The sequence below is a fragment of the Lissotriton helveticus genome, chromosome 7 (genome assembly GCF_964261635.1).
Source record: "Lissotriton helveticus chromosome 7, aLisHel1.1, whole genome shotgun sequence".
NCBI classification, from domain to species: domain Eukaryota; kingdom Metazoa; phylum Chordata; class Amphibia; order Caudata; family Salamandridae; genus Lissotriton; species Lissotriton helveticus.
In genome coordinates, this window is record NC_136068.1 from 1,356,340,295 (window position 1) to 1,356,412,383 (window position 72,089).

The following is a 72,089-nucleotide window of genomic DNA, read 5'->3' on the forward strand; positions in this document are numbered from 1 at the left end:
TTTTGTGAGGAAATGTTTAGGCGAGAAGGTTGTCCTGCTGAGATTTTATCGGATAATGGACCTCAATTTACTTCTGATGAGTTCAGTTGTTTTCTCAAGACTTGGGGTATTAAGCATTTGAAGACCCCGGTTTATCATCCTCGTGGTAATGGCCTTATTGAACGCTTTAACCGTGTTTTGGGCGAATGTATACAAATGGCTATTTACAATCACAGGGACTGGAAGTGTTTAGTAAAAAAGATGTTGTGGAATTACAGAACCACGCCACACTCTGTTACTGGTGAAACGCCTTTTTGTTTACTCAAAGGTAGGATTCCCTGTTCCATTACGGTTCCCGCATAGATGGGCAGATGTGGCAGAAAAATTATTGATGACAAGGCTATAAGATCTAAAGTTGAGTTTTATCAAAGTTCCTATGAAGGCAGACATAATCTCAAGTTACACAAAGATTCTCAACAGTTTAAGGTTGACGATTATGTGAGAGTGAAGTTGGGAATGTCACATCACAAAGGTAGTTCTAAGTTATCTGATCCTAAGAGGGTTATATGCATAAAAGGTAATCTTTTGGAACTTTCAGGTGGCAAGTTGTGGAATACCAATCGTCTGTCTAAATGCAATGACACTGAGGTTCTTGTGTGGTTATCCAAGGATTTGAATAGTCCTGTTGTGAGGGAGGGTGACCATAGTTCTGTTGGAAATAATGGTGCCAAAGGTGTGTCTAAGACTCCTAAGATTCCTTCTGTAACCAAATCTACAATCAGACCACTGAGTGCTCGTGCCAAGAGTGTTCCTAAACGATTTCAAGATTATGCTTGTGGATTACTTTTATTTGTACATATTTTTTTTTTTAAAGAAGAAGGATATGTTGTATTCTTACCTAGTTGTTATGTTCTGATTGCTGCTGCTTAGCAACTGAAGCTTCCACTCCTGGAATCCGGTATGTGGAGACCAGTAGGAGGCAGCTGAAGTTGTAGGAGCAGCTGTTGATGGTTTGTTCCCTTGAAGCTTCAATAAAGTTTATTTCACTTTCATGGAGTTGCATCTTTATAAAAGGGAGGATTGAGACTAGTGCCCGATTACTCCGCTCACAGAGGTTTGGACTCTGAACTCAAATCTGCCACTGTTTTTCCAGATCTATCAAGCTACCCTGCACTCTACCATTGGCACCACAACTACCACTCTCCTCTTTTGTCTCATGGTCTAAACAAAGATTCCTCATGTCAGAAACTTGATAATCTGCAATCAACTCAACTTGCTGATCACACCCATCTTCGCCTCTTCACCGCCTTTTCTTCAACCTGGTAGTTTTCAATTTGGACAGATCAGGCACACTTACAGTTTAATCTCAGTAGCTCTAGCATCTTGGTTTCCTCTTCAGCTACCCCTCTGTTTAAGCACTAATCTAAAGTCGCACCCAGTGGTCTTAGATATGAATTGGGCACCCCTGCTACATTCTCAGCCATTTTTAGGCTACTGCCTTCTCTCAACGAATGGCTCTTGACAGTCACTCATCAAGACTCATCACACAAAAAAAACACCAATCATCACCAGTGTCCTGATATGCCTTGGTGTACAATGAATCTCTAAAATCCCTCAAAATCACTAACGGAAAAGGGTAACAAACTTGGTTCTGCACTCCCTGTAATGCTACAAAAAGGATTTAAACCAAAGTACGCACACTATTGTTTCAGAAGAGGATTAACAACTGCTCCATTTCTCTTCAGTACATTTTTAAAAGCATTTAGACATGTTTAACATGTCATGTTTAAATGTTTAACATTTAGCATGTTAGACCTGGCACCATTGGCGCGGGTCTCCCTTCCATCTTTCGCTTTTTGTCTCCTCTGTGTTTGCTGGTGTTAGATGCTCTGGGCGCTGGGCCACTGCCATTCAGTGCCACAGCGCAAATGCTCCCTTTTGTAAATTGACTGCATGAATTGGTATTCCCATAATTGGCTCATTTGATTTACCTGTTAGTCCCTAGTATAGTGTACCGTGCGTGCCCAGGGTGGGTAGACTGAATGCTGCTGGTGGGCCTGCAGTGCTGATTGCGACCACCCACTGAAGCAGCTTGTAAAGTGGACAGTCGAGTTTAGTATGCCTGAGCTCGGAATATTAAAGTACATCTATTAGTGAGGATTATTTTTATAATCAGTGTTTGAAAATACCACTTTTAGAAAGTAGGTATTTTCTTGCCTAAGTCTTCCAGGATGCTCTGCTGTTATGTGTATTGGCTGTCTGATCTTGGAGGGACAGGGCAGGTTGAGCCCGACCTGAATTGAATAGAGAGGTCTGCAGTTGGAGTATGGGGAGGGGTGACCATTTGATCTAAGCAGGGCTGTGTCTGGCAAGGTGAATGATGGCTCCACCTCCCATTGTGCGTCTGATGGCAGACCCCCTCTTCCTGAAAGGCAGGAGGCAGCCTTGTAAACGAAGTGCTCCAGGACGACACCAAACTGGTTCTGGCTGGGTTCAGTGGCTTGTGACTTTTTAGAACAAAGACTTTTGGGGTATAAATATCTGTGCTAAAACCCCTACACGTGTGTTACTTCTGGATGTCAAGACGAACCTCTGTCCGTGTAACTAGAGGGAAAGGACTTTGAAACTTTAATCCATCTTACTGAAGCAATTACCCAAGGGCCTGATTTGAGCTTGCGTCCTGCTGAAGTCTCAGGGACATTAGACTTCACCCATCAGCCCTCTGATTTCCTATTGAAGGGGATTCAACTCGCAGGTGAGGCCTCTGTCGAGAATTCCGGAACCTCTGGGTCTACTGTGGTCAACGCGGGCTGAGAATCATCGCTATCACTATTATGGGCCACTGCAGCTGAGGAGCTGTTGCCGCTGAGAGCCAGCATCTGTCTGTGCTATGAGAATCATCGCTATTGCTATTGTGGGCCACTGTAGCTGAGCTGCTGCTGCTGAGAGGACGCATCTGTCTGTGCTACGAGAATCATTGCGATCGCTATTGTGGGCTGCTGCAGCTGAGGAGCTGTTGCCGCTGAGAGCTCGCATTTGTCTGTGCTACGAGAATCATCGCTATTGTGGGCCGCTGCAGCTGAGGAGCTGTTGCCGCTGAGAACCCACATCTGTCTGTGCTACGAGAATCATCGCTAACGCGGGCCACTGCAGCTGAGGAGCTGTTGCCACTGAGAGCCCGCATCTGTCTGTGCTACGAGAAACATCGCTATCGCTATTGTGTGCCACTGTAGCCGCTGAGTTATTTAGGAGGGACAAGGGCACCCAAGGCAAAATAAGCTAAGGACCATGGGTAGGTACTATATTATAAAGAACAAGGGTCCTTAGAGCAACAAAACAATGGAGAGAAAATAAATATAGACCAAATGGAAATATATTATTAGGGGAATTGTCCAGCCGGACGATTTATTTCCCTGATACAAAAGTAATTCTAAAAACAATAGAACACTGAGTGTGATGGAAGCGGGACACCATCCGGTGTCCGACTAACACACTGAAAAGACAAACAACATACAAAATAACAGGCAATAGCAGGACATCTGATTAGAATAAAACATAAACCAGACTATCTAAAGTATACACATATGCAAGAAAAAAGTATAAACAATTTATGCATTTAGTGTAATGTGTCGACGACGTTTCGAACCATACTTAATAAAGGTTCATCCTCAGGACAGAGGGTAATTGCCTTAAAGTTACACATTTGCAAATATATCACTGGTAGGGATACCATGAAAACAGAAGGGAGACATAAAAAGATAAAGACATGTCATTAGAACATTGCCAAAACTGCGTGCATAAATTGCATGACTCATACCATGCCAAGGTGCAGCCGGCAACGGGGTGTAGTCCATGCTAAGTACAGGCAGTGGAAAACAACACGAGGAGCAAAACTAGTGGCGCCGAGTATCTATAGTCCATGGGAGTGACTATGGCTAGTGCATGCCAAAGTGCAAATGAATAGACACGTGTGAAGTGAAGCGGCAGCGAACTAACGTGCCAACAATACAGTGAACTGTGACATGGTGTGTCATTTGTGAGGAAGAGGAGTGGCTTACAAAATGTGTGGCACTCAGGTAAGGAAAATTCCTTGTACTTGTTAATTTAATTTGCTTAAGAGCAAAAAAACATAATGGATCTAATGGGAAGAAAAAGAGATTCAATGAAGTGGCGCAAATAAATTCCCAAAATGAAGGTCTAAAAGGGGAAAATCCTACCGTTTGGGAGTGCCCTCGGTAACGGGGTCTGTGGAGGAAGGGGACGGAATTGTGATTGATTATACAATTAAGAGGTAGCATAGATAAAACGTGTTGCGGGGGGTGTTGCTTACCCGAAACACGATGGTCGCGGTACCCTGGTCTGGGGAAAAAGAATGAAATGAAACGGGCGGCGTAAATGCCAGTGGTTTCATTAACCTAATACATGAAAGGTATGCAGGATATCAGGGACGGATCTCACCTGGTATTACAGCTTGCAAGGCCTCGATCGGGATCCTTGCTGGCACCGGGAATCTGCGCGGCGCCCCCATGCAAAACGGGACGCGATGTAGTGAGTCGCGGAGTCACGTGGGGGGTGGGAAACCAATCGAACTGTGCGAAAGGGTGGTGGCCATTTTGGAATGGGAAAGTAAACCCACGGCGCGGTGTAGTGAGCCCGGCAATCACGTGGGGTAAAAGACCCAGCTAGAGTGCGCCAAACGGATGTCGGCCATTTTAAAGTGGCATCAAGACCCATAGAAAGGTAGTGATATCGAAGTGAGTGATATTAAGATTACTCTGAGTGAGGGACGGGGAATTACATGCCAGTGGATCGCGCTCACTCTGGACATACCATCCTTTCATAATAAATGAATTTTTTAGCACATTTCTTACATTTTTCCATTTTGAACAAGTGCACCAAGATGAGAAAAAAGTGTTTAACAATTTTTAACAGTTCTATTTCAAGCTTCAATTAAAATCAATGCAAAGAAGGAACCAGTTTGTAATTGTCAAGTCAAGTTGTTAAATCAGAGAGGTCCAATCCTCAGTCCGATTGAGCCCAGTGTGAAGACTTTTAGTCTTCAAAATCCATCTCAGTTCCTCTTTGTTCATGAGTTGTTGCAGGTTACCGCCGCGGCTGGGGGGTTTTACCAGGCAAATGATAGTCCATTTGAAATCCATTTCTGTGTGGGCCTGTTCAATGAAATGCTGTACGAGGGGAGCATTCGCAGTTCTACAGCGTATCCTGCTCCGATGTTGGCACATCCTTGTTCGTGCCTTTTGTGTAGTTTGTCCGATATAGATCATAGAGCAAGGGCAAAAAATAGCATAGATCGCATTTGAGCTATTACAGTTTGAGAATTCTCTACGCTCGTATTTCATATCTCTGTAAATAAACTCTTTGCCTTCTATAGTGCTCTCACACATTGAACAAGTACCACATCTGACATGTCCAGTGAGTTTTGGCAGACCCCATAGTGTATCAATTGTGGTCATTTCTGCAGGGGCGGGTAGTGCTGCCCGCACCAAATGATCTTTTAAGTTCTTGGCCTTCTTAAAGGCAAACATGGGTTTTCTAATTGCAATTGGTCAGCATTCAGCACAGGCCAGTGTTTTTTAATGCTCTTAGTGAGTGAATTAGATATCGGAGAGAAGGTTGTAACACACACCGTGTTTCGGGTAAGCAACACCCCCCGCAACACGTTTTATCTATGCTACCTCTTAATTGTATAATCAATCACAATTCCGTCCCCTTCCTCCACAGACCCCGTTACTGAGGGCACTCCCAAACGGTAGGATTTTCCCCTTTTAGACCTTCATTTTGGGAATTTATTTGCGCCACTTCATTGAATCTCTTTTTCTTCCCATTAGATCCATTATGTTTTTTTGCTCTTAAGCAAATTAAATTAACAAGTACAAGGAATTTTCCTTACCTGAGTGCCACACATTTGGTAAGCCACTCCTCTTCCTCACAAATGACACACCATGTCACAGTTCACTGTATTGTTGGCACGTTAGTTTGCTGCCGCTTCACTTCACACGTGTCTATTCATTTGCACTTTGGCATGCACTAGCCATAGTCACTCCCATGGACTATAGATACTCGGCGCCACTAGTTTTGCTCCTCGTGTTGTTTTCCACTGCCTGTACTTAGCATGGACTACACCCCGTTGCCGGCTGCACCTTGGCATGGTATGAGTCATGCAATTTATGCACGCAGTTTTGGCAATGTTCTAATGACATGTCTTTATCTTTTTATGTCTCCCTTCTGTTTTCATGGTATCCCTACCAGTGATATATTTGCAAATGTGTAACTTTAAGGCAATTACCCTCTGTCCTGAGGATGAACCTTTATTAAGTATGGTTCGAAACGTCGTCGACACATTACACTAAATGCATAAATTGTTTATACTTTTTTCTTGCATATGTGTATACTTTAGATAGTCTGGTTTATGTTTTATTCTAATCAGATGTCCTGCTATTGCCTGTTATTTTGTATGTTGTTTGTCTTTTCAGTGTGTTAGTCGGACACCGGATGGTGTCCCGCTTCTATCACACTCAGTGTTCTATTGTTTTTAGAATTACTTTTGTATCAGGGAAATAAATCGTCCGGCTGGACAATTCCCCATATAATATATTTCCATTTGGTCTATATTTATTTTCTCTCCATTGTTTTGTTGCTCTAAGGAACCTTGTTCTTTATAATACTGCAGCCGCTGAGAGCCTGCCTGTAATCATCGTCTCAGGATCATCGTGAGTGCACACCGTGGACCGCTACATCCGGGGGCTGTGACCGCTGCGCTTCCACCAGTCATAATCGCAGCTTTCTCCTGAAGCTACGTGCCATGTCCCTTTAAACCTCAGGTACATGGTGCATCACCGGCCTCGAACTATGTTCGCTTCACATGCTTTTGAGAGTTTTCATTGCTTTTGCGTTGTGGCTTCTTGATCGTTTTGGAGCCTTGTGTTAAGCCTACATAAAGATACTCATTTTTCTATAACTACTTGTGTGGTGTCCCTTTGTAGTGTCTTCACTGCGTTATTGTGTATAGTCATAAATGCTTCACACACTGCCTCCGAGATAGGCCTGTCTACTCGTGCTACGTTACCACAGGGTTGAGCAGGGGTTATCGAAGGGTGTTGCCCCCTTACTTACTGACTTGGGAAGAAGGGTCCCTATTTGGACATTGGCGCCACCCACTGCCAACTAGAAATTCCCATTTCCAACACAGGCTCACTAATCCTGCAGCTAGTAAAACTATCTTACTCTGAGTCCTTTTGTGAAGAATTTTTCTTTTTTGTTTCATCAAACTCAAAAAATGGTTCTTATGTCTCCCTTTTAACAGTGATGCGCTACCTCTTTTCCATCTTACTGTGTTTCAACCTCTTACTCCTGAGCTCACTTGCACTTCGATCTCTACTGCAAAATCGGATTCCCCTTTGGACCAACGCCTTATAAAAATAGTTTAGGTGCCAGTGATTTGGTAATCCCTCCTCTAATGAAAGTGTGCAGTCACTGTCATGCCACACCCCTCCCTAATTGAACCTGCAATAAATCAAATAATTTCTCAGATCTCATCTGGACCATTCTCAGGCAGGTTTCCGCTATCCAGTGATTAGTGTATGGCTTGACATCTACATCATTTCTGACACCAGCTGTCAATTTAATATGTTTCTTCTCTGTCTCTTAGCAACCTTTGATATGGTCTCTCACTGCATTGTACTCTCCATGTTGAGGGACATTAGGTTGGGTCACCTGGCTCTAGTCTTAAATCCTCTTTTTATAGTTGGATGAAAATAAAAAGTTGCTCTCACCCTTACCCCCTCTATGTCCTGTGATCTGCCATCTGGGCTCTTCTTTGAGGCCCACCCTTTATAATCTATACATGGCTCTCTCCCCAACTTCAGATCTTTTGACTTCTAGTATTAAAAAATAGATAATTGCGGAAGACTCCCACGCACAACATCCTACCCCTGAGTCGGCTGCTGAACTAAGGCACCGACAGCTTCAACATTAAGAATGTCTCACCACACTATCTACGCACCAAATACGAAACACACGCCATAAGATATATGAAGTGGGTGACAAGGCGGGAAGTTACTAGCCTGGCTGGATAAAAAAGAAAAAAGTGACAGATGGATAACGCGGTTGGGCACTGCGACTGGAGAGGTAGAGACTGACCCACAGGTGATAGTAGATATGCTGGCACATCACTTTCAAACGGTTTACTCTTCTGATTCGAACATCTCCGAAGACGAAGCATTGACGTATATCCAAGATTTAAATATGCCAAGACTAACGTCGGAGGCAATAGCCGAATTAGAAAATGATCTGACATTAGATGAACTAACAGGAGCATTGGGGGCTTTACAATCGGGCAAGGCCGTAGGTCCAAACGGAATCCTAGTTGAACTATATAAAAGCGCAGCTGATCACCTGGCACCTCACATGCTAAATATGTTTCTTGATAGTTTGGAACGGGGTGAACTACCACCGGACCAACGCACGGCCACAATCGTAGCAATACTTAAACCCGGTAAACCTGCGGAGCAATGCTCCTCATGTCAACCCATCTCTCTAATTAATGCAGAAGCTAAAATCCTGGCGAAGTTGTTGGCTAGACAACTCACACCACACCTCATAACACTCATACATCCTGACCAGTCTGGCTTCATGCCATGTAGAAATACGACACTGAATTTAAGGAGACTGCATGGGGTACTGGCTAGGGTGGAGTTCTTGGAGGAACCGGCAGTGATACTCTCCCTTGACGCCCATATGGCATTTGATATGGTGAAGTGGCCATTCCTATTTGCGGTGTTGAAGCACTTCAACTTTGGTCCCAAATTTATTTCATGGGTAAGACTTTTGTACACCAAACCAATGGCACATGTGATGGCAAATGGTCACATTTCATATGACTTCCCCTTGGCACGTGGCACCCGCCAGGGCTGCCCACTATCACCGCTGCTTTTCGCTTTAGTCCTGGAACCTCTGGCGGCATGGCTCCGGTGGGAACCTATGATCAAAGGCCTTAATGGACGGATGTTCATCAAAAGAAGGGATGAGGAATACTTGTCCCATTCAGTTCCCCAAGGACAATATTCTAGTAATCAAGTAGAAAAGGACACTTGTATCTACAAACCCATTGGTTCACTTTGACAACCCTCATAGAAGCCAGAAGTTTTTACGATGCGGTATATTTGTTTGTCCGCCCCTCTTCTAGCGACATGGCATAGTCATTGGGTAGTCAAATGTAAGGTATGCCTGCCTCACCCGAGGCACCTCTGGAGAGTGTAGAAGTATCCAGAGATCAAAAACAGAGAGGTACAATGGCCAACCAGCGAGGGTATAGTTAAAAAACAGTATAAGCACCAAAAACAAATTTAATAGAGAAGGTGAATACTGTAAACTAAAAACCAATGGATATATTCGATAATCGTGTGACCAGATTATCATATACGTTGTTTTTTAAAAGTCGACATGTTTCAGCTCCTAGAGGCCCAGAAGGGTCGGTGGAGCTTTCGTCAGGACGTACACACAAAATTGTACTTACACTACTTGTGCAGTATTCAAATGCTTAATAGGCAATCATGGGAATATTATCCTGTATTTTAGGAAACAAAAAACAACAAGATCATGCTGTTCAAATGTAATTATGAGTGTAATTTCACATGGAATTTCGAGGCATACCAGACTGTTCCACACGCAGTCTCCATCACACTGTATACAATGACAAAGTGTAATTCTAAGGGTGCACAGTGATCAGTGCAGATAAACTAACAAAGTGGTGAAACACGAGTGCAGGGAAAGGAAGGGCTTTAGTCTCTATCGAGGACAATGGAGCGTCAGTTTTATGTCAAGAAAATCTTTTTTGAAAAACTTTTGTGAAGCCTGCAAGCATAAGCCAGAATAGCGCTTCTTTTTCTTATATTCCCAGGCAGATAGACTCTCACAAGTTAAGTAATACGTGCATCCAAACACAATTATCAATGTCTGTTGAACACAATCTCAGGCATACACCCTGATGTAATGCGAGCACTTCGGTATTCATATCGAGCGTTTTTATGCTTAAGTACCTGAATGCAAGGCGAAAATCACTCCCTCAGGATGCTTAGAGCCGCCGTTTTGTGGTCACCGCTGTAAATAATAAGTACAGCTTAAAAAGTAGCGAGATATGCCGCCTGGACGGGTAATGTCCACGGGGACCTCGCACTTACCGACATGTGTTGCGCGCCGTGCTTGTGCTGCCTCTGCCCCTGGAAGCGCCGGGGCCGGCCAGGGCAGCGTCTTATGACGCTCGAAGTGGAAATAGACGGTGTCTATCGGTTTTCAGAAAACAGACTAGCGTCTAGGTTGGCAAAATTGGAGAACACATTCTAAACAGACAATTAAATCTATCTAAAAGATTCCCAGGTTAACAAATTTAAGTGTAAACCATCTTTGTGGTTAATTGTATATTTTTATATTTTTATGCTCAAAGCACGCTAGGATCATAAAGAGTAGGGATTCAGAATAAAAATATCTAAATATGTTAGGGATCGCCATGAATATATCGCACAGTGCTCAATAGCATGCCCAATAAATTTGGTGTGGTTCAATCATCATGCTTTTATATTTCTCAATAGCATACCTTATATTCTACGGCACTGACAATATAGCTAGATTTGGAATAAGGTCTACCCAGGGTAAATTACTCAGGAAAAATAGGTAAATCATTCAGTAGAAATGATGCCACGGAATGTTATCGTTCATCCCTGTCACATGGGTGTTAAGACGGTTCACCCATCTTTGCTCCTTTTCAAAGAGAATTTGTTCAGCGTTGCTGTCTTTGTTTTGGAGCATCTCGAGAATTGTCCATCTCAGTTCATCGCATGTGTGGCCAGCTGTGACATAGTGGGCACATAACTTGGTGGTGTTCTTCTTAAGTCTCACGTTACTCCTATGCTCTCCCAGTCGCACTTTCACTTTTCTGCAGGTCATGCCCACATATTGTTTTTGACAGGGGCAGGTGATCAGGTAGATCACGTGACTGGAGTTACAGTTCGTATGTTGACGTTGGGTCCATAGCAATTGATCAGTAAGTTGTAATGTTTTTGTTGGCCTTGTAAATTTACACACTCCACACGTCCCGCAGGGATAATGTCCCGTCACTGGGGCCATGTTCAGATCCCGAATGTTAGATGCTGGTCGTGTTGAGCGAGGACGTGTGTGGACGAGTACATCTCTGATGTTTTTTGTTCTCCTATTGGCGAATCGGGGCTTCGGCCAATTGTAAGTACCAGAATTGATGATTGACCAATTTTTCTTTATTAATTTCTGGACTTCATATGTTGCAGGACAGAAAGTCGTGACACAGGTCACTAGATCTTTAACTGGTTCCTTTTCATAGGTTTGCAACAGACAATCACGTGGTTGGTTATTGGCCCTCTTTCTGCATTTGGAAATAACTCGAGTGGTATAGTCTCGATCTTGGAGTTTTTTGCTCAGGATGTTTGCCTGATGTTTATAGTCACTTGTTATGCTGCAGTTGCGTTTGTGTCGTAAAAACTGGCTATATGGAAGGTTATCCCTCAAAGGTTGGGGGTGATAGCTCAGATACGACAAGAGGCTGTTCTTGGCAGTAGGCTTTGTGAACGTCTTTGTCTCCAGTTTTTTATTCTGACAAAAGATCGTCAGATCCAGAAAATCGATGCTTTTGTTGCTTGCAGTAGACGTGAAGTTTAACCACCGGTCTTGCCCATTCAGCCAGTTGATGAACATCTGTAGGTCATGTCTTATGTCCCAAATTAGCAAAACATCATCGATGTAACGTTTCCAGTACAGAATACAGGAAACGAAGGGATTCATATTGTTCAGAACACAGTTCTTCTCGAACTGGCTCACGTACAGTCCCGCCACCGAGGGGGCAAAGGCACTGCCCATCGAAGTCCCATGGCATTGTAAGAATAGTTGTTGATTGTATTCGAAGTAATTCTCTTTGAGAGCCATGTGACAACATTCCAGAATGAAATGACGAGGGGTGTGGTAATTCCATTCCTCCTGGAAAAGTAAGTCTTCCAGCATTTGTAATGTTTCATCCTGGGGTAGACTGGTGTATAAGGATTCGACATCTAACCCCACTAGGAGCATAGTTTCTGGGTCGAAATCCTTATTCGCAATTTGTATCAAGAGGTCTCGAGTATCCTTGAGATACGTAGGTGTCCGTTGTACCACCGGTTTGAGGAACTGGTCCGCAAACTTAGATAAAGATATACCCTCGCTGGTTGCCCATTGTACCTCTCTGTTTTTGATCTCTGGATACTTCTACACTCTCCAGAGGTGCCTCGGGTGAGGCAGGCATACCTTACATTTGACTACCCAATGACTATGCCATGTCGCTAGAAGAGGGGCGGACAAACAAATATACCGCATCGTAAAAACTTCTGGCTTCTATGAGGGTTGTCAAAGTGAACCAATGGGTTTGTAGATACAAGTGTCCTTTTCTACTTGATTACTAGAATATTGTCCTTGGGGAACTGAATGGGACAAGTATTCCTCATCCCTTCTTTTGATGAACGTCTTTAAAGCAGCGTGCAGCTGTGGGAAAAATCTATCCTCGCTATAATTTCAATAGCAGAGTGATTGTTTATTATTTTCTAACTGCAAGTGGTGAACAATGGAGGGAAATAGTGGCTTAAGTTTCACCGGAAGTGACATTGACGAAATCTTAGCAGCACAGCTTCTGCTTCAAAATTCAGATCTCGCTGAAGTAATTGCGCAGACAGATGACTGGGATAATTTGTCTAACAAAAAAAGAGAACAGATACGAACGGCCATTCATGGAATCATTATGACCGAGTACCTACGATCTAAAACGGCACCAAAGGGCCTATGGATATCAAATGCCCCCCGTATATTTCTGCATGATTTAGCGTTTCGTCGCGATTGGTCATCAATATCGTGGAAATGTACCCTTGACTATTTAGTTTTAATAGTCAAAACAGCTAAAAGACTTTCGGAGGCTCTATTGGATGAGATAAAAATCTGTGAGCATGAATTACAAAAAAATATTAATCCTCTCGTCTATAAGAAAAGACTAGAAGAGATTACCAAAGAAATGGACGAAACCCAAGAGTTCCTGATGCAAACCAAATTGCAAAAGTTAGCAAAAGATGTTAAGAAGTTCAGCCAGGAACGCATGCACCCTTACTCGAAGCAGGATTACACCGCAACTGAGTCTGGGTCTGACGCTGACTCTACAGGTGGAACATCAGATGGTTCAGATGGGAATCAAGAACAACACACTACAAGAAGGGGGAGTTATAATTCCAGATTCCGGGGACCGAGACGAGGAAATCGAGGCAATAGAGGAAACAGAGGTAACAGATGGCAAAGACCACCCTTCTTTCAAGGAAACTCGATGCCCTTTTTTCAACCTTTCATGCCTCCGTTTGGCGGCTGGATGAACCCCTACAATACTAACATGGATCAAAATCCACAGATGGGAAACCAGATGATGCAAATGCCGATGGCCAGCACTTCACACCAAACACAACAACCTTTTTTAGGCCAAGGCCAGAACCAACAAAGAGGCAAGAAGAAAAATCTGTCCTGGCAAGATCACACACCCAATGTGCAAACCAGGAGTATGGCATCAGCCCAATCAGTGACAAACAAAACAACTCTTTAATTGTCAATTTATCTGACATTCCCTTGACTGCAGACCAAGAGACCATCCTGAACAAAGGTCTTGGTTTCGTTCCAACTCCACCACTTGATCCTTTCAAACTTAAGTGTGAGGTATCGGAATTTTGTAGAACTCTGAAATTAAAGGACTTTTTTGAAGGAACTCCAGTCCAAAGTAATGAAGGAGATACTACTCTACGCAGGAAATCAAAATTTGTTCCGCCTACTAATGCAATCCCTCTGGAGATTCTAGCTTTCGAACAGGCTATTCTCAAAGGCATTGACAACCTCGACCATAAGAAAAAATCCTTTCAAAACTTGACTCGATCTGAACGCCTAGCACTCGACGAGCTGAAAGAAAATGACAATATAGTCATAAAACCTGCGGATAAAGGGGGAGGAGTTGTTATCATGTCCAAAGAAGGTTACAATCAACAGTGTCTCGCCTTACTTTCAAATGAAACCTTTTACAAACGACTGGACTCGGATCCTACAGAGAGAATCACTAATACAATAGCGATTATGACACACGAAGCAGAAATAAACGGATGGATTTCGAAAAAGGAAGCAGACTATTTGACACCAAGATCAACAAAAGTCCCTTTCTTTTATTCCTTACCTAAGACTCACAAAAATAAATCCCCCCCCTCCTGGTCGCCCAATAGTTTCGGGCATAGGCTCTCTCCTCGAACCTTTATCTAAGTTTGCGGACCAGTTCCTCAAACCGGTGGTACAACGGACACCTACGTATCTCAAGGATACTCGAGACCTCTTGATACAAATTGCGAATAAGGATTTCGACCCAGAAACTATGCTCCTAGTGGGGTTAGATGTCGAATCCTTATACACCAGTCTACCCCAGGATGAAACATTACAAATGCTGGAAGACTTACTTTTCCAGGAGGAATGGAATTACCACACCCCTCGTCATTTCATTCTGGAATGTTGTCACATGGCTCTCAAAGAGAATTACTTCGAATACAATCAACAACTATTCTTACAATGCCATGGGACTTCGATGGGCAGTGCCTTTGCCCCCTCGGTGGCGGGACTGTACGTGAGCCAGTTCGAGAAGAACTGTGTTCTGAACAATATGAATCCCTTCGTTTCCAGTATTCTGTACTGGAAACGTTACATCGATGATGTTTTGCTAATTTGGGACATAAGACATGACCTACAGATGTTCATCAACTGGCTGAATGGGCAAGACCGGTGGTTAAACTTCACGTCTACTGCAAGCAACAAAAGCATCGATTTTCTGGATCTGACGATCTTTTGTCAGAATAAAAAACTGGAGACAAAGACGTTCACAAAGCCTACTGCCAAGAACAGCCTCTTGTCGTATCTGAGCTATCACCCCCAACCTTTGAGGGATAACCTTCCATATAGCCAGTTTTTACGACACAAACGCAACTGCAGCATAACAAGTGACTATAAACATCAGGCAAACATCCTGAGCAAAAAACTCCAAGATCGAGACTATACCACTCGAGTTATTTCCAAATGCAGAAAGAGGGCCAATAACCAACCACATGATTGTCTGTTGCAAACCTATGAAAAGGAACCAGTTAAAGATCTAGTGACCTGTGTCACGACTTTCTGTCCTGCAACATATGAAGTCCAGAAATTAATAAAGAAAAATTGGTCAATCATCAATTCTGGTACTTACAATTGGCCGAAGCCCCGATTCGCCAATAGGAGAACAAAAAACATCAGAGATGTACTCGTCCACACACGTCCTCGCTCAACACGACCAGCATCTAACATTCGGGATCTGAACATGGCCCCAGTGACGGGACATTATCCCTGCGGGACGTGTGGAGTGTGTAAATTTACAAGGCCAACAAAAACATTACAACTTACTGATCAATTGCTATGGACCCAACGTCAACATACGAACTGTAACTCCAGTCACGTGATCTACCTGATCACCTGCCCCTGTCAAAAACAATATGTGGGCATGACCTGCAGAAAAGTGAAAGTGCGACTGGGAGAGCATAGGAGTAACGTGAGACTTAAGAAGAACACCACCAAGTTATGTGCCCACTATGTCACAGCTGGCCACACATGCGATGAACTGAGATGGACAATTCTCGAGATGCTCCAAAACAAAGACAGCAACGCTGAACAAATTCTCTTCGAAAAGGAGCAAAGATGGGTGAACCGTCTTAACACCCATGTGACAGGGATGAACGATAACATTCCGTGGCATCATTTCTACTGAATGATTTACCTATTTTTCCTGAGTAATTTACCCTGGGTAGACCTTATTCCAAATCTAGCTATATTGTCATTGCCGTAGAATATAAGGTATGCTATTGAGAAATATAAAAGCATGATGATTGAACCACACCAAATTTATTGGGCATGCTATTGAGCACTGTGCGATATATTCATGGCGATCCCTAACATATTTAGATATTTTTATTCTGAATCCCTACTCTTTATGATCCTAGCGTGCTTTGAGCATAAAAATATAAAAATATACAATTAACCACAAAGATGGTTTACACTTAAATTTGTTAACCTGGGAATCTTTTAGATAGATTTAATTGTCTGTTTAGAATGTGTTCTCCAATTTTGCCAACCTAGACGCTAGTCTGTTTTCTGAAAACCGATAGACACCGTCTATTTCCACTTCGAGCGTCATAAGACGCTGCCCTGGCCGGCCCTGGCGCTTCCAGGGGCAGAGGCAGCACAAGCACGGCGCGCAACACATGTCGGTAAGTGCGAGGTCCCCGTGGACATTAACCGTCCAGGCGGCATATCTCGCTACTTTTTAAGCTGTACTTATTATTTACAGCGGTGACCACAAAATGGCGGCTCTAAGCATCCTGAGGGAGTGATTTTCGCCTTGCATTCAGGTACTTAAGCATAAAAACTCTCGATATGAATACCGAAGTGCTCGCATTACATCAGGGTGTATGCCTGAGATTGTGTTCAACAGACATTGATAATTGTGTTTGGATGCACGTATTACTTAACTTGTGAGAGTCTATCTGCCTGGGAATATAAGAAAAAGAAGCGCTATTCTGGCTTATGCTTGCAGGCTTCACAAAAGTTTTTCAAAAAAGATTTTCTTGACATAAAACTGACGCTCCATTGTCCTCGATAGAGACTAAAGCCCTTCCTTTCCCTGCACTCGTGTTTCACCACTTTGTTAGTTTATCTGCACTGATCACTGTGCACCCTTAGAATTACACTTTGTCATTGTATACAGAGTGATGGAGACTGCGTGTGGAACAGTCTGGTATGCCTCGAAATTCCATGTGAAATTACACTCATAATTACATTTGAACAGCATGATCTTGTTGTTTTTTGTTTCCTAAAATACAGGATAATATTCCCATGATTGCCTATTAAGCATTTGAATACTGCACAAGTAGTGTAAGTACAATTTTGTGTGTACGTCCTGACGAAAGCTCCACCGACCCTTCTGGGCCTCTAGGAGCTGAAACATGTCGACTTTTAAAAAACAACGTATATGATAATCTGGTCACACGATTATCGAATATATCCATTGGTTTTTAGTTTACAGTATTCACCTTCTCTATTAAATTTGTTTTTGGTGCTTATACTGTTTTTTAACTATACCCTCGCTGGTTGGCCATTGTACCTCTCTGTTTTTGATCTCTGGATACTTCTACACTCTCCAGAGGTGCCTCGGGTGAGGCAGGCATACCTTACATGTGACTACCCAATGACTATGCCATGTCGCTAGAAGAGGGGCGGACAAACAAATATATCGCATCGTAAAAACTTCTGGCTTCTATGAGGGTTGTCAAAGTGAACCAATGGGTTTGTAGATACAAGTGTCCTTAATGGACGGATGACTGGGAAGATCATGTGTCCCTATACGCGGATGACCTACTGCTTTATTTGACCAACCCAGGGCGCTCTATGCTGTCCCTGCTAGATGTGTGTAGAAAATACAGAGTGGCCTCAGGATACACCATTAATTGGTCAAAATCCATACTCTAAGTGTTACATGGCCCTCCGCCACGCCTCCCTGATGACTGCCCGCTTAAGGTAACCGACAGCTCGTTTAAATACTTGGGGATTTATGTTACGGCCGATGCCACGCTCTTCTACACTAAAAACCTGCAGCCCCCACTAGACAGGCTTAAAAGGGATGTGCGACACTGGGTAACACTTCCGCTCACACTGCTGGGAAAAGCAGCACTCTTTAAGATGATGGCATTGCCTCGCTTTCTTTATGTCCACGAAAACACACCATACCAGGTACAGCCGCATTATTTCAAGGCTATTAACGCGCAAGTCTCTAATTTACTTTGGGGTAACAAGCCGCCACGAATAGCACAGGCCAAACTGGTGAGGGGGTGGTATGACGGTGGAATAGCACTCCCCGATATACAGCTCTATTATTGGGCAGCACAACTTAAGGTAATCAACCACTGGCAACATATCCCGCACTCAAATCCTGCATATAAGGCAGACAGGGCGCAACTTGGCAACAACAAAATGCTCTCCCTACTCTACGATAAAAACCTAGCTTTAACAATGTTTGGCCCGCTAAGACACACTATGATATTATGGCACGCTGCACAGGCAAAACTAGGATGGAGGGGGGTTTTGACACAACTCACTCCGCTATGGGACAACAAAAAACTGGGACGGCTCAGAAACAGTAAGGGCTTTACTCATTGGGATGAAATAGGTATATCTACGGTGGGTGACCTGATTTTGTTTGATCGTCTCCAACGGTTGTACGAGATGGCACCCTCTGAACACTACAGATATATACAGATCAGACATGCCCTCATCTCGGCGATTCCCCCTGGTTCGGATGTCCCAGAGGCATCGCCCTTAGAAGATAGACTGTTAACGGAATTTATACAAAAAAAGGCTATGTCTTTCACGTATCGGAAATTAGAAAATAATTTACCCGATCCCACGGGCCCGCTTAAAACCAAATGGGTATAAGACGTGGGGGGCATGGATGAGTCTGAGTGGCAGGAGGCATTGGCATCTCCGAGAGAGGCAGGAATACCCTTGCGCCTTAGACTTGTACAATTGAAAATTCTACATCGTTCATACTACACTAGAATAGTGTTACACAAGATGCATCGAATAGATCACCCCTTTTATCTTTGGCAATGCGGAGATGACGGGACGTTTTACCACACAATGTGGGACTGCCCCAAACTAATGCCATATTGGATCCAGGTGATGCGCACTATGTCGCAGGTACAAGGAGTTTCAATAATGCCTGACCCACGTAGATGTTTGCTAAATGTGTGGGAACCCAATGACCTAACACGCCATGGACAGACTTGGGTTACATTTGGGATCATGATTGCCAAGAGAAACATAGCACAGAAATGGGGCGCAGCTGAGGTGCCCTCCCTATCAATGTGGAGCAATAACATGGATGAGGCCATGATAAATGAACGAGCAGTCTTTGTTAATAGGGGATGCCCCCGGAAGTGGTCTAAGATCTGGGGAGCTTGGAATGACTATAGAGGAGGGATCTGTGATACGCCCGCACTCAATGAAGGTGATGGCTGGGATGAAAATGAGGACTGATGGGGGGCGGGGATGGGGGGACTGAGAGGGAAGTGTCGGACAATCGAAGGGACAGAACTAATATGTAAATTTGTAGAGATGTATTGTACTCTTTCGAGAAATGCTATTAACATGCCGTGTATACATGTGTTACAACTTGCCAACGATATGAAAACAATAAAAATGTTTATAAAAAATAAAAAATAAAAAATGGATCATTGCATATAAATTTAATTGAATTGTATGGGTCCTTCCTAGCGGATAGCTGTACTTAGAACAAGTATAGAAATCCATTTAGACTTTTAATGCACAGCACAAGAAAATATGATTCTCATTGGTGCAAACAAAATGTAGAATTGTTTTTGAATTACTGTAACCTGAAAACACAATTTAAACACACAACTGCGTCTAAAAATTAAACATTATGCACAATTAAGATAAAAAACATTGTCAAAGCAATGTATTGGCAGCCAGCCTTGATACCAAAGTGCACTTCTTTTTAGTTGGATGTGAACATGTGATCAAGCCAAATTCTGTCACTCATGGTTCAAGAGAGCCAATGGCCAAAGTGAACTGACTCATTGTCCCATGCTGTATGTGTGGTGCGTTGAAGGAAAATATGAATGAGAGTTGATTGCACCATTAGATTGAAAAAGCTGAACCAAGGCACCTCAATGTATGTATATATATGTCTTATGTATGTATGTATTTTTATATTAATGAATTGTATTGATCTAAAGAGGCTGGCAAGCTAATATATGCCCTCAGGCTGACCTTAAGAAGGTGTTTATTCAGCGATCGGCTTGCTCTTTGCCTCTCTTCTCGGGAAGGTCATAGCAAGGACAGCAGCTGTGCCATTTCCCTCACACAGACACAAAGGCTACAACAGTAGTAGGCAGCAGCCCAAAAGGTAAACCCCACTAGCAACAGTGTCCTGATCCCTTAAAATACCGCAGTGAGCTAAAAGTGGCTGCTGCTATATGAGATGACGTGAAGGCCACTAGATCAAATCCTAGTACGGTAGACTCGGCACTCCCATCATTCTGAGGCTGGTATATTGAGTACCATAAAATGGGTATTTTACTTAAAAGTGCTCAGAGATCGCAGAAGTGTAGTTCGAAACATTATATAAAAATAAGTTCTACTTATTATAAACTGCTTCTCACATGCCCAGACAAAACAAAGCAAACACAGCAAGATGAGAGACAGAGTGCTGAAACTTTTCAACCACTCACCCCGAGTCAAGAGATCTGGGTTTTGCTCACCACCACACCCCATCCCAGTTTGGACCTAGCCCTATGCAAATACGTCTTTACCCTGCTCCTTATTGGAACAGTCCAGTCCGAACTGCAAGGCCAGGTCCTCCCTGCACCGGAAACAAGCATCCTGGGACCAGTTTCGGGTTATCACCCCTCATCATCCAGGCTAGCTTGAATCCAGTGGTGCAGTGAGCACAGGACGCACGTCTGGGCATACCCATCTCACTTAGGGTGAGAAATGCAAAAAGAACAGCTGATGGACAGAATGGCTGGAACACTACTGCTGTGCTTTTGTTACAAGGGGCCAATTGTGCTGCTGCAAAACCGACTCGCAGCAAAAAAAACGGCTCCCACCAGTACAAAACTGGCCCTCACCCTCCCGTCCCACCTGTGAAACTCCCGGTGCCTGCTACGGCCAGTCCGGCCCTGCTTACACACATGGTCGAAAAGGGGGTGGTGATGGACTGAGCATCTGAAACAATCAAACACTCACACAGGGTCAGACTGATTTGCGTATAGCCATGTCTGAACTGGGGTGGCAGAGTGGGCTAAAGAACGGTGATGGATTAAACCCAGATCTTTTGACTGGGTGTGAGTGTTTGATTGATTCAGATGCTCCGTCCATCGCCACCCCCTTTTGTACACACATGGTCCAGCACAGGTAGCAGCAGTATTTGCTCCCTCTACAAACACAGATACAGCTAAGACAATGAATGCATACGTTTGTCTCACAAGAAAGCCCACACTATGCATAGATAACAGGAGTGCAACCTTCCACCTGTCTCAGATGGCAACTGAACCCTTCAGGTGGCAACTTGTCCATGGCAGAAGTGGAGCCTGGGTTGTATGATGTCTTGATATATAGATGCAGTGAATGTAAATGTCCTCATAAATTGATAGGAGGCCTCAATATGCTAAAAGTCTACTTCAGAGTCCTATGCATTAACTGCTGGTCGCAAGCCCTGATCGCACATGTAAAGCAAGGTCTTAATGTGCCTTCTCCACAGACGTCTGTGCGACCTGAAAGCCATGCATTTGTGTTTCAGTCTCCCATAGATAAGCTGGTGATTTAATCACCTATTGCAGAGGGTGGTATGTGCATAAACCTACTTTTCAAATGTTCTATTCCTCACGGGGCCAAAGCAGTCTTTCGTGGTTGTGTCTGTAATGTGCCACACAGTCGCAAGAGGCAACTAGGCAATGAATGTGGTATTTCATACAAGCTCTAAAACCTAATGTTTTACTGGTATTCGTCTGGGCTGATCTAGCCAGCTTGTTTTCTGCCTGCCTTCCATGCATAGAGTACGCATAGTGTCTAACTCTACCCCAGTCAAGCCAATTCTTTTGTTCTGTGTAGCTTCCTCTCGATTCCAGGTTCTGTTATGGAAAAGTTACACCAATGCAGACCTGACCACTCTACAAATGGAGGACATCACCAACGCTGGTACTTGCTACATGGAGCACCATAAGCACAATACCTCTTCTGAGACTCACAGTGGACTGGTAACCCAAAAACCCTATAAACCTCACACAGGTTTGTCCAGGTGGTCACAAGACTCCCTCCCCACTGCGAACACAACTCTAGGAAAAATCCATCTCTCCCCACTTCTTTACACTCACTCAACTGAGTCAGGGCTGGTCTCTGGGCCCAAAAGAACAGCTCCTTGCTTTTGCAGCTATCTGCATTTGTTATGTTGCCATGAAGTGTTGTACAGACTTTGGGTGGGGGACAATTTTTCCTTAAAGGACGGTGGGGGCGTCAAATGTAGTTTTGACTAGGGTGTACTAACTCGGCAAAGGCCAGCCCTACATCAATTTTGAAGTGGCATCAACGTAATGATGCAGAATTAGCATGTAGTCCATCTAGGTGGGAGATGAGGTACTCCTTGAACACTGGGGCATCCCCAGTACGCCACAGTATCATTCCCTACAAGCTCACAGTGCCTCACACAGAGTGAGCGCTGGCAGCGCACTCCACCACCACAACCATTGTATCCTGCAACTCCAAGCACTGCCCGCCAAGCTTCAGCAGGCAGGAGGAAGCAAAGGCTGGCGGTGACCTGCAAGGCAACCCCAGACCTGAGATGAAACAAGCATCTCCTGTGAAACCAGTCCGGAGAGGACGCAGCGGGCAGAGCCTGCCAAACTAGGGTGGTCCTTGCAAGCCCAGTGGCTGAATTTATGAGGCCTGAAACCGCGCCGGAGAGTGAAGAGGGGTTAAAGTGTGGCAGCAGGCTATGAATTACTGAGGGGACAGACCCGTAGGTTGTGACCTGCCCTCAGTACAGTAGTTGTAAAGAGGAAGCCGAGGGTCTTCAGAGAGTAGCTAGGAATGCGCAGGGCCGTCCAACATTCCTGTCTCGGAAAGAACGCACAACGGATTTTTTAAGTGAATAAATAATTCTCATTTCCTAACGGCTGAAAAATGTTTTGAGGGCAGGGGATTGGTTTGTACAAGTCTTTGTTTTGGGAACGCGCCATGTCCGTTACACAAACAGCACTCAGGACATCCAGTTACTAAACTAAATATTTCTGTAATTCATGCAAATCAGGAATGCGTCTAGAGGCCGCTGCAGGAGCTGGTTACCAGTCGGACATAGGTGGGGGTGGCAGGGGGCAGGGACTGCATCTATAAACGGACACGTTTATTTAAGTGATGTGCGCTCTGAGAACAAATTGTTCTGCTGCAACATGCTACTGTGGAATCCTAGTACTGTGGGGTAAAATGGACCTGCTGTGTCATTCCTTCCAACCCCCTCCACCACCCCCCCCCCCCCCCGATGTGGGGCCATGCCCAGGTGTTGGAAACCTGCTGAGTCATTGCTGCACCAATGCACTGGGCCACCCAGACCATCCTGCACAGGACCCTGATGTGCTTCAGGAATCCTAAAAGTGCTAACGCATAAGAACCTCCATTATCTCTGATCTGTGGGGAAGGGATGATTTCCAATCTATTGCACTAGGCCTGCCTGGGTCGTAGTGTCATAAACCCGCTTGGGTGTAAAGAAGCCTTGCACTACCAGAACACAAGGGTCACCTAGTTCATCTTGTACAAGAACTTGCGATAGGCCAAGAATTGTCGCTGTCCTAAAATACACGGACCTCCTTTATCTCTGGGCTGTGCGGAAGTTATGGCTTCCAGACTAGTGCACTAGGGCTGCCTAGAATAGATCATCGTGTCCAAAATCAGAACCAGTGCTCTAAACATGTACTAGGAACACTAGATCTTTGAGCCTTAGGGCCTGATTACGATCTTGGCGGATAGGATACTCACGGATATCCCATCTGCCAAATTACAAGCTCCATAGTACATAATGGAATTGCAATTTGGCGGAGGGGATATCCGTCACATTTGTGATGGAGTAACTCTGTCCGCAAAGATCGTAATCAAGCCCTAGTCCCTGCTGTTGTTGAAGTACCATCGCTGTACAGAGATGCACTAAGATCACCTAGATCCACAAGTACAAGGACCTCTTGTGATGGTTCTTGACTCACAGTACTAAAGCACTTGGAAGTACTGCATTGGTAAATTCGTTGTATTACAGTGCCCAACCATGATCTGTGGCTAAGGAATGATTACAATACTAATGTTATAGGACTGCTTAGATCAGAGGTCTTTAAACCTGGGGCTAGCCCTTTCCTTCCCAGAACTCCTCCTAACACCTTTACCCGTATGGATCGAAGTCGGGGGTGTGGTGTTGTGGGATGATGAGGGGAGATGCTTTCCAGAAGGCATATTAACATTGCAAGTCGTGTAAAACCACCACTGGCGTTGCCAATAGGTTTCGCATTTGGAAAGTTGGAGCTATTGGTTTTGTAAATGACATTTTATATTTATATATCGTTATTGGCATTGTCAATAACAATATATAAATATAAAATGTCATTTACAAAACCAATAGCTCCAACTTTCCAAATGCGAAACCTATTGGCAACGCCAGTGCTTGTCTTTTCTATGCAGTTAAAATTCTAGACGAACCATTGAAACGTTCTGTACAAGAACCAGTAGGGGAGACGGATTTTTAGACACTTACTCATGTTTTTTTTAAATCATGATAGTAATCCAGTTTACTTGTTCCAATCACTGGCAAAGCCAATGGGTGTATCTACCGTTTGGAGTCCTACCTAAACGATTTAAAGCCTACAGCAGGGATAAAAAAAATGTTTCTGTATACAACGTGTTCATGAGATATAGATGTAATGTTTTTGGTATACATTGGAGATGTAAAACACTCCCATGTACATTGCAGCGCGAGCTCGCCATAGGAAGCAGGATTTTCCACCAGAATTATTCTGAGCAAATCACTTAATCTCCATGTGCCTAAAAAAATGAATGTGACCTCGTGTAATGTAACAGGCGCTCATGCACCCAATACCATTGGCTCGAGTTTGACTTATATTAAAGTTCACAAATAAAATCCTATAAACTCCTGTGACGTGCTCAAGACCACGGTGCCGTGAGAAAGCCGACTTTCATTATCACTCCAGCGGCTATTCCGTTTACCACCACAAGGAGGTGTTCAGGCTCCCGGGGTCAGGTCAGGCTGGCCCTGAGAACCACTGGTAATCGCAGCATAGGAGATGTGCAAATGTGAAACCAAACAGACGGGGTGGGGGAGTCGAGCTGCAGAAACATTTCACGTGAGTGCTAGAATGGCTTAGAATACAGGGGCATCTGCGAGCGGCAGCGGGAGCCACAGACAAGGGGCATGTGTTCGGCTGTAGTTCACATGCATGGGAGTCCTCGGCGTCTCTAGGTACTTACTGTGAAGAGAGGCTGGCTCGCAGTGAAGAAAGGGAAAAGGCACACGAAGGCTGCAAGAAGGAAAGGAAAAAAAAGGGAGGAAACCAAAGGAACGAAAAAAAAACCTTCGAAAAGAAAGAAAGAAAGAATCTTCAAAAGCGCTCCGGCATGTTGTGTCTTGCGTGCTACATTACGTACTGGTGAAAACAGGAGTTGTTAACTGATTCTTTGTTTAATTTGAAGTACATTTTATTTATGTCTAAGTTTCGCCTTTGTGTCCATGTAAAGGCAAATGGCCACGCAATGCTGGCAAATGGCCGGAGGGAAGCCGGATGGGGGCGGGAGAGCCTGGTGGGGGGGCGGGAGAGCGAGCGAGGGGAGAAGTGTGGCAGGAGGATTAGGGAGATGCGCGTGCTTGTGTGGTCACGTGACCCGCTTTTGTGGTAACGTGACCCTCACATGCACTGTGGAAAAACCGCAGTGGTTTGACAAGTCGATCGAGCCCTTGAATTTTCGCCTATTACATTCGCAAGCAAATGATAATAGGCGAAACCTAAAAAAGATTAAAGTACAAATGTGGCAAATGTAATTTGAACACAGATATGTATGTATTGTGTGCAAAGAGTTCTTGCAAAATGGCAACTTATCTCCCTCAGGGTGGAATTGTTAGTCTGGATTTTGCTTGAACTAAAGATGGTAACCTTAGGAGCAGTAAGACTAGTGAAGTAGGAGGCCGAGTGCGATTGGGTAGTAGAAGCCAGGAAGGCAGAGAGTCACATGAGCTGCGATTACATCAAAAGAAGCACTGGTGCTAGTAAAGGAGTCACATGGGTTCTGGTGTGGCAAGGGGGGTCTGAGAGCCTGGGAGCAGAACGTGATGGTAAGACAAGGTGTGTGGACGATGTTTCGGGCCAGAGAGATATGGTCCATGAGCCCAATGCAGTGTTCTTCTGAGCCAGCGATGGGTTCTAACAGATGGTAGTGGTGTTCTTCAGAATTGGCTATGGACTCTAACAGCTACAAGATGAGGTCTCAGAGGCTCTGGGTGCTGGCAGGCTGGCTATGATGGCGTGTGAAGGCTGGCTGTGGCAATGTAAGGGCCATCTCTGAGTTGTACAATGTTAGGCAAGGGCTTCTTGGCCAGCAAAATATCTTTTCAGTCTCTTTGAGTGGCAGATGCAGGTAACTTGTGGTGGACTCACAGCAGTTTAAGGGTTTAAGGAAATACCTCTTTTTATATTGTCACCCCCAAAAGGTTTGGACTGATGCTGCTGGTTTTTCGACTCTAAGAGTGCACTAAAGCCTGCTAACCAGACCCTGCTAATTTGACTTTGCCATTTAAAGCAATGGCAAAGCCCACAGTTCCCTTTCTAATATATGAGTCACACCTCACGCAGGCCTCATGAGCCCTAAGGCAGAGTGCTGTATATTAGACAGTGAAACATGTATGTCTAGGTGTTCCAATAGTAAAAATCTGCAATGGTCTTGTGTACTGTGTAAAAGGCTAGTAGCCTCATTGGCGAGTGCAAAGTTACAGGCTGATACCTCAGCCTTGCTAACTTCTGACTGAGAATACTAAAGTTGCTGCTGTAAGGTATCATACAGCTCATTGCATTAAGGCAAACTTGATGCCCAAGTCGAAATTAATGTAACTTATTGCAGTGTGCAACTTTTATAAAGTTGTCAGTTTGTTGCCCTAAATCCCCTGTGTCCATCCATGGTTGCACATGGGGTCTGTAACCAAGACATCTTTCTGCCCTCCTGTAGAGATGTGCAAAAGCCTCTCAGGGAAGGACACAGTAGAAGACTGTGTGGGTGAGAAGTGTTACCTCTATCTGGCAGAAAGCCATAGGGGTGTTGACCTCAAAGGCAAGCTACAAAGGAGAAGCCACACTTGAAGGGCAAATGATGAACACTTGGGAAAGGGACTGCTCTATTGTTGAGGTAGAGAGGCTGGCACTCAGTAAGGAGAGGAGAAACCAGTTGGCAAACTGTTTTTTCAGGGGCGTCTAGCCCCGTTAGTAGCCATACTTCTGGGTTGGGTTAGGGGGCCCTACAAACCGAGATAGGGATTCTGCCATCTTGATGATGGTCATAATGGGGAATTCTGGTGTAGCCAGATGCCACACTTTGCAGGAAGCGGTCATCAGGAGGGAGGGAACCTATCAACTCATTTTTTCTGATGCACAAAAGACCTGGTTTAAGAGAGGCTGCACGGACGTTGACTGAAAAGGCTGAACCTGGTGGCTAGCGAAGGAGAAGGGAATGTGCTTGCTCTGTTCTGCTCATGGAAATGTTGACTCCTGAACCCAGATGAATTAAGAGACTCCAAGGGCCAGCTGACTAACTTACTGTGTGCAGCACATGGCCATAACAGCTGAAGAAGCCTGCTGGGGCGAGTTGGTAGCCCAGATCTTCGAATCGCCACTTCTTGCTGCAGTACAGCATGAGGGATCAGGATCCGATGCTCAAAAGTTGTGTCCCAATCTGCTGGACTGGGGAGAGTCATAGGAGTGCAGTTTAGTCACCCAGAAGGCAAGTTACTATCAAAAGAAGGGAACCGCTGAAACCGCTGTACCGGACAACTGGTAGACCAGTGGTGACTGGACTTCTGCCAAGCCCAAGAGGACTTCGATGGATGTCGACTTCTGTGACCAGGATCATCTCACCAAACCCAAAAGACAAGGAGTAGCCAGAGGAAGACCCTTGTTGAACGGAGCATCTTCGGCACTCCTGAGCATCTTCAGCATCTTGTATCCATTGCATCAGGACCACTCCATAGGAGTCAATGGCAAGGAGCCACTGACGCTGGAACTGGACTGAAGACTGCTTTTCTTCACGAGGTAAGTGTTTCTGTGGGCCTTGCTGGCCCCCCTAACTGATTCACTACTGGAGTTGGTCACCTAAAGTTACTCAAAGCAACTGCATTGATACTCACCAAAGTTTTCCTCAAAAAAGAATTTGCCAATACTTGGTTGTGGCAAAGTAAAAAGCGCATATTTACTCCTGACTTTTGAAGACACAAATGACTTTATTTCACCTATCTCCCGCCTGAAATTGCTTCTCCTTCTACAGAAGTCATTGAGGGAAATACATTTGTAGTGTATTACACTGTGAGTCTGCCTACCCTCACCATATAATGCACCCCGTTTCCCCACAAAGGCTGTCTTGGTAAAGCAAAGGCCAGGAACAGGCAGATTGACAGACTCTAGTCACAGGCAGGGTGGGTCTGAAGGACTGTCAGAAGGCTGGCTAATGGTGATTTAGGAAAGACAAAGGGTCTCTGAGGAAGACTGACTGTGTCATCGATTGCACTGCTGCTGCTGTCTGTGCTGTTGGAAATACTGTACGTTGTTTGGTGGAGCGGAAGCAATGAATATCATTTTTATTCTTAAATCTTAGGGTTTAGCCCCCCAAAAAATCTCACAACATGATGTGTATTTGTAAAACACCCGTTTAATCTGAAAGGTATCTTGGTGCTGAAATAGTAGATATTTAGTGATACCCAACTCCATGGTACTCATTTATAAACCTTGGAAAGATAAAAGACTGAGTTGACCCACTAGGATTTGAATCAGTGACAATGAGACTGAACATGTCCATTCAGAGTATACATTAGTTCACTGCGCCACCAGACCTGGTAGTCTTATAACTTTCACAACGGTATGTTGGCCAGTCCTCAGTCACCATTAAACATTTTAGCAGGCTGTGTCACTCGGTACACCTGGGCACATTTCTTTTACTCAAGTGGGGCTCAGAATAAAAATGCTTAAAGGCCACTGGCCTTCATCATCATGCCCAAGACCCTCCTCTGGGGCAAGAACCATTAATATGTGTTTGTAGTAGGACAGTCAGAGTCGCTGCCACAATCGACTGCAGTTCAAGAACTGTACTAAGGTACTAGGACTCCATATAACACTATATTAAGCCCAGTGGAGTGGGACAGGGACACTTGGTATAATAATGAGCGCCACCTGGATCATCATGTCCAACCTGCTGCACGGCGCCAGAAACAGCAATATACCTTTGCATAAATACCGCCTAGATCATCATACACAAACACACTGCAGTAGAACAGCATTCAATGACTGGATTAATGCCATGAGACTAGGGCTGGTGAGTTGTGGCAGCAGCTTCAGGTCATAGGTCACTGGTGGCCACCAAATAGCCCACACTATCCTGTCCATCATTATAAACATGTTATGTTATGTTATTTTGTGGCTCGTATAGTGCACGGCTACTCAGAAGAGTGTCCCGGCGCTTTATTAACATCCTGAAAAACACAACACAGTAAAAGAAGGGAAAACGAGGAAAATAAAATCTAAGAGGCAAACAGCCAAGTTTTTAGGCCCTTCCTAAAGGATAGCAAGTTTGAATTGCTGCGTAGCGCAAGGGGCAGAGAGTTCCAAAGCTGAGGGGCCCGGAGCATAAAAGAGCGGCCTCCCAATCGGGCCCTCCTCACACGGGGAACAATGGCGAGAAGCTTCGATTCTGATCTCAGAGATCGAGAAGGACGGTATTACTTAAGCCTCCTCTGCAGGTATTTAGCCCCGGTGGAATAGAAGGCCTTATGCTCGAGGGTCAACGTTTTAAAGACTATCCGCTGTCGGATAGGCAGCCAGTGAAGCGACTGCAATAGGCCTGAAACATGAGCTCGCCCATGCAGACCAAAGATGGCGCGGGCCGCCGCATTCTGGACCACCTGCATCCGTTGCAGGAGGTATTCGGGCAGGCCAAGATATAGGATGTTAGCATAGTCCAATCTTGAACCAATCAAGGCCTGCACCGTAATCCTCCTGTGATCCTCGGAGAGCAACGGAAAAAACTTCCGAAGCATGCGGAGAAGTCCAAAGCATGTGCCCGTAAGGGCGAGGATCTGAGATCTTAAGGTCAGACCGTTGTCAATTTTGACCCCCAAATTCTTCGCTAGCTGCGATGACTGCCTCGGAGGAGACATGTCCGCGGGCCACCACACCTGCCAGTCCGGGTCGGATTGACAGCCGAAGAAGAGTACCTCCGACTTATCTGAGTTGCACTTGAGGCTGTTCAGTTGGAGCCATTTGAAAACAGCCCCAAGGCACTCACAGATACTCTCTCCGTCAAAATCTTCCCCTTTCCGGCAGGTGAAGAGCAGCTGGGTGTCATCCGCATAGGATACGATCTGGGCTCCAAAGGACTCAGCCAGAGCCGCCAGAGGGGTCATAAAGATGTTAAACAGAGTCGGGCTCAATACAGAGCCCTGCGGGACTCCGACTCCCAGTGGCGGCATCTCAGCGGAGGCTGAGGAAACCCAGACCGACTGTCGGCGACCAGCTAAGAAAGATGTAAACCAGCTGAACACCGTCCCCCTCAGACCGATCTCATGAAGTCTGATGAGCAAGCCCTCATGGGGGACGGTGTCAAAGGCCGCCGACAGATCGAGCATGATCAGCATAGCTCTCCCACCCAAATCTAGCGTCTCCTTGATGGCCTCAGATACCTCCAGTAGCGCCGTCTCCGTACTCAGATTAGGGCGGAAGCCCGACTGAGTGGAGTGAAGCAGGTCGTTGGATTCCAAGAAATTGGAGAGCACGCTGTGAACGTGCTTCTCCAGAGTCTTGGCTAGAGCCGGAAGAAGAGAAATCGGCCTATAATTGGCCAAGACCTCAGGAGCCAGACCGGGCTTCTTAATGAGGGGGATGACCATGGCTTGCTTCCATGCCAAAGGGACCTCACCTTGGCAGAGGGAACGATTCAGGAGAGGGTTGACCAACGGGTTAACTACCTCCGCCATCTTCGCCAAAAATTTGGCCGGGCATGGATCAAGCGGTGATCCAGATTTAAGATTGGTCAAAAGAGCCAAGGATGAGGCAATTGATATAGGCGGAAAGTCTGACAGGACAGGTCCCGAGGGGATCGATGGAACAGGGCCAACCTCGGAGCCAGGCAGGACAGCCGCCAACCGCGGTGGAAAAGACTCCTGTATCATCTTGATCTTCGCGGTGAAGAAGCATGCCAGATCCAAAGCCCACTTCTGAGTCGGAGCAGACTGGGCAACATTCGACCGCGGGGCGGTGTATTCCCTGACAATCATGAAGATCTCCTTACAGGAGTTCGAGGCATCCTCGATCCTCCTGGCGAAATAGCTTTTCTTCTCAACAAGAATCGCTCGGTGATAGGCTTTGACCCTAGTCCTATATTCGAGTCCGGCCTCTAGGTTATACTGGGCTCGCCAGGTCCTTTCCGCCACCTTGCACTGCCTGCGAGAAGCAAGCAGCGCACCAGTAAACCACGGGGCAGAAACCCGTTTAGGTAATGGTCGAGGAGGTCTCACAGGGGCCAGATCGTTTAGCCTATCCTCAAGCCAGGCCTGCAAGGATTCCAGGTCACTATCCAGATCCCCCGTCAGAGGGCACGGATGTTCACATAGTGCTTTAGACAGCAATTCAGGAGTCACCTGGTGCAACGCCCTTGTCTCTGAGCCAAGCTGCCTAGGGGCATTGCTCCGGGGTCTCTCATTGGCCGGTATATAAAACTGAACCAGGCGATGGTCAGTCCAAAGCACCAGCAAAAGTGCTGTCACCTCTATGGGGGAGGAAGAGAAGACCTGATCCAAAGTATGGCCTTTGTCGTGCGTTGGATCGAAGAGAAAGGGGGCTAAGCCCAAGGGAGTCGTGATATCAGATAGTTTAATCACGTCTGAGTCCTGGGCATCGTCCATGTGAAAGTTAAAGTCACCGGCCAGAATGCAATGGTCGGCTCTCATGGCCAGCAATAGCATAGCAGACTGGAGTTCTTCAAAAAAAGAGCCTGCTGGACCCGGAGGTCTATAGACTAACAAACCTTTCACTGACTGATGCGGCGCCAAAGATAAAGAAAAGGCAAGGGACTCAGACCCTTTGATGGCGTCAGTGGGAATAATAGAACACGCAACAGAGTTCTTCACCACGATGGCTACACCACCACCCCTTCCTACCGGTCTGTCCTGCCTGTAGATGCTATAATCTGACGGGATCGCCGAGGCGATATTCGGGTTAGAGGAAGCTCCCAGCCAGGTCTCTGTGAGCATCAGACACATCGGTTTTTCCAAAGTAAGGAGGTCAAAGAGCTCCTGAGCGTGACTGCGCACTGACCTGGTGTTCAATAGCATACACAGATGTTTCACCGAGACCACCTCCCGGTGGGGGGGTGGCCGTGGACCAGCGTCTTTCGACCAGCCACAACCAGGGCATTTGCTCTTACCCCTGTAGCGACCAGGAAAAACCTTAAAACAACCACATGATACCTTATATAAAGACCAGAGTTGCGCAGAAGTGTAGCTGACCATAGTTGCTACGATAGATCCCAGTCGCCCTTAGTCCAGGTCTTCCGCCGCTCCGCCCGCCTCCGGGACGCTGACGGGCGCAGACGGGCAGGACTCTGGCACGACTCAGGCGCAGGGAAGGCGCGACCGCTGCGCTTCACCGCTGCGCGCTAGAGGGAAGGGTTAAGAAGGGCGGGCGGAGGAGGTCCAAAGAGCTAGAACGCTCGGTCCGGCGCCTCTAAGCGGCGCTTCCACACCCAAAATGGCGGCAGAAAATAATAAGCAGCAGGCTGAAACCCCTAGACCCGGACCCGCTAAGCAGCGGTGATCTCAACAATTAAGGTGCAGGTGGGGGCCAGGAACCCTCTTAAAAACAGGGGAAACGAAAATAATATGAACAGAAATATAAAAACGGGCGTTTTAAAAAGCGCAAAGCGCTAGCTAGTAAATCAGCGTGCAGGGCGCCAGCGTGTGAGAATCCAAGATGTTTAATCAGACTGACCCGCTAGAGGCCAGCCTTAAGAAGGGCGGGCGGAGGAGGTCCAAAGAGCTAGAACGCTCGGTCCGGCGCCTCTAAGCGGCGCTTCCACACCCAAAATGGCGGCAGAAAATAATAAGCAGCAGGCTGAAACCCCTAGACCCGGACCCGCTAAGCAGCGGTGATCTTAACAATTAAGGTGCAGGTGGGGGCCAGGAACCCTCTTAAAAACAGGGGAAACGAAAATAATATGAACAGAAATATAAAAACGGGCGTTTTAAAAAGCGCAAAGCGCTAGCTAGTAAATCAGCGTGCAGGGCGCCAGCGTGTGAGAATCCAAGATGTTTAATCAGACTGACCCGCTAGAGGCCAGCCTTAAGAAGGGCGGGCGGAGGAGGTCCAAAGAGCTAGAACGCTCGGTCCGGCGCCTCTAAGCGGCGCTTCCACACCCAAAATGGCGGCAGAAAATAATAAGCAGCAGGCTGAAACCCCTAGACCCGGACCCGCTAAGCAGCGGTGATCTTAACAATTAAGGTGCAGGTGGGGGCCAGGAACCCTCTTAAAAACAGGGGAAACGAAAATAATATGAACAGAAATATAAAAACGGGCGTTTTAAAAAGCGCAAAGCGCTAGCTAGTAAATCAGCGTGCAGGGCGCCAGCATGTGAGAATCCAAGATGTTTAATATGGTCAAACTGGGTTGTTGTTATCCACACCAAGAGCAAACCTTATCGTGCAAACACTATACTAATATCGTAACCGCGGTGTCACCATGACAGCTGATGTGATAGGTTGGTGGCATGTATCACTTCTGTCTTTGAGTGCCTACACCACCGGCACACACCGACGCGTTCACACACACACACACACCTCACACATACACAGCACGAGGAGCAGAAACGTGTTTGAAATGAAATGAAATGAAATGAAATGAAATGAAAAGATGCTTGCTAAAGCGCACTGCGGCCAAGCGGCTTCCTGGCGCTGGGGGGGGGGAGTCAGATTCTACAGTGCTACCAAGGGGCTAAACTGGGAAGGCCTGGGAGAAAAGATGAGTTTTTAAGGCTTTACGAAAAGAGGAATAGGTAGGAATGGACCGAATGGACAGCGGAAGGCTATTCCAAAACTGGGGGGCCAAGACCGAGAAGCGGGTACCACCGGTTCGAGATTTGCGGAAACGGGGTACTTGGAGGAGAAGATGAGAGGAGGAACGAAGGGTGCGGGTCGGGGTGTAAGGAGTGACTAAAGAAACAATAAAGAGAGGAGCAGAGTGGGTGTAGGCCAGAAAGGCTAAGCAGGCTAGTTTAAAGAAGGAACGGAAGTGCACCGGAAGCCAGTGGAGGGACTTGAGGACAGGCGTGATGTGGGAAAATTTGGGGAGATGGAAAATGATTTTGGATTGCCTGAAGCCGTCGTGATTCGAAGGCCGGGATGCCAACATAAAGGCAATTCCCATAATCAAGACGGGAAGTGATGAGAGCCAGGATGATTGATTTAAGGGCAGTGGTAGAAAAGAAGCGGGAAATTTTTCGGATGAGACGGAGGGACAAGAAACAAGATGAAACAACGGAGCTGACTTGGGCGTGCATGGAGAGGTCATTACTAACCTTGATGCCCAAGGTGCGAACAGAGGGAACAGGTGGGGGGGGGCCAAAGGAGAGGGGCCAGTGGGAAGGGGACCAAGGATTGGTGGGACCACCCGTGAGGACAAGCTCCGTCTTGTCTGGATTCAACTTGAGATGATTCGTGATCATCCAATCCGAAATGAAAACTAGGGTGGAACTAAGAAAGGAGGGAGAGTCAGGAGTGGACAGGTCGAAGATGAGCTGAAGGTCATCCGCGTAATTATACACGGAGACCCCCAGCTCTTGAAGAGAAAGAATAAGAGGGTAGATATAAAGATTAAAGAGAAGAGGGGAGAGAGAAGAACCTTGAGGAACTCCACACACAAGAGGGCGAGGAGGAGCGGAGAATCCTGCGAGATGGACTGCCTGGGTTCTGCCCTGGAGGAAGGAAGCTATCCAAGAGAGTGCAACACCTCTAATGCCGGCTGCGCCGACATGGTCGAGAAGAATGGCGTGGTCGACCGTGTCGAACGCAGCCGACAGGTCGAGGAGCACCAACGCCTGGGGGAGGCCAAGGTCCACCTTTATCTCACACACTGCACAAGCTCAGTACATTTTTTTTAATATGTGGATGTTTGGAATAATAACATAACAGGCAGCTCTGGTGTAAGTCGCCCCCCGCCCTACCCATGCACAACACAAAAACTTTACAGTTAGCAGTAGTACACGCTTCTCTCATACACACAATAAAAACCAGCCGGACAAATTGCCAATGCACACAATAAAGGTCCACAGGTGCATCTGCAGTGTATACTTCCTTCAAATAAAATGGGTAGGTAATGAGGGGAAAGCGTTGATGAACAATTATTGAGTAAAACAACACCAAAATGATACAAATTAGTTAATAAAATGTCAAAATGGTAAACAATGGAATGTCCAACACTATTGTGTGGTTGGGGCCTAATTACCTTTAGAGGCTAGCTGTGAAAGAGCACCTCATAGACAAAGCCCAGTCAATAAGTTTAGCTTTGGACTTATTTACTCAGAATGAAGTCACACTCCTCAGTGGGGTGGGACAGGATGCTGTGGCTGCTGAGAACGCCTGACGATAGAAGATCGTGCTGACAACTTCAGTTCTGCCACTATAAGCTCAAGTGAGATCAACCTGAAATTTTTTGCCATTGAGGTCATTTCACTGCCAGGATCTCTTGGCTGCCTTTTTGTGCTGATAAGTTATACGTTTGGACTTAGTTACTTTTCGGGATCTTAAAATCCTCTAGCAGGGTAACACTCGTCACTTTCCATGCCCATGATATCACGTTAGAACGCTGAGCGTTACTTGCATTTAACCGGCAGACACGAACGAGTACATGCACGCGCGGCAGCTTCAGAGAGGAGCATGGTGTTTTGAAAAACCGGTAAGCGAGACCATTAAGAGACCGCGGGGTATCTGTATGGGGATGCACTTTTTAGGTCTCGTCCTATTAATCGCGCAAGCGATAATAGGACAAGAGTATTGAGGGCAAAACAAGCTCTGAAACCACCATGCGGATTACATCGAGTGCATGTGCTCGTGAACGTGCTTACCATTTGCTCCCCGAGCCGCCTGCCTCTGAGAGCTTCACTTCAAAGGGATCCACTCCCCCGCCCCCTGCTTCACACTTTTCACGGCCGCCAGGCAGTGTCTCGCATTTCTCGCCTTTCTCCTTCCCCCCTCCCCACAGCAATGCCAATAGCTTGTTTCGATTGTTTTGATTGTTTTAATTGCCCAGTTTTTTATACAAACATACATTATAATACTGTTAAGTTAACTACATGCATATACAAGATGTAAAAGTATTTTTTTGTAATGCATTCAGTAAGTGTTTAACCAATCGGCAGTGAATTCCGCGCTCATTGTAATTACTGTATTTATTTGTTATTTAGGAAATGTGCATCCTATCATTTTTACTGTCCCAGGACACCATTTCACATTAGTATTCCCCACGTTTCCTTTTTTTTTTTTTTGCTCCGGTTTTTCATTTATTTTCATTTACCCGCCAAACTTTCAACACATGAGTTGGCAAGCTTTCAGTTTTTTTAAGGTATCGTGTATGTTTATCGTCCACTTAGTGGTTTACACATTCACGTTTTTATCAACATCTAATCGTTAGTCTTACTTTATAGAATTTCAATATTCAGCCCCTCAGTCGTCACTACAAACATAGGCGGCACTCTTCTTTAACTGCAGTCAGTGTTTTTGAATAAACAACACAGGATATCCCCTTGTACCATTTATTCTCACGATGAATAAACTCATTGATGGTGATCGCAGAGTGTTCACGTGCACTTTTTCACCTTTATATATCGGCAGCACTTTCTGTTTTTAGCGTGTCACTTCTGTGAGTAGGTTCTTGTTTTATCTGTATCGGCACTATAAGGGTTCACTTTGCCCAGTCTTTTTACGTTTCCATTGAAAATCTACGATAGAAATTCGTGCATTCAGATGCATGTGAGACGCTCGTGCACAAACCCATCAGCCTCACTCCCATTTGCTCCCCGAGTCAGGCATTCAAGCGTGAAGCTTCCCCAGCTCGCGCTCGGCCAGCTTTAATTGCCCCAACATTCCTCCCTCGTGTTTCTTGTGTTTCCCCTTTGTGGCCAACCTATGTGTCTTACATACAAACAGAAACACAAACCATTTTATAATTATTTATAAAGGGGCCCTCCACTTAAAGGAGCACAAAGCCTGCTCCACTGTTTTATCATATAGGCCTCCTCCACCCTAGAGTATCCCTAGCGCCTTTTGAGCTTCCCTTACAACACCTCTTACCTGTTTTAAATGCAGTAAAGCGCACAGGTTGGACCAGTCTTTGGGATCAGTTTCTGATTTTTTGTGCTTCAATCACTGGCCCCTATACACTATACTTATGCCGGTGCCACTAAGACTCTCCATAAGCCCCTAGAGCCGCTGCACTAAGGGACGTATAACTCTCCTCTACCCTACAATAATACAAGAACCTTCGTAGCTTTCTTTATGGAACATTGTACCTGTTTAATGCAATAAAGTGCCTAGAGCACGTAGGTTGTAATGTGTGCTGTATGCACATATTTCATATCCCCTCTCTTTGACCTACTTTGTGTTTTATTCTCCAACATTACTCTGTGCCCATGGCTAAAAAGGTTGCGCCACCTTAGAGTTGTTTCTTTTTAGCCATCAAATCTGCACGAAACTTTGTACGTTATTGTGCCTGCTGCAAATAAGTGTGTGTGTGTCATATTGTTTTGTGCATAGGCTTAAACAGTCTTTTGGGTCAACTTCTAATTTCTCTTGGTTTAATGTTTATAATAGCTCTGGCAACAGCCCAAAAACAACCTGTGTGGTTACTGGGGGCTTTTTCTCGCGTTTCTGTTAGTTTTCACAGAGCCTTTGAGGAATGTGCTGCCTCGAAATACGCACAAGTTTTATAGGATCCTTTTGTTTCACCGTAAACCTTCCTTGTGTTCTCTTCAGAAGTAGAGTGGGGGCGGGGGTTTTATCACTCTTCTGTCCAGTTTATCTACAAACGTTTTGCAGAGGGTAGCTGCGTCTGGTGCTGTGTTACAAATGTTGTGGGCAAAGATTTACTGTGTGCGATAAATCCAGTAGCTGAGTAGGTTAACGGGCCTGCTGCATAGGTTCCATGATGAAATATCGATTACTAAAACATCGACCTACAAAAATATCGCCACAAATACATCGTCTACAAAAATATCGTAACCATATACTTAAACAAGGATTTACACAAATATCGATATTTTTTTATCGACTACTCTAATATCGTTAACAATTATATCGACTACATAAATATCGACTACTACATTATCGACAATATTTAAAATAACATTACCTTCTACACTAATATCGACAACACTAATATCGACTACCTTTCTACTTGTATTAATATAAAAAAAATATCGTCATTTTCTTTATAACCTTATATACACATTACCTTTCTGTTATTCACTTTTTCCTAGTTATTTAAATTCAAAAAAAGCTTTTCTAACATATATGTATATACAATATGTATTATTTATTTATATATAATAAGAAAAAATACATTAGTAATATAAAGTATGTATGACGTTACAACGCATACTTTTACAACACATACCTTTACAACGAAATTTTTACAACGCAAAAACCATTACAACGCATGCATTTACAACGCATGTTTTTACAACACAGGTACCTTTACAACGCATACCATTACAACGTAAGTATTAGTAAATATATAATAATTTTTTTAATATAAATTAATTAAAATGAATAGATTTTAATTACATTTAATTTAATTTAATTTCATTTAATTTATTTAATTAATATATTAATTTAGTTTTTTTACCCTGTACCCCTGTACCCCAAAAACACAAAACTGAGCCTGAACCCTAAAAATACCCCTTTACCCAAAAACTAAAAACTGACCCTGACCCCTTAAAATACCCCTTTACCCAAAAAGTAAAAACTGACCCTGAACCCTAAAAATACCCCTTTACCCAAAAACTGAAAACTGACCCTGAACCCTAAAAATTCCACTTTAACCAAAAACTGAAAACTGACCCTGAACCCTAAAAATACCCCTTTACCCAAAAACAGAAAACTGACCCTGAACCCTAAAAATACCCCTCTACCCAAAAACTGAAAACGGACCCTGAACCCTAAAAATACCCCTTTACCCAAAAACTGAAAACTGACCCTGAACCCTAAAAATACCCCTTTACCCAAAAACTGAAAACTGACCCTGAACCCTAAAAAAACCCCTTTACCCAAAAACTGAAAACTGACCCTGAACTCTAAAATTCCCCTTTACCCAAAAACTGAAAACTGACCCTGAACCCTAAAAATACCCCTTTACCCAAAAACTGAAAACTGATCCTGATCCTTAAAAATACCCCTTTACCCAAAAACGTAAAACTGACCCTGAACCCTAAAAATACCCCTTTACCCAAAAACTGAAAACTGACCCTGAACCCTAAAAATACCCCTTTACCCAAAAACTGAAAACTGACCCTGAACCCTAAAAATACCCCTTTACCCAAAAACTGAAAACGGACCCTGAACCCTAAAAATACCCCTTTTCCCAAAAACACAAAACTGACCCTGAACCCTAAAAATACCCCTTTACCCTAAAAGCCAAAACTGACCCTGAACCCTAAAAATATCCCTTAAAAAACCCCAAACATATTACATTTTAAATATAATTATATACTTACCAATACTTACGTTGTAATGCTATGCGTTGTAAAGGTACCTACGTTGTAAAAACATGCCTTGTAAATACATGCATTGTAATGGTTTTTGCATTGTAAAAGTGTGGTTGTAATGGTAGTGCGTTGTAAAAGTTGCGTTGTAAAGGTTGTATACCAATATAAACATTACCAAACACTATCATACACTCTTATCGGATTACTTTAAATCACATTTCACTAATTTTAACATTGTAATAAATATTTACCATTAAAATAAAACACATATAATAGATTTGGTTATAAAAATCGAAAACAATTATTGATGCTACTAACTCTTTACAAAATAACGGCTTTCAAATTCAAACTAATGTTGTCAGCCAATGAATTTAAATTATATTTAATTGAACCAATCAAATATAACCATTAATTAACTCACTACTATAAATACAATTACAAACTTAACTTAAATTACCATTTTTTGGCCAAACTTGGAGGAAAACGGTTACCTTGCTGAAAAGAAGAGAATACACACCTACTACAACGACTACAACACAGCATACTACAACTCAAGTAAGTCAAGTCCCATTTCATTTATCATACAAACCTGTCGAAAAGTAGCTAAACTCCCTAAACTAAAAACATGGTCTTTATATTTGTTTAAATATAACTACAACATCCTATCAACAACCACCACAAGATAATAATTAAATGAAAATATGAACTGCCTTATCCATGTCTACTTAGAAAGCTTTTAAATAATTTAAAAAAGTTGCAAAGTAAAGTTGCAAAAGACTTGATATGTTATTACCTACTAATATATCCTAATACAATAAATAACACAAATTAACTTTCTTTTACAGAATATACAAACTTCATCTACCAATCTACTACTAAACTAACAACATCTTCTACTACATTAAGTAAGTATACCCACTGTGTCTATTAATAATCAGAAAGAAAAAATAATCAACTATAAAACTAAATCATTTTTTTGTATTATTCTTTACCACAACTACAGAACATTAAAGAGTGAAAATCTACATATAAGAACAGAAAACATAAAATTAGCAGGAAAACAACATTGTAAGTATGTTTTTGCACTTTTTCCTTTTAACGTACACATCTCAAGAAATGTTTTTCACTTTTACTAAAAAAACATATATATGTCTTCACAGATCTACCTTAGACATGGCAACAGGAGCTACATTTATTACTTCTCAAAAAGGGAAAATAATGCTGAGCTACATGGGTTACACCTACACCCAAGAAAGAATAAAAGGGAATAAAACTTACTGGAAATGTAGTAAATATTACTCAACTGCATGCTATGGTAGAACAAAGACTGTTGATAACAATGTTGTAAATGTACATGAGCATAACCACCCACCCAATGTAACAGAAGTCGAAGTAAGAGAAGCACTAGAGACATTGAGAGAAGCTAGTACAGGCTCACAAGAAACAAGCACCACTATTTTGAAAAATGTTTTAAGCAAGGTGCCAGAACATGTCACAGGACAGTTACCTTCAATACCCAACTTGAAAAGATTAATTGCTAAAACAAAACGAGATTCTGATCCAACTCCACCAGCACCTGAAACTTTTCAAGACATTAAAATATATCCTGAATATACTATTACACACAATGAAGATAAATTCTTAATGTATGATAACCACAGTCATGATAAAAGAATTTTACTTTTTGCAACAAATAGCAATTTACAAAAACTAAAATCGTGTGAAACCTGGATGATGGACGGAACTTTTAAAGTATGTCCCAAACCTTTCTATCAACTTTACACCATCCATGGTGAATACCAAGAAACAAATATCCCTTTAATTTATACACTGCTGCCAAATAAAACAAATGCTACCTACGTAGAAATGTTAACAACTATCAAAGATTTTACTGATAATTACTATCCACAAAGAATAATAATAGACTTTGAAATAGCCATGATTCAAGCTATACTTAATATATATCCTCACACATCTATACAAGGGTGTTATTATCACTACAACCAAAGTATATGGAGGCACTTACAAAAATCTACTTTACGCATTGAATATTCAACAAACAGTAACTTTGCTTATCAGATTAAAAAGTTAATTGCATTGGCATTTGTACCAACAACAGAAGTTGCTAACTATTACAATTTACTACTTGACAGCCCTTTCTACCGCACCAATGAGAAAAAATTAACTCCCTTCTTAGACTATTTTGAAGATACCTGGGTGGGAAGATTACATCGTTCTGGCCACCGCAGACAACCTAAATTCCAAATTCCATGGTGGAATGTGTATGCTAGTACCATGGCACAGAAAGCCAAAACTAACAACGCGGTCGAAGGATGGCATAATGCCTTCCAAGCCACAATAGGAAGAACACAACCCACACTTCATAAACTAATCCAAAGCATCAAAAAAGAGCAAAGCTACCAAGAACTAAGAATAGAGCAATCTCTATCTAAAATCGGCCCTAAACTAAGTAAACAAACATTAAATATGTACGAATACCTACAGCAAAAAATAAGAATGTACCCAAGTATCGAAGGTCTTGAATACTTAGAACTAATAGCCAAATCTATCCTTTAACAAGCAACACATAAAAACATTTCAAACAATAAATAAAACAAACTTTTTTTTAATGTAGTCAAATTATGTCATGTAAAAATAAATGTAATCTATTATTACAAGACATAATAAAATGACATTGAAAAAAATTGCACAATATAGCACAATCCACCCCAAACAAAAATATAATAATAACTTAACTGTTCTGCAGCTGTAGAATGTGTTCCAAGAAGATGGTTTCAAGACGAATAGAACCAAAATCAATCCACATGTTTTAAAAAAATCCCAACAAAATGCAAAAAATACAACTGTTTTATAAGGGTCCCACGTAGCAATACTCTGGAGAACGGAACCATAAAAAACTCGAAAAATAATCACGATAAAAACGCTCCAAAATCCCGAAAAATCAAGAAATGTAGTGAAACATTTACCTGTATTTTACAAAAAATACGAGATAAAATCCATCTGCTCACCAAAACGAACACCTGTAAATAAATACAAACAAAACCCACCCACAATAAATACGAAAGCCAGAAAGCCTAAACATAACATATAAAACATAGGAAAACACCTGAACTAATTCATTTACACAATACATAAACCTTAATTTCATAAGAAATATCTAAGAAAGTACGTTATCAATAACGACCTTAAATAACACGTATTTTTCACATAAACTGTAAAGTACAACACATAGCAACACGTACACACTACAACTAGCTCTATAATGTCATAAAATATAGTTAAAATTAATGTAAAATAAACTTACATTCACCAACACGAAGCAGCTCCCAACCGCGAGGTTCAGTTTTCTGAAATGACCCAATAGGACTAAATCCCCATTATTAAAAATAAACAATAGAGATGAATAGCAATTTATTTTCCATGTTTTGTAATAATTTACTTATTGTTTGTAAATAAACATATGATTAATGTAAAATATACAATAATATATTTAATATATTTATATATTAATTAATTATTGTATATTAAAAATATGTTTTTGATTGTTAAAAAATAATTTTTATATGTATAAAACTGAGCACTATTTTATGTACATATTTTAGAAAAATACAATTACATGTTAATTAATTAACATATTAAATTTAAAAAAAGAAAAATTAAAATGTAATATACTAATTAATGTAATATAACAATGTATATATGACTAAAATTGCAATGTAAAATGTAAACAAATAATTGAAAAAGGTGTATTAAAATTATGTAAATGTTTGCATCAACAAATGAAAGTATGAATAAAAAAAATGTGTACAAAACTATATTACTATTGTACTTAATAAATGTTGACACTTGTGATATGTATGTAAAAATGTTGAAAATATTCATATTTGTTTATTTATAAAAATAATATTACAACATTATATATAATAATAATTCTAAAAAAAAATTAAAAAATAATAATATTTAAAAACAATTTTTATAAATAAAAAAATATAAAACATAACTCATAGAAAAGACTTAACAGTAAGCAACAATAAATAACTATTTTAACTCCAATCATACATAAGTCAGATAAAGTGCTGGACAGGAAACCATAATAAATAACTATTCTAACTCCAATCCTACATAAGTCAGGGAAACTGCTGGACAGTAAACCCTAATATTTGTGATATTATAACACATAAACATCACTTTATATATATTCATAACAACTCTTATCTATTATACTACAAAATAGACTATTAAATTACAATCACAAAATATGTTTTTTTGAACATAACAATAACAAATTTTTTAACCAAAATTTAAATTTAAAATTTCGATTTTTTTATAAATTTTTACATAATTTTCACAATTTTATAATTTTTAACCCAAACTTTGTTTTTTTGTTTTTCGAATCATTCTTAGCATATATTATAAGAAATACACAAACATAAAATATTACACACTTGACTTATTTTAAAATAATTTAAAAATTAAGTTTCTAATTTCAAATTTCAAATTTCAAATTTAAATATTGAAATTTCAAATTTCGAATTTTTTATAAATTTTTACATAATTTTCACAATTTTATAATTTTTAACCCAAACTTTGTTTTTGTGTTTTTGGAATCATTCTTAGCATATATTATAACAAATACAGAAACATAAAATATTACACACTTGACTTATTTTAATATAATTTAAAAATCAATTTTCTAATTTCAAATTTCAAATTTCAAATTTAAATATTGAAATTTCAAATTTCGTATTTTTTATAGCAATTTAATTTTTTATTAAACACTATATAAATAAAACCCACACTTAATTACAAAATTATTATATAATACATTCAATTTCAATTAAATATAATATTTTTTCGTATTTCAATTCATAATTTTTTTAAATTAAATTTAAATTTTATGAAGCATATTTTAATATACTACCCACCCTTATCCCCTATATCACCAACAACCCGCTACTAAATCTTTTTAAAAACCCATTAAATAAATAATTCTGTTATTTAAAATAAATTTCAAATTTCGCCATTCAAAATAAAAAATAAATTAAAATTTTCTAATTTTTTACCATTCTATACATATTATTTACACTACTTTTTTAAATTACTACCCACCCTTATCCCCTATAATACCAATAACCCGCTCCTAAAATATTTACAAACATTTTTTTTTTTTTTACATTTTGATCCCTATAATAATAAAAATAGACATTTAATTAATAATATTTAAACATAAAACAAATTTTTCTACACTTATATAACACATTCAATTATTTTGTCGATATTATATTCCACGACATTTCTCTAAACGATATTCTATACAACGATGTTTTATTTTGACGATATTTTTGTCATTATACAAAATCGATATTTACAACAACGATATTTACTTCAACGATATTTTTTAAATTCGATATTCTTACCTCGATATTTATGCTAGTCGATATTATCCCGTCGATATTCCTGCTTTATACCGCTGCATATACGTATTTTTTGTCATTTGTCATTTAATGTGTAGCCAGCCTATATGTCCTCTGTACAAATAGGACACACACCATTCTATAATCATGTATTTTTTTAGCATACCGATGTCCTTGAATTTTTGTCACGCACAAACCAAACAAAACTTATAGTTGCACTTTCAGCAAACCGGTGTAAAAAAGCTCAATTGTTTCCTTAGTCAGGAATAACATTAACGTTGTCACTGGTGATGTGACATCAGCCCTTATAAACACCCTCTTATGTAGGCCCTCACACCCACGGAGTAACAGCAGTATTATCCTCCTCCACCCTATAATGGCACCAGATCCTTCGGGGCTTCTTTAGCGGGACCTCTTATTCTTAACACACTAAAGCGCCTAGAGCACCCAGGTTGTAGTGCGCGCTCTAGGCATTTAACTCTCTCTCTCACACTCTCTCTCTCACACTCTCTCTCTCACACTCTCTCTCTCACACTCTCTCTCTCACTCTCTCTCTCTCTCTCTCACTCTCTCTCTCTCTCACACTCTCTCTCACACTCTCCCTCTCACTCTCTCTCTCTCACTCTCTCTCACTCTCTCTCACACTCTCTCTCACTCTCGCACACTCTCTCTCACACTCTCTCACACTCTCTCTCACACTCTCTCACATTCTCTCTCTCACACTCTCTCTCACATTCTCTCTCTCACACACTCTCTCACACTGTCTCTCACAATCTCTCTCACACTCTCTCTCTCACACTCTCTCTCACACACTCTCTCACACTCTCTCTCTCTCACACTCTCTCTCACACTCTCTCTCACACACACACTCTCTCTCTCACACACACACACTCTCTCTCTCACACACACACACTCTCTCTCTCACACACACACACACTCTCACACACACACACTCTCTCTCACACACAGTACAGCCTTCTACCACCACCACTCTACCACTCTCTCCACCAACACTCTGCCACCACTCTATGTGCCACCACCCTATCCTCCACCAACCTATCCACCACTCTATCGCCCTCACTCTGTCTATCGCCCTCACTCAATCTATCGCCTTCACTCTATAGATCTATCACCCTCACTCTATAGATCTATTGCCCTCACTCTATCTATCCGTCGCCCTCACTCTATCTATCTTCCCCCTCCCTCTAGCTATCTATCGCCCTCACTCTATCTATCTATCGCAGAACAACAGCATCACTCCGGGACACCACAGCATCACTCAGGGGTACCACAACATCGCTGAACGCCACAGCATCACTTGTCGCCACCACAACAGCACTCAGTGCCACCACAGCATCAATCTGTGCAACCATTCAACAACAACTGGTTCAAATATGTTCTCTCAATGTTTCAAGCTTTATTACAAATGTCACAAAAAGATGTTAATATTTCCCTTCTGTTCTTGGATTTTCGTCACAATAAAATACACTGAACATAATCTTCACACAAGTTATTTATAAAAGTTTAAGGTATTGCCATTATAAATTACAATAACTTTTATTTAAGTATTAATTAATAAAAAAATTAAAAGCCATTGTTATTTGTAATATCAATACATCTAAGTCACGTAAATACAACACATATTGCATTACAAATGCTACAGGTGTCACATTTGCGGAAGTTAAAACTTTTGGCATTGTAAATGAGAAAGCTATTAATTTCACTATTTTCAAAACCAACATATTAATACAAAATGTGTCATTTACAATACCACTACCTCAAACTTTCCTAATGCGAGACCTATTGCATTTCAAATGCTTGTTCTGATAGAAACAAGCACGCAGAGGGGCCACGTAAATCGACAGCGTTGCATGCGATTCTATTGTCACTTTTAGATTAATGGAGGCACAATAAAGAGGCCGACCATAGCGGCATGTAGTGCTTTTAATAGGCATGTTAATGGAAAGGACACCGGCTTTCACGCATAAGAGCTAATTACATTTCTAAGAATGCACACAATACATAGGCACCTTTAAAGAAACCACAACGAATATGGTGATGGATACATTTTTGGTGGAGAATCCCCTGATTTAAGGAACGTTACTTTTGCTTTTTTTAGACAGCCCCTGAAGAAGGCGCATGCCGAAAATAAAATGCATAGGGAAAATGGATATGATGTCGCATTGAACTATCCAAACATGATGCATTGTGGGATATGCAGTTTTTTAACGTAAATGAAATAATTGTGAAATCAACAAATAAAACTACAAAGGAATTCATGAAAGAAATGATTTAAAGAGAGTGTTTATTTTGGCTGTAGACACAGCAATTCGACCTGTGCCCAGGAAGACACCCCATGGAGGTGGGGTTGCATCTGGGAGATGCGTCACGTTCTAAAGCCCTGCGCCACATGTGGGCGTTCTGGCGTGGGGGGGGGAGGGGCGTTCCAGCGCATGAACGCCTCCTAAAAGTGGCTGAGTGAAATCTCCAAGAATTCACTCAGTCACTTCTTTTAAGGCCATGCTGCGTCAAAACACTGCACCCTCTTGAAGCAGGCGTAAGGATTGACGCAGCATGTTAGGCATAGGAGCACCTTGAGCCTTGCTGGAATTGCGTCACGCTTGTGACGCAACTCCAGCAATGCGTCACCTTTACGGCAGCAGATGCGTCACGCTTCTGTCTACTCTTGCCCCATGGTGCGCCGCATTGTAAATGCGGCGCATCCATGGTGGCGCAAGAGGTGTCTGCCGTGACGCACAATAACTGGCGCATCCCTGCTGATATGCTGGGATGCGCCAGTTATTGTAAATCTGCCCCTTAGTTTCTTGTGGCAAAGCTCTCTCAGTGGAACATCGGATATTTTGCCCACCGAGATTGGACTACCAAAAGTCCCTCTTTTCCAGGACTTCATGTAACTTTACTGAAAATCAATCTCAGAAAGCTCTATTCGCTGGGATTTTCAAAGCTTGCTGAAAACCCTATTTTAAGACAATTCACACACTCAGTTCATCCCTCCTTTCCAGGACTTCCTGTGTGTAACTTAGTGTAAAACAAACGCAGAAAGCAATATGGTCAGGGAATTTTAAAGGTGGCAAAAGAGCAGCTCAGCTGTCAGAGCGCACTCATAGAATGCCATTAAAATGTCGTATTCCCTTTTCCCCATCGGTGGAAAACACAACCAGACTGTTTCCGGGCCAGAGGCACCTCCTAGTGTGACACACCCAGATTGTCTACAAGAAGGCCAGCATCGAAATCACCCCACACTATAATCCTGTTTTTTTCTAAACTTGCTACTATCACAGCAGTGGCCTCTGGGCCATCTATTCTCTTCCTTCCAGTTACACGTTCCTGAGAAACGTCTACGTAGATGCTCGTCTATTTAACATACGCCTGTGTCCCATGTGTTCCAGCAGGACAGGACTCTTAAATGCCCTTTGTTCTCCAGGGTGTTTCTGATGGCCGTCATTCACACTTCCTCTCTGCACAGTTACTGCAGGGGTGTGGGCCTGCCAGAGGCTTACTTTGGAGGTTGTCCAGGCTCGGACAGAGCTGCACAGCATATATAAATATCAACTTTGTACAAATTCATCATAGATTTTTCCCACCATTTCGTTATGAAAATTGGCTTTAAAATCTTTGCCATTTTGCTTCAGTTTATATACGGTTTACAGAATGCAACACCCATGAAAAGTTATACTTGTGAATAAAAAGGAACCCCTCTAGACTAACTTAATCCAAAAAAGGTTAAAGACATTTCACACAAGACAGAATAACATACACATGGTAGGACCGAATTCACACAGAACACACCGGGGGCTGGGGGAGTGGTGGGGGGAAGCTCCCCCAATGAATCTCACTCGCAGATATACAAGATATAAAGATTCAATATACTGTGATGTGAGGCGTATTGATAAAGGTAACAGTAAGTTAATTTCAGTAAGATGTTTACATTTGCAATGCAATAGGTCTCGCATTTACAAGAGTTTGAGCTATTGGCATTGTAAATGACAGTGCCTTTTATGTATGTGTTATTTTTAAAACAGATAAATAAAAGGCATTGTCCTTTACAATGCAATAGCTAAAACTCTTGCAAATGCGTTTGTCACTCGTGCTATAATGATAATTATTTTTTTAAAGCGTTAGGAGAGAGCATGTCCTGCCTGCAACAGCAGGCATCACAAAGCTATTTCAGAATATAGTGCTTGGAGGCTGTAATTAAAGCTTGTCGAGTAGCAGCACACGTAACAGGGGGTGTTGCCATGGGAGGTTACAAAATGAGACAAGCCGGTACTAAGGAGGGACTACTAACCAATGAACAGCCCCAGTTTAGAGTGGACAATGATTCAAGCCAATGAAAAATATGGGCGGAGAGAGGGCAGAGCTTCAAGTCCCTACCTGAAGACAGGATGACTCGCAGAGCACTGCATGCGCTGCCCTGGCTCGGCCTAAACAAGCATTGGCATAGCCACTAGGTCTCACTTTTGGGACCTTATAAATATTTAGTTATGCAGCACAATATCCTTGGTGCTACAACATCAACTGTTGCATGGCTAAACACTTATAAGGTACAAAGTTTAGCCATGTAACAGCTGATGTTGTTGCACCAAGAATATTGTGCTGTAAAACTAAATACTTATAATGTCCCAAAAGCGAGACCTATTGGCTATGCCAATGCTTGTTTTTACTTTCCACCTGTGGATGTTTTTACAATGTGGTGAAGAAACTTGAAAGTTTCCACAATTATCATGTGAAGTAGACATCCTGCAAGGGCTTAGTGTTCATGGTAATCAGCAAAAAATGTAATGTAAGGTGTTGACCTTGATCGCACTCTGTCACACTTAAAACCTTTACATCCAACAGGAATACTAGGCGAGAACACCTCACAGGCATCCGCATAGCTCAAATAAACCGTATAATTAGATACCACATCGCTTGCAACTTGAAGGTGCAGCTTGACTGGCATACGCTGGAGGGGTGGGGTGGTGGGTCAGCAGCATGGAATCTCTAGAACAGGGCACCGCCCCCAAGCACTTTTTAGAAAGCAAACTCTCTCCTGACAACCACTCTTGTTTTCATTGCGCTCTCATGGCTGTACCCTTATTGACAGCCACTTGTCTTGTCCAGTCCAGCGCAGCCAAGGAGCACACTGTACAGGCTGTGTGCACAAAATGGATGTTCATCTATGGCCTGCAGAACAAAATAACCAAATAACATACCAAGGGATTAATTCAAGAGTAACATGAGAGGCAGATGCATCATCTCCCCTCCCCCCACAATGGTACCTGCAGGCAGGGCACATCTCAAGTAGCCAAGGGCACATCTCGAGTAGCCAAGGTCTATCTGGAGACAGACACTAGTATACCCAGCTCAGGTACACCCTTCCACATATGAGCTCTGCAGAGCAGGGGATGGGATCTTGAAGCTAGGGAGGAGGAGTCCATGACATCAAGTGTGCTCTGTACAGCGCTGATCATGCTGCTCAGTAAGGCATGTCTTCGTTCCCACTATATTCAGATGGCATTGCCTGTTCCACTCCTGGTCCGACTGAAGGCGGTCTCCTCTAGGGAGTGGTGTGGGTTCCTGAGAGTTGTGGGTCCTGCCGCTTGTCATGCTGGAAATGTTCAAATGTTTTCGGGTGACACTGATCCGCTGCACGCGTTCACGGTGGTCACGACAACCACAAAGTAAGGATGTGGCCCAAGTCACACTGTGAAGAGCCAGTTACTGGATGCCCCACCCCTCTAGAGAGACCAGAAGATGGCTATGTTGGCTCTTCTGTCAGTTTTATCCTGCACACATCAATAAACAGGCAAATTGCATACTAATTTACCTAAAAGGCACATACTCAAGCTTATGATGACCTCTAGCACACTATAAATCAACCAATACATACACAAATAAGTCATGTTAAACAGACCCGACCAATGAACTACCTGTACATAACTGGAATACAGCTAAATGTAACCAAAACTCCAACTCTAGCCTGCGACAGAATCATCTAAATCATGGTATGAAAATACCCGAACTCTGCCACAACTGGGAGGCCATATTAAAAGCAAAATACTTACTATACAACTCACACTAACATGACAGAATGTAACATAACATCAACAGCTTCCACAGAGGTGCTTCCTGTCCAGGGGGTGCAATGCACAATAAACATGCCAGGATTAACATATCTTTGACCCCTTTCAGAACAAGCATTGGACGTGAAAGTCATGACACATCTTGTTTGCAGAAGTAGTGCAGGAATCCCGGAAAGCTTACCTCTGACTGGAGCAAGTGAGAGAAAACACGCTGAGTCAGCTCCTCGGACATGGCTGCTGAACACACCCCCAGTCCATGGAGTTCACTACTGTTCCCAAAAGTTGGCATCCTGGGCTCCAAGCTCCATTCTCAGCTCTGCACAGAGGCTCCAACTACCACAGCAATGAGAGGCGGCGACAGGGATCGCGGGGGAAAAATGCTACCGCCGGCCACAGCTTGCAGTTCATGTGCGCGAGTGGTGCGCTCGCGGCAGTAATCACGCCATATGTTGCCTCTGCTCAAGCGCGCGCCCGCGCACATGCACTGCAAGCTGTAGCCAGCGGTAGCATTTTTTGACGCCCTTCTTACTTACGGTCTGGCCAGGACAGCGCAAGCGCTGGGTCAGGCAAGACCTAAAAAGGACTGATCCAGCACTCAATCCTCACTCATTGATAGCTGGACTAAACCTAAAAAGCATCAAGTTAAAGGCCGCTGAACAGCAGTCAGTGGCATAATTAGTTAGTAATATGTATATTGCAATATTGTGAAAAAAGGGACATGAAGGAGAGATCTCTACTATCTCTTGAAAAGGCGTCTTTTCTTTCAAGTCTTTTCTATCAAGGAGGAAACCCAGCAGTTGTGTATTTTTAATGATAAAAGGATGGATTCCTAATATGTCTAAAGGTTACAGTCATTTTTTGACGAAGCGGCGCGGAGGAGAGTCGAAGTAATTTGTTCTTTTAATGTTTCAATTTGAAATTATGATGAGCCATGCAATCATGCATCTTTTCAATGCCTTGGGTGGATATGTAATGCTGTCTCCAGAGATGATCTAACTTTAGGATAAGTATATTGGGCATATTGGTGCTTGGGTGGACCCACTCCATCTATCATACCTCCAAGCAGCTCCGCATAGAAATTGAAGAGGATTGGGATTATTTCAGGGCCCTGTGGAACACCATTAGGAGAGGATGTGGGAGTAATCACACATACTCACCAATCGGCTAAATTGATGGTACTTTCTGGGATATGAGGCAAACAATTAGAGCCCATTTTTCAATGACTAGTATGTAAGTCTCAGGTCTATTTACTGTGCCCAGGAGTTTCCAACAATATGAGGGGTTACAAACCTGTCAGAGAACAGATTGAAGCTCATTTAGGGGAATCATTGACTTCATTCTATTTTTTCTGTGGTCCGGGTATGTCGGGTTTTTAACAACGGTACTCATCAGGTGGAAATTATTCCACTTTGCAGGATGAGAGTCACATATTTCATGAGAAGCCTAACCTGCCCGTTTTGCTTTTGCCTTGCCCACCCATATTAACAAGCATTGACATAGCCAATAGATCTCGCCTTTGGGTCCTTATAAGTGTTTAGCCATGCAACACTTGATGTTGTTGCACCAAGGATATTGTGCTGGATAACTTAACACTTATAAGGTCCCAAAGGTGAGACCTATTGGCTATGCCAATGCTTGTGTTAACATACGCGGCGCGCAGGCTGCATTTCTTTCAGCAAGATAAGTGCATGATGCGCTCTCAGTACAAAGCAAAAGCGCAACATATGAATGCTGACGTCTGATGACATAAGCCAGAAGGGCAACATATGAATGCTGACGTCTGATGGCATAAGCCAGAGCAAACACGCTTTCCACATTCCACAAATTAAATAATTTCTGTGGCAATGCAACAGAAGAAGCAGTTAAAATGTAAACTGCTTGGGTTCGAGGTGCCTTGTGAAATATCCAAAAATGTGCACAAGAGGATTGTTCCCTCAAGTCTCCAGACTGATCTGCAGATGTTACTCGCTTGTTGCTAGGAGCGACCAAGAGAAACTACTGCTAATACTCCTGCACAGAGGCATCAAGCAGCTGTACACATTTCACCAGTGACATTTGGGCTATCACTCAAAAACAGTAATCACACCCTTCCTAACAAAATGATTAACTGCATTTCTTACATTCATTTTGAATTTGTTTTGATTTACCGGATTTACGGCAGGGGAAGAAAGCTTAAAATTATTATAGTCAATAAAAGGGAGCGGAATAATGGAAATAAAATTATGTCAGACTTTGTTGCGAATGAGGGAGCGAGAATGCGCTTTTGATTGCTGTAATATCATATGGCAGTAAAAATGTTTGTTGCAACTGCCCGAATTACTCACCTAGCTTCATTCATACAACCGAAACGACAAGATGTTCTGCTATGTGGTATGCAGCGGAGGTTACAATTGCAAAATCGAAATAAAATACTCATTCTTTCCTTTTAAAAGACTGAAACTGTGTGAGGATGGCAGCGTTTGTTGTTCATACTCCATGGATGGCAGAACACGCTGGAATACGTCCAGCAAGATCATACCAGTCTCTGACCAGTTTCGCACTGAACTGCCTACTAATGTTACTGTGCACTGCCCCGCCCTGACCTCTCGTCCTCACATGAAAGAGCCCGAGAGATGCCGAGTGAGCGAGAGAATGAGACCCAGGGGCTAAGGCGGAGAGAGGAAGAACGCATGAGAGAGAGGTGAAAACGAAGGGAAAAGAGTCGGTGGAAAACTTGGGGACAGAGACACAAAACAGTTAAGGTGACAGTAACAAAGAAAGAATGAAGAAGAGAGATGGAAAGTGGGAGAAAGGATGTGAAGCGAGAGTTGGGAAAGAGAAGAGAGGCAAAGACGAGACTGAGGATGAAAATACTGGCTTACTGAGAACAGCGGCCGCAAAAGTGAAAGTGATCGCGATCAAGCACGGCGTGCGATGCACTTATGAGCATGAAGTGTAAAGCCATATGGCGCCTCTGTTCATAAGCGTGGGCCCGCGCACATGCACGCAAGCTGTCAGCCGGCCATGGTAGCATTTTTTTGAAGCCCTTACTAAAAGTCTCGCCAGACTAGCGCATGCCCTGGGTCAGACGAGGCCTAAAAATCAATTGCAGATGATCCTGACCCTTGATGCTGAAGAAACAGTGGTGGGTGCTTACCGTTGTTGACTTGCTCCACCTTTTTTTTATCATCAATGGCAGAAATGACAGATAGACAATGATGGGGTACCATAACCTTCTCTAATATACTGTCCATCAGTACATAAATGGTGAGGTGTCCTGTGTACTTATAAGGCATAACCCTGTAAAATTAATAAAATACACTTCCAGTGGGGTCTCTGTGGTAGTCCAAAAAATAAATAATGGCATAGTCCCACTGGCTTTGCTTGCTCCTCTCTACAGTCAATGGGACTGGAAAATAGCAGGCATGCGGCTTCATGTCAAGACCATGTCAGGTGTGACATGTTAAGCTGGTTCAGCATTTATATGAATGGACTTGAAGGCACATAGTTACAATGGGAAAAGCAAAAGTAAAAGGTTCACATAGCGTATTGTGGTTGGCCAAAAAACGAGACTGTCTGCAAATGTCTTATATTTAGTGCTTGATTTCTGCAGGTGGCTGCATGCAATGCTTAATTTTAGTCAGTGGTTGCGGTGGGATCCATCATTGCTGTGACCTGGCACTTATTATTTCTCGTTAGACTTTGACCCAGATCAAGAGAGAGAAACACACAAAAAGGGGAAAGAAGGAGGAAGAGAAAGGCCGAAACCCTATGACCAAGGGAGTGTAAGGAAATGCATCTTTTTGCATGATCACCCCCAAAGTTTTGGACTGATGCTGCTGTTTTTTTCACTCTGAGAGTGCACTAAGGCCTGCTAACCAGACCTCAGGGCCAGTGATCTAACCCTCAAAAGTGTATGTTTTTTTGGCTTCTACCCAATTGGCAAAAGTTAACTTACCTATAAGTGTATAGTTTATGGTCCAAGTGGCCCCCAGGGCCTGTAAGTTAAAGTGTACCTTGTGGGCTGCAGCACTGATTGAGCCACTGTAAGTGTGACAAAGTAAAACGTGTCTCCCAGCCTGCCGTTGCAGACTGGTAGAGGAGTTTTAGACTGCTAACTCGACTTTCCCATTTAAACCAATGGCAAAGACAAGACCTTCCTTTTTATTAATAATTTCAGTCATCCCTAAGCTACGCCCGTCGAGTCCTAAGGCAGGGTGCTGAATATTAAAAAGCAGGACATTTACTTTTATATGTCCTAACAGTAAAAACCCCAATTGTTGTTTTTATTGTAGAAAGGCTAGTAGCCCAATTGGCGAATGCAGGGTTGCACGCTAACAACTCAGCTGTGCTGACTTCTGAATGGGATTACTACAGTTGGCACTTTAAGACATCAGTAGAATTTTTTACATTAAACCTGACTAGATGTCCAGGTATAATTTAATTCAACTTTTTAGTAAAATGCAACTTTAGAAAATCGCCACTCAGTTGCCCAAGCTTTTCAGTGGCCATTTGCAGATGCTGGCCACAGACAGCCTTCAACCCTCCTCTAGAGAAGTGTGAATGACTCCCAGGACAGGAAACAATAGATGCCTACCGTTGGAAGAGGTGTTACCTCTTCCAGGCAGGAAACTACACAGGGTGTGTGCCCAAAAGGCAAGCTTCTAAGGGGAAACCGCTTGGCTGCTCTTTTGTTCGAGTAAACTGGATGGTCCCAGGGACAGAGAGGGGGAAACAGTTGCCAAACCAGTTTTCCCAGGGACGTGTATACCTCAGGTAGCCACACCTTTATGGCAAGCTATCAAACTCCACACACCGAGAGAGGGGTTCTACCATTTTGGCAGTGTGCAGTATATTGCACTCTGAGATAACTATATGCCACTCATTGCAGTAAGTCGTCATCAGGCAAAGGTGGACCTGATAGCCCATTGGTTAGTAAACACATCTTCCTCCAAAGGCAAGTTGAGGGAATAAAAGTGGCACCCTTGAACCCAGACCTCAGGGCACACCTGTACTAGAGAGGATCGAAAAGGACTGACCTGCTGTTCCCTGGACCGGGCAAACATAGGCTGCATCAAAGACTGGACTGCATCTGCTGCTCCTGGGCTTCAAAGAGAGGACTGTGCCTGTGATGCCCTGCTCACGAAACAGTTGTCCCCAAGTGCCACAAAGAAGAAGTGAACTCCAAGAGTCAGTTGGCTGACTTACTGTTCCAGCTCAGGGTTACACAAGCTGAAGAAGCTGCCTTGGCAGAGTTGGTAGCCACAACTGACTGTTTGACACTGACCGCTGAAGCGTAGTCTGGGAGACCAAACCCCAATGCTCATAAGCTGTATCCGGGTTTGCTGGACACGGGAGAGTTATCGATGTGCAGTCTGGTCACCCAGGATGGACACTAGCCACAGTTAAAGGGAACCACTGGTTTTGCTGTGACAGGAGATCAGCAGACCAGTGGCATCTGGTTTTTGCCTGGACTTCAAAGGACACCAACCTCTGTGGTCAAACTCACCCCATCCTGTTTGTGGACTGAGGGGTGGCCTCAGGAATCCCCCTGTCGACAGGATCAGCACCCACAGCATCCAACAGTATCTTTCAGCATTTTCAGCAATCTATTTCCCTTGTGTAGGAATTGATTTACTGGTCGGGAGGGGGGAACCCTACTCAAGCAGCAACCACAATCCTGTCAGGGTGAAGTCACAAGTAAGCCCCAAATTAACTTGTGCTCAACCCTCTGGTAGCTTGGGAAATAGCAGTCAGACTTAACTTAGAGGCAATACTTATCTTTTGGGACTGCAGAGACGACGTTACTCAGACTGTTACTCTTTTATGAAAGATTGTCCATAACGGTGCCTTGAAAAAGCCCTTGTCCAACTGGCCACCGGGCAAAACACGTGTCGGCTGTTGCTGTTGTTTTTTCATATACATTATCACTGACTTAATAAACAACAAAGAAATGGCAACCTCTATCTAATAAGTCAAGACTCTTGGAAATTATTATTCTGGAAATCCAAACAATATCAATGGTTTGCAAAGCTCCAGCTTCAATTGGAGTACCTTTTTTCCAATGGCTTTTGGGTGTAGCCATTTGTGAGGTGCGTACCATCGCTATATTGGGTCTCTACAATAGTAGTGTGGATCCCAGATTCACTCACCCTGCTTAGCCCCCTGACACCCCTCGAAGGCTTGTACAAAACCACCTTAAGGCAGATGATGAAAGACACAGGCTGCAGGAACATTTGGAGGGACTTGCATACACATACTAAAGAGTTCTCCTACCACTTACGGGTATTCGGCACTTTGAACCCCTTGGATCCGTGCCTGCTCTCCCAGGCATTGACACCGAATGTACAGGGGTTATAAAACCTGTGCAGATTCATCTCTGATCACTCACCACTCCTCCTCCCCTACACTGGTGACCTGCAATGATCTTGGATACTCACGTGGCGAATGAATTCCGAGGCACTCTGAGACCCCATTTTTTAGACTAGGTGTAGGGAAAGCCATAGACACCTACATGGAAGATAATTAGAAGTCAATCAAATTAAGAGGGATTATTTGTAGGCTCTCAAGGTGGGGCTGAGGGGGGTGGGGGATAACATGGGAACTGTTTATGGGTTACGCCGGTAGCTACAAACCAATCTGCGGTGAGCAGAGGACCGTTTGTCCCCCATACAGTGGGAGGGTGTCACAGCCATAACACTGCTGGATGCCCAACTCACGGTAGGTGAGATAATTGATGGCAGTGGTTTGCACTAGCCAGCACCTCTGTATATTGTTTGCTTCAAAGTCACGCTGGGTGAGATCTGGGATGCGCTAGACAGGCTGTGACACGAAGATTACTGGCAGCGACAACATGCACAGCGTGACAAACAGGGGCGCCTGTTGGCCTGGCTGTTAAAACATGAAAGGCCAACTCCCACTATCCTTACCCTAGAGGATGTGGATGGAGCTAGACTGAAAACTCAGAAGGCTATCAACTTGGTCCTGGGAAGGTGCCTCGGAGAGGTGTGCAAGAGGCCACAGGTTCTGCAGCCGAGACAATAAGCAATTTTCTGAAGGGCATCAAGCTACTGAGGCTCTTCCGGGCTCAGGTTCTAGTGCTAGATAAGGATTTGCAGCCAGAAGAGCTGTTGGAGGCCATTTAGGATATGTCTCGGGGAAGACACAAGGGACAGAAAGTAATGCCAGGAGAGCTCTATGCCCTGGTACAGGGACTGATTATTAGCCGCCTGGATACGGCAATTCCCTACTTGCCGCTACTAATGTAGAACTCCTGGCCAAGCTCCAGGTTGTGCAGAACACAGCGGCCAGACTGGTCCTTAATTTGCCCTCGCGTTCTCCTTCCGTGCCCAGTTTGAAGACCCTGCACTGGCTTCCAATCAAAAAAAGGATACATTTCAAATTGTGTTGTCTGGTGCACAAGACGCTCAATAATAAAGGACCCCATTATTTAGCTAAAAAACTCACTATACACCAACAGGCTAGAACCCTCAGGTCCAATAGCAAATATCTTCTGACAGTGCCGAAGATCTGAACCGTCAGAAATGGTGGTAGATCTTTCTCCCGGGTGGCCCCAGAAATCTGGAACACTCTGCCTTTATCCTTCTTCCTGGAAATTGACCATAAGAAGTTCCGTAGACTCCTTAACACCTTCAATGCTAAGGCAATTCCCCCCCCGGTGCTGATGTCTCGTGGATCCCATTGTTCATGAAAAGGTCAGCTCGTCATAAGCACACGACCAGTGTACTGCATGACGAGCTGAGCTCGTCATGAGCATGGAAGGGGTTAAAACCTGGCTGTTCTAGCCCAGTCTTCGACATCTGGTCTGTCATGTTTTTCCTTTGACCTGTCTTCCCTTGAACACTAGCAAGCGGTATGAGACCTCTGTGGTGATATATGCGCTCTATAAATACCAAATACAAATACAAATGTTACGAATTAAACAGATGCTCGGCTCCTCGAGGAACATGATGAACCCAAACAGGGGGTCTGGTTGCCTGCCTCGATGATAAAATCCACAATCAAAATGATCCCTAAACCGGGCAGAGACACTGAGTCTTTTAAGTCCTTTAGACCCCTCTCCTTGATTAATAACAACAGACTAAATTGAGTGGTGGCAACACTGGTACATGAAGATCAGTGCAGCTTCATAACAGGACGCAGCACTCATATGAACCTGAGACATCTCAGTCATGTGCTCCATGAGATCGAGGGCATGGATATGGAGGGGGTACTGGTCGCCTTGGACATAGAAAAGACATTCAATACCCTAAACCGGGAGTTTACGTTCGCAGTGTTTGAGAGGATGGATTTTGGACCTCAGTTTCGGTCTTTGGTGTGCTTGTTGTACACTGACCCAACAGCTAGGGTGCAATCTCGAGGTGTGGTCTTCCATAGTTGGTCAGAGGAGAGGGGCTTGAGGCTGGGATGCCCACTTTCGCCATTACTATTTGCCCTGGTGGTCGAGCCCTTGCGGCAAGACTGCAGGAAGCACTGAGACTCTTCGGAATCTAGCTGGGAGCAACGAATCATGTGGTATTGGTGTATGCTGACAATTCCCTGGTGTACCTGACCAGCTCTGAGACATCGGTTCCCGCTTATTGGCCTAGCTACAGAGGTTCGGAGAGGTGTCAAGGCTTTGGAGGAACTTGGCTTTGCTGGGGAAGACAATGCCAGAGGAGCTACCAGACCTGGATCTGAGGTGGGGAACGGCCAGCTTCTAATACCTGGGCATTGGGGTGGTGCACTCTGAGCAGTGACAATATGATTGTAATATGGGGAGCCTAGTGCAAAGTCTGGTTCGTTTCTGGAATACCTTGCCACTTTGGGTAGCTGTGGCAACCATGGTATTACTCCTGCGATGGATCTGTATGCTACAAAACTCACTGAGTCCTATCCCTTTGGCCACTTTGCGGTACTTAGATGGTTTGTTGATATCATTAATGTGGGCAAGAAAGCGAAGTAGAGTCCAAATGGCAATATTGATAAGAGACAGGGAGGAGAGGCCCGGGCCTGCTGGATATGGAGCTATATTACTTAGCTGCTCAGCTGCAATATGAAACAATGCGGCGTGGGCACGCAGGGAATGGAGAGAAAAGACTACTTACTAGCAGGGCTCGTAGAAACTGAAACCTTATTGGTGCATCTAATGCAGGGAGTAAGGCAGCCTGCCAGACTCCCGTACATACCATGGAGAGTGACAGAGGCGTGAGAAACAACAGTAAAACGATTACTCAAGCGGGCCCCGTACTCTGATGCTCTTTCTTTGCAATGGGTACAGCCATTCCGACAGATTCAACTGGACCTGTCACTGAGAAGATGGGAGGATGGGGGGATGTGGGGTGCAACACACCGGGCGAACTGTATCTTGGAGACCAGTTCATTACCTTTGCAGAAGTTAGAGGGACATTCAGCACCGATGGAGGAGAGTTCCTACAGTTTGATAAACAGGCGGGAACGGTAAGAGAATTACGGCCATGCTTCCCGGATACGCCCCAAATCTGAAACACTCTAGATACTCTGATGGGGGTCACCCAGATACGACATTGATATCTCAACTCTATTAGGACCTAAAGGCACACAGACCAAAAACATAAGTGGCAGCTATGGAATGAGGAGTTGCCCGTACTCTAGGAATGGGGTAGAACGTGTCCGCTGGTGCAACACATAGTGAGTAATAAGAGATTTAAATTGATTCACTTTAACTTTCTGCATCACATATATCTCACATTAGAGAGGATGCACAAAATAGACCCGCACAGGTCATCGGCCTGTGTTCGGTGCGACTCCATTAGAGCCACGTTTCCACACATAGCCGGGGTGCAGTCCCATACTAGCATTCTAGTTTTTAGGTCGCGCCTGCTGTCGCAAAGGGATCTATTGTAATCATTTTAGTCCTTTTCCCGTTCAAGGACTAGGCAGAGACAACAGACTGTCACGCGCACGCAGCCGGCCGGAATCGGATCAGGTCACGCGCTCCGATCCCGGCCGGCTGTTCACAACACATGCACACGCAGGCACAGGCAGGCACACACGCAGGCACAGGCAGACACGCAGGCACACAGGCAGGCACACACGCAGGCACAGGCAGGCACGCAGGCACACAGGCAGGCACACAGGCAGGCACAGGCAGGCACACACGCAGGCACAGGCAGGCACACATGCAGGCACACATAACACACACACAGACAGATGCACGCACACACATTCCCCCCCACCCCCTCCCCCAAACTCACCGGGCTCTTTTAACGTGTTCCGTGTCTGTCTCTCGTCAGCCAAGGGGTCAGTCTCGATCCTCGATCTCCCTTCGCAGCACTGGTCTTCACCCGGGCCCCCTCCTGGGACCCAGGACTTAAGATGCCGCACTCTGCTTTGGCGCCGGGGCTCGGATCTCGCATGCGCGGGCAGCCCCCGCCCTCACTCTCAGCCCGGGCTGCTTTCGGTTTCGTAGGTGAGTGAGCTTTTTTTCACTCAGTAGCGTTTGAATTTTTTTTTTATATTAAAGCCTAGCGCCTTCTTCTCTTTGATGCACTGTGAAATTCAATATACACAGATATTTAAAATCTCTGCAGCGTCAAATAACGTAGGTTAGCGGATAGGCGTCGATGAGGCCAGATGGCTTTTGCTGTTAGTACCAGTTCAGACACTGCACCTAAAATTCGTGACTTTCTGGATAAATAAATCAATTTACCTCCTCATGCCTATAAATATATACATATATATGTTTAATAACAGTGGGAGGTATAGTGCACTTCGAATTACATTTTCTTTCCTCATCCCGGTCCGTATTAGTTGACTTTAGCCGAATACCACACAAGACACTGCTCTGTGCACGACCGGTCACGTTCATGGGTGCACGTTCATACAATTTCTCTTATTTTTTGTGTACCCTTTAAGAGAATTGATGGGGAGCTTTTCCGGCAGAGTCTTGGTAGCCAATCCCCTGGGGTTTGTTTCTCTGGCTCGCTCTAGATTTGCCAAGGTAAAGGGCACTCTCCAGAGAGAGGAAAGGACTGAACTATATGGGCACACTGAGGGGGGGGTGATCTTGGTGGGAAGGACCAGAAGGTTGATAGAACAGTCAAAGTGCATTAAAAAAAGAGTATAGAAACTGTGCTAGTGAGTGCAATGAGGGCGTGGTCAGTGAGTGTGGGGACGGGGTCAAAAACATGGCTGAAAAGAAAAATGATGCTGTAGCTATTTTGTGTTTCCTGTCACCCTCAGGTAACTGCTTATAAAATAACATACTTTAAAATAAAAACAAATGCAGGTTAAACTAATTGGTGGGAAATTAACTTTTACTTATTAAACGTCTACTGGTTAATATAGTCACTGCCAATGTCTGTGTGTGTAATCGGAGAGCCGCTGTCTGGGTGTGTAACCGGAGAGCCACAGAATTAAATCCAGTTTGGTGCTGTGGAGAAGGGTAAAGTGTATTTTTAGTGCTATGTGATCCCAGCCTGTAACAGAAAGCACTATATAGTCATTATTTTAGCCTTGCATTACACACAGTGTGAGGGAGGCTGCTGCAAAATGTGCAAAACGTTTTAGGTCTAAGCTAAGGTGAAACAAGCAGTGGAAAATCCAATAGGTTTCACCTAAGGAAAATCTATTGGCTTTGTCAATGTTTTTAACATGGTTTAAAGTAAAACAAACATTGGCATAGCCAATAGGTCTCGCTTTTGGGACCCTATAAGTATTTATTTATGCAGCACAATATCCTTGGTGCAACAACATCAACTGTTGCATGGCTAAACACTTATAAGGTCCCGAAGGCGAGACCTATTGGCTATGCCAATGCTTGTTACAAGGTGTTACCAACAAAGCTATAGAAAGGGTGGCGGGGCTCATACCACGCCCAAAGAGAGGAAAGGTCAGATAGAAATTCACCTTTCTGGGACAGGTGCTGGGCAAATGCTGACTAACAATAAAATGGCTCTCCCCTAGGCAAAACGACATGAGGGAATGGGCGCTTGCAGGGGAAAGACGAATGAGGAACATTCGTACCGGTGATGGCTGGAGGCAGACTCACAATTGTGGAGACATGCTGAACAGGCTTATGGAGTCCAGGGAGGAGATGCACACTGAACAGCGGGGGTCACCAGAATAACCGAGGCGCGGGTATAATATATGCAGTAGGGGGGTGCGGAATGTTGACCACAGAGAGAAAAGAACAACACGGGCAGCCGCCACAACTCTCAATTTGAGGAAGGAGAAAAAAAGGTCAAACTGCAGAATACTGATTCCTTTGAGTCACATCTGAGCTATTTTGTTGGGGTAGTGGAGGTCATACCTTTGAAACCACTACATGCAGGGCCAGATGTACGACCGTTTTTTGCGGTCGAAAATGGAAAATTTCCCTTTTGCGACCACACAATTGGTCAGCCTCATATCCAAACCCTATCTTGCGAGTCGGTAACCTATTACCGACTGGCAAAATAAGGTTTTGGACTCGCCATTGGGATCCCTTCCTAATAGCGACTCGCACTTCAATGTACAATTGTTTTCCAACCGCAATTGCGGTCGCAAAACACTCGCAGTTTACCACCTACTTTAAGTAGGTAGTAACTCACTCGCAAACAAGAAGGGGTCTCCAGGGGACCCGTTCCCCTTTGTGCATGGATGCGAAAATATTTTTTAATAGCAGGCAGTGGTCCCACGGACTACTGCCTACTCTTAAAAAATGAAACAGATACGTTTCATTTTTCTTTTTTAAATGCATCCCTTTAAGGAAAACGGAATGCATTGTTTTAAAAAAACCTGCTTTATTTAAAAAGCAGTCACAGACATGGTGGTCTGCTGATCCCAGCAGGCCACCATCCCTGGGAGTTCTAACCATTCCCAATGGGGTCGCAAATTGGCCCTGCCTCATGAATATTAATGAGGCATGCATTTTTTTAAGCACTGTGTATATGCGGCTGCTTCTTACGGTGCAACCCTGCTGCTATCCACTAACGGCTCCCCCATACCCAAAATCAGTACGACTGGAATTAAATTATCGCCCGGGTACAGTAAACAGACAGTTGAAAACATCCAAAGAGTATGATGACAACGTTTGAAAATGTAAATGCAGTTTTTTACTTCACAAAATGTATTTGCTTTGCTTTGTTTACTTTATCTGAAAATCCCTAACTCTATTTTTTAATTTCTTAATAATTTTGCACTGAAACAGTCATCTTCATCCATGCAGTTCCTAAAAAACCTCAACTACAAATAGGGATAAAAAAACACGATTTCATGCTCGACACTCTAAAGCTTTTCCCCACAAAGACAAGCAGAGGCCTATTGGCTAATCAGGGCTGGTCCGAGGGCAAGAATACATCAGGCACTTACATCCTTTCTGCACGTCAGACTCCGCAGCCCTGTAATTGCTTTCCTCGCCTTTATCAGTATGGTCTTGGGTATGCCTTTGTACCCTGCTGTTGAAGATAGTGTGCAAAGAGCTGATACCAGAGCCTGGGAACGTTCTCCAATCAGGCTGAGGCTCTCACTGGCTGGCATTCTTTGAATGTTGCCTGTCACGGTCAGGGGCCAGTGACTATTTCATTTACATTTCATTCTATTGGCTTTCTAGGTCACCAGAATCCATCGATGGCATTATATGCTCATAACATGGCGAAGCTGTAATGTAGCATGAATGTGTAGGAACTGCCCTCAGGAATAAAAGGGTGCTGTAAAATAGACAAGTTGTCCCTGCTAAAGAATGCTGAATGCTGAGGTGAGATAAGGATAATTTGAGGTTGGCACAAGAGCAAGTAAAAGATGTGTAGGGGATGTGGCCTAACACTGGAGCGATGGAAATCGAATCTGTGGAGCCCCGCAATTCTGGGCAATTCATTTAATCTCCCCTTGCCTAACAAAAACAAGCATTTGCAATGCAATAGGTCTCGCATTAACCCCTTCCATGCGGCCGCGATTCCCCTGCTGTGCTGTACACAAACGAACAGGGCGGGGCCGTGACGAACCCCAGCCGTCATCAGCACACGAGCACCGTAGTGCATGACGGCTGGGGTTCGTCATCAGCATGGAAGGGGTTAATTACGTTTGAGCTATTGGCATGGCGAAATATTGCAAAACCAATTGCAACAAAAGTCTATAAATTGTAGACCAAATTTTTTTTAATTTATTTTTGTATCAATGGTGGCATGCTGTGCTTTAGATGAATATGTTTAAAAGTGAAGTGCGCCATACTGCGATTGCTACAATAGTTAATTGTGGATGCATTAACAATTGATGTGTGCACTGATGGCTGGTGGTGTGTGTACCTGTAGGAATTGTGCACTGATGGCTGGTGGTGTGTGTGCCTGGTGGAAGTGTGCACTGCACGTTGGTGTGTGTGCCTGGTCGAAGCGTGCACTGACGGCTGGTGGTGTGTGTACCTGTGTAAGCATGCACTAACGGCTGGTGCTGTGTGCCTGGTGAAAGCGTGCACTGATGGCTGGTGGTGTGTGTATGCCTGGTGAAAGCGTGCACTGACGACTGGTGGTGTGTGTGTTTGTCTGGTAAAAGCGTGCACTGAAGTCTGGTGGTGTGTGCCTGGTGGAAGCGGGCACTGACGGCTGGTGGTGTTTGTGCCCAGTGAAAGCGTGTACTGACCGCTGGTGGTGTTTGTGCCCGGTGAAAACGTGCTCTGACGACTGATGGTGTCTGTGCCTGGTGAAAGTGTGCACTGACGGCTGGTGGTGTGTATGCCTGGTGAAAGTGTGCACTGATGGCTGGTGGTGTGTGTGTGCCTGTTGAGAGCGTGCATTGGCGGCTGATGATGTGTGTGCATGGTGGCAACGAGTGCACTGACGGCAGGTGGTGGGCGTGTCTGGAAGCGTGCACTGAAGGCTGGTGGTTTGTGTGCCTGGTGAATGCGTGCACTGACTGCTGGTGGTGTGTGTGCCTGGTGAAAGCGTGCACTGACGGCTGGTGTTGTGTGTGTGCCTGTTGAAAGCGCTCACTGATGGCTGGTGGTGTGTGTGCCTTGTGGCAAAGCGTGCACTGACGGCTGGTGGTGTGTGTGTCTGGAAGCGTGCACTGAGGGCTGGTGGTGTGTGTGCCTGGTGGAAAAGCGTGCACTGACATGTTTAAAACTAAAGTGCGCCATACTGCGATTGCTACAATAGTTAATTGTGGATGCGTTAGCAATTGATCCGTGCACTGATGGCTGGTGGTGTGTGTGCCTGTAGAAATTGTGCACTAATGGCTGGTGGTGTGTGTGCCTGGTGAGTGTGCTCTGATGGCCAGTGGTGTGTATGCCTGGGGAAAGTCTGCACTGACGGCCAGTAGTGAGTATGCCTGGTGAAAGTGTGCACTGATGGCTGGTGCTGTGTGTGTGCCTGTTGAAAGCGTGCACTGAAGGCTGATGGTGTGTATGCATGGTGGCAACGAATGCACTGACGGCTGGTGGTGTGTGTGTCTGGAAGCGTGCACTGAAGGCTGGTGGTATGTGTGCCTGGTGGAAGCGTGCACTGATGGCCGGTGGTGTGTATGCTTGGTGAAAGCGTGCACTGATGGCTGGTGGTGTGTGTACCTGGTGAAAGCGTGCACTAATGGCTGGTGGTGTGTGCCTGGTGAAAGTGTGCACTGACGGCTGGTGGTGTGTGTGTGCCTGGTGAAAGCGTGCACTGATGGCTGATGGGGTGTGTGTGCCTGTTGAAAGCTTGCAATGACATCTGGTGGTGTGTGCCTGGTGAAAGCGTGCACGGACGGCTGGTGGTGTTTGTGCCCGGTGAAAGCATGCACTGACGGCTGGTGGTGTTTGTGCCCGGTGAAGGCGTTCACTGATGACTGATGGTGTCTGTGCCTGGTGAAAGTGTGCACTGACGGCCAGTGGTGTGTATGCCTGGTGAAAGTGTGCACTGATGGCTGGTGCTGTGTGTGTGCCTGTTAAAAGCGTGCACTGAAGGCTGATGGTGTGTATGCATGGTGACAACGAGTGCACTGACTGCTGGTGGTGTGTGTGTCTGGAAGCGTGCACTGAAGGCAGGTGGTGTGTGTGCCTGGTGGAAGCGTGCACTGACGGCCGGTGGTGTGTATGCTTGGTGAAAGCGATCACTGATGGCTGGTGGTGTGTGTGCCTGGTGAAAGCGTGCACAAACGGCTGGTGGTGTGTGCCTTGTGAAAGCGTGCACTGATGGCTGGTGGTGTGTGTGTGCCTGGTGAAAGCGTGCACTGCTGGCTGGTGGTGTTTGTGTGCACCTGGAACGCACCCAGCGCCAGAACCCCTGGACCCCGCGAAGGCCACGACACCAGAATCCACTATGACGCCAGCACCCTCCACGCACTCAATGCCAGCCAAAACCACACCTGCTTCCAGGCCGCCCCGAAACAGACCCACAGACCCTTCTCCTGCCACACCTGCAGCTTCACCTGCGACAGAACCACCAAACCTCCAAGGACTGGATTCAACCACCTCCGCTGCATACTGCCCAACACCAGCTCCGCACGCAAACACGCCGTCGAGTTCTGGGATCTACTCGACACCACCACCCCAGACGTGGCCTTCCTGACCGAGATCTGGTGGAACGACTCCTTGGCGCCCGACATCGCTATAGCCATCCCAGACGGCTACAAGATCACCCGCAGGGATCGCGCCAACGGAATCGGAGGAGGAATAGCCATCGTCCACAAGTCCACCCTCACGGTCGCCACCCACGCAGACGACACCCTCAACACCGCCGAACATCTGCACTTCTGGATCCACACGACCCCAACACCACCCTCAGAGGAACACTCATCTACAGACCACCCGGACCCTGGGCTCAGTTCAGCAATTCCATCACCGACCTCGCCAGCACCCACGCACTCGCCTCCACGGACTACATCCTCCTCGGGGACCTGAACTTCCACCTCGAGAACAACAACGACACCAACTCCGCCATCCTGATCGACAACCTCGCCAACCTCAGCCTTAGACAACTCGTCACCGCACCCACCCACGCCGCCGGCCACACGCTGGATCCCGTCTTCTCCACAGAACCCACGTCGCCTTCGACCACACCACCGACCACCGCTGCATCCATTTCACCTTCAAGAAACCAACCATGCACCACCGCACCCAATAGCTGCCTCGCCGCTGCTGGAGCAAAGTCACCGAAGACCAGCTGATCACCTCCCTCACCAAGAACCCACCCCGACCCCACCAACCCAGACGCAGCAGCCCGAAACCTCGGACAGTGGATCGACGACTGCGCCGACACCCTCGCCCAGCTTAAGCAACAAGAGAGCCACCTGGTTCACCAACGAGCTCCGGACCTCTAAACGCGATTGCCGGAAACTGGAGAAGACATGGCTCCACGAACGCACACCGGACAACTACGTAGCCCACAAGGACGCCACCCGCAGACACCACCATCTCATCAGATTAGCCAAGAGATCCTCCTTCAAAGACCGCTTGGATAACAACGCACAAGACAGCAAAGAGCTCTTCAGCATCGTAAAGGAACTCTCCAACCCCAGCGCCAACGCCAACGACATCCCGTCCTCACAAGGACTGTGCGACTCACTAGCCATCTTCTTCCACCACAAGATTGCTGACATCCATGACAGCTTCAACACCACGACCGCCCCGACTACGCCAGACTCCACCTTCCCTGTGAACACCACCAGCGCCAACCGCCTGACCTCCTGGTCCAACATCACTGATGACGAGACACGCAAGGTCATGAACTCCATCCACTCAGGATCTCCGTCTGACCCGTGCCCACACCACGTATTCAACAAAGCAGACGCAGCCATCGCACTCCAACTACGGAAGGTCATCAACATCTCCTTCGAAACAGCGACATTCCCGGAAAGCTGGAAGCACGCCGAAATCAATGCCCTCCTCAAGAAGCCCAAAGCGGACCCCAAGGATCTCAAGAACTTCCGGCCCATCTCCCTGCTCCCGTTCCCGGCAAAGGTCATCGAGAAAATCGTCAACATGCAACTGGCCCGCAACCTGGAAGACAACAACATCTTGGACCCGTCCCAGTCCGGATTCAGACGAAACCACAGCACCGAGACAGCCCTCATCGCCACCACAGACGACATCAGGCGCCAACTAGACAACGGCGAAACATCAGCCCTCATCCTCCTGGACCTGTCAGCTGCCTTCGACACGGTCTGCCATCGCACTCTAAAGACACGCCTCCTAGAAGATGGAATCCAAGAGAAGGGTCTTGACTGGACCACGTCCTTCCTCTCAGGCAGAACCCAGAGCGTCCACTCCCACCCTTCTGATCCGAAGCCACCGACGTCATCTGCGGCGTCCCCCAGGGCTCAACCCTCAGCCCAACGCTGTTCAATGTCTACATGGCCCCCCTCGCACAAGTGGCCCGCCATCACGACCTCAACATCATCTCCTACGCTGACGACACCCAGCTCATCCTCTCCCTCACCAAGGACCCACACATCGCTAAACCAACCTCCACGAGGGAATGAAGGCCGTCGCTGACTGGATGAGGAGCAGCTGTCTGAAGCTGAACTCGGACAAGACGGAGGTCCTCATCCTCGGACCCACCCCCTCAGCCAGGGACGACTCCTGGTGGCCGACCACACTGGGAACAGCACCAACACCCACCGACCATGCACGCAATCTAGGATTCATCCTCGACTCCTCCCTCTCCATGTCTAAGCAGGTCAACGCCGTCTCCTCCTCCTGCTACAACACCCTCTGCATGCTCCGCAGGATCTACAAGTGGATCCCGACTGAAACAAGAAGAACGGTGACACAGGCTCTCGTCAGCAGTAGACTGGACTACGGCAACGCACTCTACGTAGGAATCCCAGCCAAACACCTATGACGAGTACATCGCATCCAAAACGCCTCCGTCCGACTGATCGTCAACGTCCCCCGCCGCAGCCACATGACCCCCCACCTGAGAGACCTACACATGGCTCCTCATCGACAAGAGGATCACCTTAAAGCTCCTCACCCATGCACACAAAGCACTCCACAATGCCGGACCAGACTACCTGAACAGCAGACTCAGCTTCCACACTCCACCCGCCAGCTCCGCTCCACCAGCCTCGCCCTCGCCACTGTCCCCCGCATCCAACAAATGACCTCCGGCGGCAGATCCTTCTCCTACCTCGCCGCCAGGACCTGGAACACCCTCCCTACCCACATACGGCAGAGCCAAGACCTACTCACCTTCAGAAGACTCCTCAAGACCTGGCTCTTCGAGCAGTAGCAGCACCTCCCTCTCCCCTCAGCGCCTTGGGACCCTAACGGGTAAGTAGCGCGCTTTACAAGTACTCTGATTGATTGATTGATTGATTGTGCCTGGTGAAAGCGTGCACTGACGTCTGGTGGTGTGTGCCTGGTGGAAGCGTTCACTGACGGCTGGTGGTGTTTGGGCCCGGTAAAAGCGTGCACTGATGGCTGGTGGTGTTTGTGCCCGGTGAAAGCGTGCACTGACGACTGATGGTGTCTGTGCCTGGTGTAAAAGTGTACACTGACGGTGTGGATGTGTGTGTGGTTGTTTGTGTGGTTGTGCGTGTGGTTGTGCTTGTGGTTGTGCATGTGGTTGTGCGTGTGTGTGTGGTCGTGTGTGTGTGGTTGTGTGTTGTATGTGTGTGTGGTATGTGTCTGGTTGTGTGTGTGGCTGTGTGTGTGTGTGTGGTTGTATGTGTGGTTGTGGGTGTGTGGTTGTGGGTGTTGTGTGCGTGTGGTTGTGTGCGTGTGGTTGTGTGTGTAGGAAGGTGGATATCTGACTATGGTTACCCCCAACTTTTTGCCTGGTGTTTAAATTTGTTCTGCCCATTGACTTTGTTCCGCATCTCGCGTGTGAGTTCACACTCTGCACACGTGTCCCGTGGGCCTCCTGCTACTTACCTAAGGTTAGTGTAGTGTAGTATACATAACAACAAAAAATGACCGGTCTTATGTGTTGCTGTACTAGTAACTGAGAAAAAAGGGACTCATGCAAATTATAAAGAGTTGCAACTGGCTGAGATATTCCCATCAGGCCACCCTTTGGCAGAGTCTCAACTGATGGTGCGGATATGGATGTGGAGTAGAAACTCTAGCCAAGTTGTTACTCAGAGGGTAGTGCTCAAGAGTGTGTGGTGCAGTGCTGTGGTGAAAACTTAAAATTAACGGCTCAGACAAGAAAAATATTTAATAGGATTTGTCTGAGTGCCAAGATTAAAATCACGCCCGGTAGTCTAAACATATAACCACACTGTGGCGCTGTGCAGGACGGTTGACATGTTTCAGCCAAATTGGAGGCACCGCTCTGTCCGTCGGTACCTCTCTCGGATGCCAGAGAGAGGTACCGACAGACAGAGCGGGGCCTCATATTCCCGAGCGGTTGCCGGGTGAGGTGAGGTCATTTCCCACGCAATGCGCGGATAAAGATAGAATGCATTTCTTCCTTGCGAACATTGGGGCTCCAAGTTCCTGGTAGATATAAGTATTCTGATATAATTTTGGCACTTAATTTTCAGTTACACTTAGGCACTTCACTTTACCAGGTTGCAGTAGCTTATCATCTAGGTCCTGACGAAAGCCGGATAATAATTTCCAATTTGGCTGAAACATGTCGACCGTCCTGCACAGCGCCACAGTGTGGTTATATGTTTAGACTACCGGGTGTGATTTTAATCTTGGCACTCAGACAAATCCTATTAAATATTTTTCTTGTCTGAGTCGTTAATTTTAAGTTTTCACCACAGCACTGCACCACACACTCTTGAGCACTACCCTCTGAGTAACAACTTGGCTAGAGTTTCTACTCCACATCCATATCCGCACCATCAGTTGATGGATTGGGCGGTAGGTTGGATGGATTAAACAAATACCCCATATGATGAGACTCCGCCAAAGGGTGGTCTGATGGGAATATCTCAGCCAGTTGCAACTCTTTATAATTTGCATGAGTCCCTTTTTTCTCAGTTACTAGTACAGCAACACATA